Raw genomic sequence first — 72,089 nt, forward strand, 5'->3', positions numbered from 1 at the left:
AACCTTTCTCTGTCGCATCACTTAGATTTCGTTAGAATTAAACAACATAACATGAAATATGTTTGTTTACTTACTTGGTCTCCGTAGATCTTGCGTTAATGATGTCGTTATCACAAATAAATAATGTCTAAGTAAATCATCGTTATTGATGTCGTGTTCAAAACTTTGTCAATCCCACTGATTTATTAGAAAGGATGGTCACTGACCGCTTCGAATTTATTGATTTCTTAAAGCATGAAAAAACCTCGAAAAGAACACACAGTAATTCCTCGTCGTTGACATTCAACTACCTTGCGACGTCATGCTCATCACTTGTTGAAAACATAAGAAAAATAAAATATCACATACTACTTAGCTAAAAATGATATTTTTGAGGTGGACAACATTCAAACTGCGTGGGATCATAGTTACGTCGTGTTGCATCAACTGATATGCACCATTGCCAATGATCTTATTGATTTGATAGGGACCTTCCATTTTGGTCCATGCGTTTGGTTCTTGTGTGTTTTGGAAGACCTTCCTCAGCACATAGTCGCCTTCAATGAATGATTTAGCTTGCACATTTTTATTGAAACTTCTTGCGACAACTTGTTATTGTGTTGCCATTCTGATAAGTCATTTTTATATATAGTTTTTAGGTGCATTTAGGTTACATTTTAGAGCATTTAGTTTCATATTTAGGTTCATTATTGCATTATATTCTTAAGTTATGATTTTCTACTCGTATTATGCATGTTTTCTTATTTTTGATCAAGCATTGATGACGTATTTGGAGTATGATTAGCTAAACTTGAGGAAACGGTGCACTTGGAAAGGAGTTACAATGCATAAGGATTGTATGGATATGTCATAGTACGAGTTTGAGCAAAAACGAAGCGGAAAAATCATTAGAAGAAATGTGAAAATGGAGTCACATCTACTCTTATGACCATAACTTTTGTTCTGCTTATTTAAATCGAGTAATTCCATCAGATTTGGAAACTAGACTTGAAAATCTTTCCAACGATAGGTGGAACACCTCGAGGAGACTTCTAGTCAAGGAGTTATACCTTCCGGAAGATTGCGATGTTTCTGCTGGAATCTGCCACGCATACGGCCGGATCATTAATCCGCCCATTAATGATTTATTTAAGACTTTCCTTATCTTGCAAAGTTACTTTTCTAGTCATATTAGGTTATGGAATATTGATTAGATTAGTTTTCATTCTCTCTCTCTTTCTCTCCTCCTCCCCTCTCACATTATTTTGGGAATTCTAGGTTTTAGTTTTCTCTCATCTCTTTCTCTCTAGTTTTTAGTTGCAAACCCTAGTTTTTATTCTTCTTCCTTAATTCATGAGTTTCATTAATTTCTTTCCTTGATTATGCTTTTCTTTTTAGATTTAGATTTCATTATTTATTTCATGATAGACTAGTTTTTATTTCTACGGTTTCGGAATCCATGTTTTTTTTAGTTGCAAACCCTAGCATTAGTGCCCGACCGTAGGATTAACCTGTGCTCTAGATATCTGATTAATTGAACTATTGATGATATTTTGATATATTATAGTTATAAACATGGTGAACCATTACCCTAGATCCTGTTTAGTTTCATTTTCGTAGTTTGATTAGTTTAGATATTTAATTCAAATATTTGTGATCTTGTTTAGTTTCTCTGTACCTTAGAAACTAGGTTAAAACGACCATCTCTCTGTGGATTCGACCCTACTTACCTTACTACATTATTAGGAGGTTTGCTAGGAATTATTTTTGACAGGTGTGCGACAACCTATCAAATGTTGGCGCCTTTGCTGGGGAACCAACCCGAGTCACCCGCGTGACAGGCGGGAATACTTACCACTATACTACAAAATCTGCGCAAAATTCTATCCTGAAACCTTTTATTTTTGATGATAAAGAGGGGTGGATATTTAATGAGAGCTATTTGGATGGTGATAAGATTGAGAGAAGCGCTAATGTGATGGATGTTTTGCCAGAGGAAGAAATCATGGTTGAAATTTCCTCTTCGGAGGAAAGTCAAGGTTAGAGTGAGGTGATTTATGAGCCTTTATCGGCACTACATACTGTTTTTGAGTCTCATGGTCCCTTTTCACAACCACTTGACCTTATTCCTTCTTTTCCTATATTATATCCTCCATCGTTCCTTCTTTCTCCCCCTTTGAATGACTCACATAATGTAAATAATGTACATTTAGTTTATGTTCCTTCTTTTGAGTGATGTAAAAAGGCAGATGATTTTTCTTTTTCTCCTTCTTGTACATATAATTTTTCCATTGATTTTTCTTTTTGTAGTTTTCATAGATTTTTCGAACTAAACTTTTTTATTTTTCCTTTTCATCTTATATAATTTGCTCTGAGATGTTTGCAGGAACATATGATAAGTTTTTTAAAGCATTGAATTATTATGAGTGATCTACTAATCTTGATTTTTTTTAGTTAATTGAATTCACTTGCCTTAAAATTTTTTTAGGTTAGTTATTTTCTTTTTATTTCTTATTTCTATGAATTCACTTGATTTCTCATTTTCTTATTTTAGTTAGCTGATTTTTGCAATTTATTCTTTGTTTTTGGATTCATTTGAATTCGTTTTTTTAAATTTGTTCCCCTAACGAGCTAACTAAATTTGTGAGTTGTTTAGTCAAGGTTTGAAAGCATATACAGGTTGAAGTTGCGCGTTTGGACTAATTAGGCGTAATAGCACACTTGTCGAGAGCCTGCTGCCCATCCATTGCCCAATGGGTCTCGCGTGCTGCACACTGCAGCTCTCTGCCTGGCCCGCTGGACGCCCAACGCTCGTTGGCGAACCACCAGCGTTCCTTCATCAGGCATCCCCTTCCCTCCTGTTTCTCTCCTTGTCCTCTTCTATCTTCACCCACCCTTGCATCTTCTCCACCATCCCATACCACCACCGCCCGACCGTCGGCCTTTCTCCCATCTGCGCACAACCATCACCCGTCGCGGTGTCATTCCGCGCGCACCTCCCTCCTTTCTCCGCCTCTTCTCCTCCTGCCCTCCGCCCTACTGCCAACCACCATCAACCTACGCACCACCCCGACCTTCTACCAGCACCACACCGTCTCTCCTCTACCTCGCTGACGAGCTAGTCCTTGCGCACCCTCATCTCCCACCAGCGAACTTCCTCTGTTCGCATCATAACCACTGTTACCTTTCCCGTTCACCGGCGTCGCCTACTGTTACCATCGACACCGGACTCCTTCGCTGGCGTCTGTACGCGCGACCCTTTCTCCAACTTCTCTGTCCTCACACTTCACATCCCCACCCTTGTCTCCTTCTCCCCTCCGACACCCACTGCACCACCACCATAACCGACACCTTCGAATTCCAGACTGAACTACCCCTGCTTCTTTCTCGTTTCTTGTTTTTTTTTTTTTTTTTTTGTTTTATTTCTTTCTGTTATGAGAAATAGAGAGAGAAGTTATGCAAATATATCAGAGAGTATTGTATTGCATTGATGTGTAAAATTGATTTCTTACACTGGTATATATAGGCAAAGTTTCTACTGTGCACAATTGCAAAATTTTCAACACGGAGAAAATTACCTGACATGCATTAAATGCACGCAGGAAAAATGGACTTCGCACATATGTGAACAGTGGACTTCACACATGTAAACAGTGGAATTGTTCATTCCACTGTTTCTCAACACTCCCCCTTGAATGTCCACTTATAAGTCATAATAGACGTTGTCTCATTAAGAATCTTTGTTAGGAAAATCCCGTGGGAAAAATCCATATCTAGGGAAAGAGTACAACTATTATGTATCCTTATATGCTTAAAATCAACTGCCTCATTAAAAACCTTGTCAGGAAAAACCCGTGGGATAAAAACCTGATCGAAGGGAAAAAGAGTGCAGCGCATATAATACTCCCCCTGAATCTAGCATATATCATGAAGATGACGCATTCCAATTTTTCGGACTAATTCTTCAAATTTCTTCGCCGGAAGGGATTTGGTGAATAAATCTGCAAGATTCTCACATGATTGGATTTGTCGAATGTTGATCGTCCCTTCCTTTTGGAGGTCATGAGTGAAGAAGAGCTTTGGTGATAAATGTTTAGTTCTGTCTCCTTTGATGTACCCTTCGCTTACTTGGGTGATGCATGCAGTATTGTCTTCGTAGATGATAGTTGGATTTGTTGTTATTGTTTCCATCCCGCATTCTTCTTGGATATTCTTGATCATTGACCTTAGCCATACACATTCCCTTCCAGCTTCATAAAGAGCAATTAATTCCGCATGATTTGATGATGTGGCCGTCAAAGTCTGCTTTGTAGATTTCCAAGATATTGCAGTACCTCCATAAGTGAATACATATCCGGATTGAGACTTAGCCTTTTGTGGGTCTGAGAGGTAGCCAGCATCTGCATATCCAATGAGTGACGCATTGGGTCTTGACTGATAGAATAATCCGAGATCTTGTGTTCCTCGAAGATAACGTAATAAGTGTCTGACTCCATTCCAATGTCTCTTGGTTGGTGCATTGCTGTATCTAGCTAACAAGTTTACTGAAAAAGCTATGTCAGGTCGAGTATTGTTAGCCAAGTACATTAAAGCCCAATTGCACTTAGATATGGTACTTCAGGACCAAGAATCTCCTCGTTTCTTCTCGTGGTCTGAATGGATCATCTTTCTCATTCAGGGAACGCACTACCATTGGAGAACTTATTGGGTGGGCTTTGTCCATGAAAAAACGTTTCAGGATTTTTTCTGTATAGTTTGATTGATGGACAAAAATCCCATTTCTTAGATGTTCCATTTGCAGGCCAAGGCAAAATTTTGTCTTCCCGAGATCTTTCATCTCAAATTCTTTCATCAAGTATTTTCAGTGCTTCAAGTTCTCTAGGAGTTCCGATAATGTTCAAATCATCGACATATACAGCAATGATCGCGAATCCTGATTTAGATCGCTTAATGAAAACACAGGGACTGATTTGATTATTTTTGAATCCTTCTTTCAATAGGTATTCACTAAGACGATTATACCACATTCTTCCAGATTGTTTTAACCCATAGAGTGATTTTCTCAATTTTATTGAGAACATCTCTTTGGGCATGTGATTTTCTGGTAGTTTTAGCCATCAGGAACTTTCATATAAATATCTGTGTCAAGTGAGCCATACAAATATGCGGTCACTACATCCATCAATCTCATTTGCAATCCTTTCGAAACTGATAAACTTACCAGAAATCTTAGTGTAGTTGCATCGACTACTGGAGAATATGTCTCATCATAATCAATCCCTGGCATTTGCGAGAAGCCTTGGGCTACTAATCTTGCCTTATATCTAGTAACCTCATTTTTCTCATTTCGTTTTCTCACGAATACCCATTTGTACCCAACTGGTTTTACACCTTTTGGTATTTGGGTTATTTGACCGAATACTTCACGTTTTTCAAGTGATCTCAATTCTGCTTGAATTGCCTCTTTCCATTTTGGCCAATCTTTTCTACGGCGACATTCATCAACTGTATTTGGCTCTACATCATTTTCATCGTATGTCATTTCAACCGCTATCGAGTAAGCAAAAATTTCATTCAAGACAACATCTTTTCGATTCCATTGTCTCTTTGTAGAAACATAATTAATTGAAGTTTCATTGTTGTCTACGCTTTCATGTTCCTTTTCTTCTGGAACACGTTTCTCTTCATTTTTGTTTTCATTATGCTCTGTTGGGAGATTTATATTAATTTCGTTCGTTGTCTCCCCTTGCCTTTTCATTTTTCTCGGTTTTAAATCTTTAGAACCGGGTGGTCTGCCACGTTTTCGACGTGCTATTGACTCATTTTCAATTGCCTTATTGTCATTAGGAATTTCAATCCGTTCCGGAGCATTCGCAGCAGGTACATGTGACTTTGTCACTTTCTTAGAATCTGTGAATGCATCTGGCAATTGGTTTGCAATACTTTGCAGATGAACAATTTTCTTGACTTCTTGTTCACATGAATTTGTTCTCGGGTCCAGAAACGACATTTGCGATGCGTTCCATGTAATTTCCGATTTTATATTTTGTGGGTCCACTTTCTCTCCCCCTAAGGATGGGAATACCGACTCATTAAAATGACAGTCGGCAAATCGAGCCGTAAATAGATCACCAGTTGTTGGCTCTAAATATTTGATAATTGATGGAGATTCAAATCCAACATATATTCCCATCCTTCTTTGTGGACCCATTTTAGTACGTTGGGGCGGAGCAATAGGTACATGTACAGCGCACCCAAAAATTCTCAAATGTGAGATATTCGGTTCTCGACCAGATACTAATTGTAATGGTGAGAATTTGTGATAGGCTGTCGGCCTTAATCTTATCAATGTTGCCGCATGTAATATAGCATGACCCCAAGTAGTAGATGGCAATTTTGACCTCATTATTAATGGTCTTGCAATTAATTGTAGTCTTTTGATTAATGATTCAGCAAGACCATTTTGTGTATGTACATGAGGTACAGGGTGCTCAACAATAATCCCAATAGACATGCAATAGTCATTAAATGTTTGGGATGTAAATTCCCCAGCATTGTCTAATCTTATTTTCTTTATTGTATGATCTGGGAATTGAGTTCTTAATCGAATTATTTGAGCCAAAAGTTTTGCAAATGCAACATTTCTGCTTGACAGAAGGCTCACATGTGACCATCGAGTAGAGGCATCAATTAATACCATGAAATAACGAAATGGTCCACATGCAGGATGAATAGGCCCACAAATATCTCCTTGAATTCTTTCTAAAAACATTGGAGATTCAGTGGCAATCTTATTTATAGATGGTCTGATTATCAATTTGCCAAGTGAGCATGCAGAGCATGTTAATTCATTTGACCGAGGAATTTTGACATTCTTTATAGAGTGTCCATTTGAGTTTTCAATGATTCTATGCATCATTCCTGTGCCAGGATGGCCTAATCGGTCATGCCATAGAGTAAATGATTTTCTATTATCTAACTTCTGGTTAGATATCATATTAATTTCAATCGGACGTATATCTATGCGATATAGTCCCGAGGAAATTGCTGGCAATTTTTATAGATGTATTTCTTGCCGTTTTTCTCTGCCGTTAGGCATATGAATTCCTCTTTGTTCACTGTCATTGTTTCCAAATGGTAACCATTCTGACGTACATCTTTGAAACTTATGAGGTTCCTTCGAGATTTACTCGAATATAATGCGTCATTAATTATCAATTTTGTCCCATTTGGAAATATAATGCAAGCTTTTCCAGAGCCTTCAATTAGCTTGGCTGTCCCAGAAATTGTACTAACATTTGCTTGGAATATTGTAAGTTTTGAAAAATACTCTTTATTTTTCAATATGGTGTGTGTTGTCCCACTGTCCAGGAGACATTGTTCTTTAATTCCAACTTCTGATGAATTCATATCTTCATAAATAATAAATACGATGATTAGTATAAGAAAAATACGTATTTTTATTAATAATAAAGGAACAAATACATGAAAGTGGATATTGAAGCAGTTGAAATAAACTAAGCACATTAATCGATTGTGATCTAAACAAACTTATTTTCAACTTCAGCATCATCCATAAAAAAATCTGAAACATCAAGGCTGGGCATGGATGTAGTGGCTTCATTAACAAAGTTTGCTTCAGCATTTTTTCCTTTGTTTTTTATTGAAGCTTGATATAGATCTACCAAATGTTTGGCAGTACGACATGTGCGGCCCCAGTGCCCGGTCATGCCACATCTATGGCAAGTATCATTTCCTTTATAGGACGTCTGCCTTGATTTCCAGATGATTGTCCCCAATTTTTATCAGAATGTTTAAAATTATTATTTCTTGGGGAAAATCGGCCTCTTCCACGTCCACGCCCTCGGCCACGGTAATTACCACGTCCTCTCCCACGACCGTTGTAATTACCGCGTCCACCACTATGTATAGCATTTGCTTCTGGTGGATTAGAGCTTTCTATAGCATTTATCTCATGAGTGGCTGAAGACCCCGTAGGTCTAAGATTATGATTTTTCAGCAAAAGATCATTATTTTGTTCAGCCACAAGTAGTACTGAGATTAGCTCAGAGTACTTTTTGAAAGCTCTGAACCTGTATTGTTCTGCCAATATGATATTAGAGGCGTGGAAAGTGGAGAGCGTTTTGTTTATCATTTGCTCTTCTGTGATGGGATGATCACAATATCTTAACAATGATACAATTCTAAACAATGTTGAATTGTAATCACTGACCGTTTTAAAATCCTGGAACCTCAGATTGGTCCAGTCATAATGTGCCTTTGGGAGAAGCACATTTTTGTGATGCCCATATCTTTCATTTAGGCTATCCCATAGTTCTTTTGGATCATCCACAAGTAGATATTCACTTTTTAAACTTTCATGTAAATGATGTCTTAGGAGGACTAAGGCTTTTGCCTTTTCTTGTACAGTCGCAATTTTAACTGATGCGGCTGTTGTAGTTGCATCCCCTTGTTGGGTTGTCACATCTTTAATTGTATGTTCCAGTCCTTGGGCCTTTAAATTCATTTGGGCGTCCACCGTCCATTCTAAAAACTTTTGCCCAGATAGATCTAGTATGTTAAATTGTCTTTTCACTAGATCTCCCATTCTTTTGACTACAAATAGGTAAATATTTGAAATTAGTAATGATGATAAATCACATATATATATATTATCTCCCCCTGATTTATATCATTATTATTATAGATAAATAATACAAACAAAAAAAACTAAAAATAGCGTACAACAATAATGAAGCTAAGCAAAAAAAAAACAAGAAATACCAAAAAAAAAAAATACAACAAGTGAATAAAAAAAAAAACTTCCTAAAATGCACTTAAAGACAAAAAAAATTGATATTCATGTGCATTTTTCGCCATTCTTCCGGGGGAAATTTTTTTTTTGTTGTCTCCTATTTATGTATTAGGAGGTATATCATTAATGCCATGAGGAGGAAAAAGAAACCGGCTATAAGAAATAAGTAGAGTTTTATTTTCCTAAAATCCTCTTCAAAAGAGGAAGATGAGGGTGGAGGACGGTTGTCGTCGGCGTTAAACATGGTGGCCGGAAGGTTGAGGAAGAAGAAAAAAATTTGTGGGTTTAGAGAGAAAAAAATCGGAAGAAGATAAGGGATATGTGGTGAAAATGGGGATGGTAATCCGCTTTTATAGAGGGTTATCCCAACTGTGCAGTTCATATACAGTTAAAAAATATACAACGCAATAAAATTCTAATATTGACAAATATATATTAGAGCATGCTAGTAAATTGGTAATATAATATATGTAACTATAAATGCAAAAAAAGTAGAAGATTAGAGACAATAATATATAATAATGTTCTGAATGCTTGTTCCCTGCATACATACGACATTATTGCACATATAAGACATAATAATGCTATCACTTCACTAGGCCGTCCATATAGGTGGCAATAAAAAAATTAACCTGTCCATATAGGCGGTTTAAGAGCAGATAAAATAAAATAACGTAAATAAAATGTCCTTGCCCTCCATGAAGGTGGCGTTAAAATTATTTGTTTTCTGCGTTAGTAGTATGGTGACGTTTACTACTAGTTTCTTCCTGTTCATCTCTATCTCTTTTATTACTGGGCGGAGGTTGATTTTCAGCTGGTTGTATAGGAGGGTTATTATTGGTGTTGGGAACAGGGGTTTGTGGGTTTTCTCTGGTATGAGTATTTGTACCGTTGTTACGGTTACTGGGTCGGGGCTGTATTACAGTTCCCCTCGCTGGGTTGGTAGTGAATGGCACATTGTTTCGCTCTATCCAAAAATAAATACCCGAGACAGAGACATTGTGTAAAACAATGTTAATCCCGTTACTTTGTTGGTCCATGTTCGGGTAGTAAAAGGGTTGGGCTTGGAGAAAAAAAATTTAAACTTAAAAACAAAATGGATGTAAAAATTTTAAAGATACCTTAAAAAAAATTTCCGGTAGAACACTCGTGCTGATAACGTGTTTGAGAAATAGAGAGAGAAGTTATGCAAATATATCAGAGAGTATTGTATTGCATTGATGTGTAAAACTGATTTCTTACACTGTATATATATAGGCAAAGTTTCTACTGTGCACAATTGCAAAATTTTCAACACGGGAGAAAATTACCTGACATGCATTAAATGCACGCAGGAAAAATGGACTTCGCACATATGTGAACAGTGGACTTCACACATGTAAACAGTGGAATTGTTCATTCCACTGTTTCTCAACACTTTCTGAATTCTAATTCTTCCTTTCTTTCTCTTTATTTTTCATCTTTTGTTTTTTATTTTCTTTTTTTATTACTTTCTCATTCTCTTACCTCTTCTTTACAATTTAATTGATGATGGTTACATGATTTTGTCAAGTAGGCATCAAATAGGTTCAAGTTCACCTTTGTGAAGCATTATGACATGACTTTTGAGCATATTTGACTTTTCTTTCTCCCTAATTAATTGGGTAGTAAGCATTTATTCTCACTTGTACCTGTTGTTTATGTTCATTCCAAATGTTTGCTTAGATTTTTGTTTTGATGCCCTCTTCAGAGAATCTTTTGAACACATTGATTAAATTTTTAGATTATTGGAGTTTGTGTATGGTTTTCGTGGTGTGTTATGGCTGTTGGTGGGAGACTTTGGTGTTGAATGATTATTGGGGTTCGATATTGTTCCTTCTCTAAACTGGTTTTCGTAGTGAGGACACTGCAAATTCTAGCTTGAGGGAGGAATATTCTATCTTTTATTGCTTTTTAGTGTAGATTTCATTGCTTTCGTACGATATTGCACGGTTTGTACTGCTTATTAGAAGTGGGAGTTTACGTGTAACCAAAAAAATTATACTGCTTTCTTAGTTGCATTAGCATATTTCATCTCATATTAGCTTTCATCTCATTTTAGTTGCATCTATGGGACTACTGCTAAGACTTTTTGAGAACTTTGCTGATATTTTACTACATTTGTTAAGTGTCACTCATCTTGTTTATGATACTTCATAGCACGATTATTTCGTAACTGATTATTTGTGGTAAGATTGATTGATCTCTCTCTGGCTCGATTTAACGTTACTATGCAGACACCTTAAACTAAGTGAGCTTCTGTGCCTTTAAACTGACGTATCTGTGTCAGTTCTGTTCTTTCATGTGTGATTAGTTCCTCGTTGTTGCATTGATCTTGACTTTGACTTGGTACTCCTTTATTTTTTTATAGTGCATACATTTTGATATGATTGAGGCGTTTCATTTGATGATCTTAGCTCCAAAGTTATTCTTATTTTCATATTATTCTTCCTCTAGCCCCGCTGAGCCTTTCTAACTATGTTTGTTCGTTACCTATACAAGCCATGGCCTCATTTGATTCTAGTCCTAAGCCTAGCTTTGGGGAGCGAGTATTAGTTTTGGTTTGTATTGAATTGAAGTGCTCTATTTATGGTTTAGAATGATGGAAAAGTATGTTTAGTGAGCTTTGAAATTGAATTGAAAGTGTGAAAAAGAAAGAAAAAAAAAGTGAAAAATGAAATGAAAAAGAAGTGAAAAAGAGTTTTGAATAAAGTGAAATAAATAAGGGTTATGATTTAATTTATTGAATGAAAAATGTTGATTATATTTGGAGATTGTTGGTTATTGCGTGGCGTTGTTGTGACCTTCCTTGGTCATCTTTTCAGTTATATGATGCTCCCCCATCTTGGTTTTTCCACCACAATTCCCAAATTATTTTTCATACCTTTAACCTCAGGCCATTACAACCCTTAAAAGTCCTCTTGATCATTATGTATTGTATTGTTGAGTATTAGGTGAGTCAAAAAGTCAAAGTTAAAGAGTATTTTGCTTCATTAGAGGCGACTGATTTAGGTTGAGAGTCATTATTTATCCCTTAAACACATGAGAAATGTGAGTGCACATAACTATAGTGAGGTATGTCATGTTTGCTTAAATCCCGTTTGGGAGAGATGGTATGCGATATGATTGGAGAGACAGTTGCGATACATGACATGCTATGAGGGTTTGTTCAAGCTTGTTTTGATGCTTGGTTTGTGTAATATTATATCACTTGTGTTTTCGATTGAGTGTTTAGCCCTGTTGTAGTCCTATTTTGTAGGTTGTCTAACTTTTCCTATGTCTATGTCTAATTGCTTGAGGACAAGCAATGGTTTAGCTTGGGGGAGTTTGATAAGTCATTTTTATATATAGTTTTTAGGTGCATTTAGGTTGCATTTTAGAGTATTTAGTTTCACATTTAGGTTCACTATTGCATTATATTCTTAAGTTATGCTTTTCTACTCCTATTATGTATGTTTTCTTATTTTTGATGAATTTCATGCATTGATGACGTATTTGGAGTATGATTAGCTAAACTTGAGGAAACGGTGCACTTGGAAAGGAGTTACAATGCATAAGGATTGTATAGATATGTCATCGTACTAGTTTGAGCAAAAACGAAGTGGAAAAATCATTAGAAGAAATGTGAAAATAGAGTCACGTCTACTCTTCTGACCATAACTTTTGTTGTGCTTATTTGAATCGAGTAATTCCATCAGATTTGGAAACTAGACATGAAAAGCTTTCCAACGACAGGTGGAACACCTCGAGGATACTTCTAGTCAAGGAGTTATACCTTTCGGAAGATTGCGCTGTTTCTGCTGGAATCTGCCACGCGTACGCGCGGATCATTAATCCGCCCATTAATGATTTATTTAAGACTTTCCTTATCTTGTAAAGTTACTTTCCTAGTCATATTAGGTTATGGAATATTATTTAGATTATATTTTATTCTCTCTCTCTCCTCCTCCCCCCTCACGTTATTTTGGGGATTCTAGGTTTTAGTTTTCTCTCATCTCTTTCTCTCTAGTTTTTAGTTATAAAGCCTAGTTTTTATTCTTCTTCTTTAATTCATGAGTTTCATTAATTTCTTTCCTTGATTATGCTTTTCTTTAGATTTAGATTTCATTATTTATTTCATGATAGAGTAGTTTTTATTTCTACAGTTTGGGAATCCATGTTTATATGATATATAAGATTATTGATTGATATTCATTCATGGTTTGATTAGTTATTGATTTCTATAATTGATTAGTGTTTTTATTGTTAATCTTGCAATCTGATCAATTGTATGATTAAATATTGTTAATATTGAGTCATAGATCGAGAGATAGTACTCTTTAGAGGCTTACCTATAATTAGCAAATCTGATTATGTTGAGCGATCATACTAGCATATGTTGATTTGAGAGCGTTAATTCCCGACCGCAGGATTAACCTGTGCTCTAGATATCTGATTAATTGAACTATTGATGATATTTTGATAGATTATAGTTATAAACATGGTGAACCATTACCCTAGATCCTTTTTAGTTTGATTTTCGTAGTTTGATTAATTTAGATATTTAATTCAAATATTTGTGATCTTGTTTAGTTTCTCTGTACCTTAGAAACTAGATTAAAACGACCATCTCTCTGTGGATTCGACCGTACTTACCCTACTACATTGTTAGAAGGTTTGCTAGGAATTATTTTTTACAGGTGTACGACAACCTATCACATTCGCACTAGTGTTGCGTCTCGTAGCTCTTCTATGTTGTCTAGGTCGCTGATGAGTTCGTCACTTTTTGCTGCCCCATCAAATCGTACCTGGCAGTTGGGATGTTTACCTTAGATGGTAGGACCTCTTCACAACCATACACCAGTGAGAAGGGTGTTTGCCCCGTCATAGTGCGTGGTGTCGTGCGATTTTCCCATAGGATGACAAGTAGTGCTTCTACTCACTTGCCTTTCTTAGTTATGAGACGTTTATTCAACGTGTCTATGATGGTTTTGTTATTGGACTCAGCTTGTCCGTTGGCCTGGGGATATCTGGGCATTGATGTTAACAATGTGATGTTCCATTCGTCGCAGAAATTTGATTTTGTCACTTTTGAATTACGACCCATCGTCGCATATAATTGTAAAACTGAAAACAATGTTAGTGTGTATAAAAGAGATTACCTCCTTATCTCGTACCTTCTGGAACGATTCTGCCTCTATCCATTTAGAAAAGTAATCCATAAAAGGTGGTTTCTGACAAATTTTCCTAAAAATTAAGCATTGTTTAAAGTAGAATACACCAACAAAGCAAGCAATAAAAGCATTGGTGCTAGCTAATGTACCATAAAAGAGGATGTTAGACTTTTTATCAGGCATTGAAGCCCTGAGTAAGAGCTTTCTCGAAGTATTGGGTCAGTGTTTTTTCTCAAGTCTCTTATGGTCGTATGGCCAAAAACAATTGTGTACATCAATTAGGACTCATCGTGCTTTCATACTTTTATTTTACCCTCAATGGTTAATAACTACTCCCACTTTAAAATTTTGCAGGAAGAAAACATTCATCTTCTTATTTGTTTCCTTTTTAATCTGTGCATGATTATAGAATATAATTACTTTTCAAGTTTTATGAATACTTATTTTCTAATTACCTTTATTGTAGTACTACATGGCATTGCTCCACATATTGTGAGGATAAGAATGATGAACTGAGGGAGTTGTGGATTACATATACGGATTTATATGAAGCACAAATGATGAATGATCAGTTCTAACGTCCCGTCTAACTTTTTTACCTTAATCTATTTTTTGATGCACATTATATTTTTGGATTTTGAGTTTGATATTGTGGATGTGGTTGGGCAAAGTTTGATCTGATTTAGATCGATATTGATATGTATAGTAGTTTTTGGATGTATTAGAATTGTGAATATTAGTTGAATTATTTTGTGATATGAAAAATTTTGTGGTTTGGTATGTCATATTCAATTGGTTGGTTTTAAGATATGGGTTGCGTATTATACAAGTATATGAATTTTTTGAATTGTACATACTACTGCAAGCAGTAGATAGGATTGATAAATAAGAATTTGATTTTTTTTTTTAAAAAAAAACAAATATCATAGATAACGGTTATGGGTAGAATATATTATATCTGTTATATGAAAACATAACGCTTGAGCGGAGGAGAGTTGTGTTTGCTTTTAACAAAGATAACAGTTATTCAAGGTAAGTGTTAAATTTTCCTTCTTTCATATTATCATATAAATAGCAAACATAACACTTATTTACGAAATGTGTTATCTAGTGGTATAACGTGTATTATGAATGACTATTATGTTTTCTCTCCCAAACATAACACTTTCATTAGGTGTTATGTTTACTTTACATGACACTCACTTGGAAAATGCCTAAAAAGTGTTATGTAAGGCCTTATTTAACAGTTATCTTTGCCATGAAACGATTAAGCGCATCGACTCGTCCTGTTACTTTTTGCACTTCCTTACGTTTCTTGGTGATTGAATGTTGACCAATGCTTTTATCTACTCGGGGCTTCCTTCGATTCCTCTTTGCGTCACGACCTAGCCCAAAAATTTACTGGCAGCAACCCCGAATGTGCATTTAGTGGGGTTAAGTTTCATATGGTGTTTCCGGAGGACGTCGAATGCTTCCGATAGATGTTGAATGTGGTTGTTTATGCTTTTCGAATTCACCAGCATGTCATCGATGTAGACTTCCATCGTGCAACCAAGTTGGTCTTTGAATATTTGGTTGACCAATTGTTGATACATCGCACCTATATTTTTTAGTCCAAAGGGCATAACTTTGTAACAGTAAATACCTTTGTCAGTGACGAACGTCGTTTTTTCTTTGTCATCAGGATGCATGAGGATCTGATTGTAACCGGAATACACCATGAACGTCAAGAGTTTGTGCCCCCTGTCGCGTCAACCATGGAATCTATGAGGAGCAGCAACTGATCCTTAGGACATGCTTTGTTGAGATCCGTGAAGTCGGTGCAAAGTCTCTATTTGCCATTTTTCTCACTGACAACAACAACGTTAGCTAAAGGAGACCTGTGAAGTCGGTGCAAAGTCTCTATTTGCCATTTTTCGTGCTGACAACAACAAGGTTAGCTAAACAATTAGGGTATTTAACTTCACGCGCGTAACCTGTGTCGATCATTTTCTGAACCTCGTCGTTTATGATTTGGTTTCATTCAGGAGTGAACTTGCGTCGTTTCTGCTTGACTGGTTCGTGCTACTGATCGACATTCAATTTATGGGTGATGGCGTTTGGACTTATACCTGTCATGTCTTCGTAGAACCATGCAAAACAATATTGGTTAGTTCTAAAGAAATCAATAACCTGGTTTCAAAGTTCAGGCGACAGGATCACTCCTATCCGAACGACACAATTTGGGAAAGCTGGATCAAGCACCACTTCATCTATTTGTTGTTCGTCAGGCTCATCTGGCACTAATACGCCTGTTAATTGCTAGATTATTGATGCTTTGGGAGGGTTGAGCGACGAGGTATAACAATCTCGAGCGGCCTTTTGCTTTCCTTTGATATCTTCGATGCCCAACTTTGTTGGGAATTTGAGCGTCGGGTGGTATGTTAATGAGACTGCTTTCATCTTATGAATCCAAGGTGTACCAAGGATGAAATTGTACGCGGATAGACAGTCGACGATGTTGAATCTTGTTTGCAAATTGACTCCTTTGGCGAAGATTGGTAAGATGATCTCACCAACAGTTTGTTGCGCTTCTCCGCTGAATCCGACTAAAAATGTTGATTTTTCAGTAATGCCCCTATCATCAAGACCCATACCTTCTAAGGCACTTTTGAACAAGATGTTGGCTTAGCTCTAGTCGTCGATCAGCGCGCATCGCAACAAGCAATTGCTGACGGTCAAGGAAATGACCATTCCGTCATAGTGCTCCTCGTCGTGTACGTCATCATCATCGAAGGTGATGGACATCGCTTCTAAGTTCCTTTCGTCATCTAACCTGCAATCTTTAGGAACTTTGGACGCGACATAACCCTCTCTTTAGCTTGCTAGCCTTTTAGTTGCTGAATATTTTAGCCCGCAAACGTCAAATCCACTAGAAATAGCATTAATTACCCTAACATGCATAGGGAACGCAGGTGAATTTGGCTTGGAGGGATTTTTGTTGAAAGATGCTTTCCTTTTATCGCTAAGGACATCTTGCAAGTTTCCTTTGTTCAACATGCAAGCAACTTCTATCCTGAGCGCTATGTAATCTTTTGGTCTTATGGTCATGGTCATGATGAAATTGACACCACTTGGTTTGATCTTTTTTAGAGTATGGTCGGTCGTTCTTCCTTGGCCATCGGACGGGCGCGTCGATCTTAGTAAGAGCGTTGACGACGCCTCCAAGATTCGACATCAACGTAAGCATTGGGATCGGCTTTTGTTCCAGTACCTGCACATTCCGACACATCGTTAACATTATGTACCTGGTCTGGTTTGCCGTAAGGATGAGGCCTCCAGTTATGCTTCTTCTGTGTGAACGTTTAACAATCACTAGAGCCCTCTGACACATGACGCGTCGAAATGGTGTTAAGGATCGCATCGTCTTCTTCTAGCTGCATTTGAGCCAAAGCTCTGGATTTGACTTCCTCGAACGTCGCACAAGGATATTTGGTGAGACGGTTATACAGCTTCGACTAGAAGATGAGTCCTTCCTGAAACATTCAATAGCAGTCTTAGTATCTAAATATTTAAGATAATTTATTTATTAAAACGGTTATAATGATTGCGAATAGGTTCTCCTAACTTCTGAACGATGTCATAGAGGCAGGTCACTAGTCTGCTTTTCAAGACTTCGACTGCCTTCAAATTTGCTATAGAACTTGTTCACCAAGGTTGAGAAGTTATCGTTACTTCCTAGCTTGAGGGATCCGATCCATTTGAGGGCAGGTCCGGTTAGCATCTCTCTGAAAGATTTGCACATGCATGCTTCAACTAGGTGCCGTGGAATGGACGTTTGTCACATCCACTGCTTGTACTAGGTGACAAGCTCTGTCGTGTCGGTAGATTTGTCATATGTTGATGTTAGGATGGGAAGGTTGAGCTTCTTCGGCAATGCTGCCTTGGCGATCTCTTCTACAAACAGGGACGCTGCATACCCTTCGCGATGCTCGACGATGCAGGGAGTTGGACCTCCGAGAAGTTGAGAGAAGAGCCACATCATCTGGCGGTTTCGCTTCTCGATCATGACCATTCTTTTAGCCATAATGTCGCCTTCTTTAGGTGGATCATCTTCTGGAGTGCCACCATCTTTCAATTCAGCATCATCTTCGAGATCTTCGGATTCCGAGCTTTCCTCATCGGCGAGGGAATCTGTTGAAGAGACATCTCCAATGTTCTTGAGACGTCGATGCTTGGATTCCTTGGTCGATGCTAGCTCTTCTTGCAGCTTTTGGACTTGCTCTTTTGAAGAAGTGAATTCAAAGGACATGTGGTCGTTGTCCTTTTTCATCTGCTCCATTTCAGATTTCATTTTTTCATAAGCGGCTTGCATTTAGGAGGGATACATCGGTATGAAGGATGGCGATGTTTGGTCGTTAACGAGAGTTGATGAAAGATATGGCTGATGGCCCCGTGGTGGGAACCAAATTGTTCATGCAGATTTTTGCCTTAGCAACACAAATCAATATTGGGATGTCAAAAACCAGATTGGAACGACTTGATGAATGAAAATGCAAGGGGAATCAAAAGGGGGATGACACAAGAAAATCGTGATGCGGAAAAACCCAATGAAGATAGGTGAAAAACTGTAGGTGGAAATGAGTCCACCAATCCACTATATGCAGCTGACGCTCAGGATAAACGATAGTCAATATATCCTAGGATGATGAATCTAAATACAAGAATAGTAAAATGTAATTATAAATAACAATAGTCTAGAATTGAAATGTGAGTTGTTGTGAACACTGGTTAAGTATGAATACTTTATGCGTAGGAATGTTGTAGAAAGCTTGTAACCCTTTTTCCTTTGACCTACAAATAAACTAAACTATATCATAAAAAAATCAACTATATCATAAACAACTATATAAATTATATCATACTTTGATATCATAACAAAATAAAACATTCTAAATATATCACACTATATCAACGTAAACCATATTATATCAACAACAAACTAGTTTACCAACATAAACCTACATAGATCAAACTAGAGATGGCAATGGATCTTGGACCCGTCCCAGATCCGTGGATCCAGATCCATTTTGAAGGATCTGAAACTTAGCATTTTGGACCCTGCGGATCTGGGTCGAATCCGGATCCCACACAAAAAATACGGATCTGGATCTTATGGAGAGGATCCAGATCCGACCCGTAGATCCGTTTTTTATAGTTTGAATATTTTAATTTTTAATTAGTAACTTAAGGCTACTGTTTATCTCATTCTCATACAAGATTGAATATTTTAAATGTTGGGATGTTGCTATACTATAGTTTGGTGAATGTTATAATAATTATATCATTTAACGATAAAATATTGACAATTGTTTGTACAATTTTTTGGGGAAACAGTTAGATCCAGATCCGTAGAATTGTGGATCTAGTAGATCCGGATCTGGGTATTGCCTTTTGAGATCTGTAGGATCCGGTCCGGATCTGGATCTAGGCTTAAAAAACAGATCCGAATTTGGTACCACCAAGAACCGGTCCAGATCTGGCCAGTTGCCATCCCTAGATCAAACTAATACTGCAGCTAGTAAGTCATATTAGTAATGTTGTTGGTAACATCAATTCTACTTTCCAAATTTGATTGCTAATTTTTTCTTTGTTGTCTTTTTTTTTTTCCAACTCTAGCATTTTTGTCCTCTCCACCTCCAACATCTTTGTCATCTTCTTCTTTCGACATCCTTTTTCTCAATTCATCTTCAATCCTCTTACTCTCTCCTCATCGCTCGACTCCAACCAAGAATCTCGGAGGTAGTTAACACGATCTCCCTGATTTCCTTATTCTCATGCCATCACGCTTGACCCAAGACTCGAACGGTAACCTGGCGGCCAAATAGTAACCATGTCTTCCTTAATCCCCAGTGAGCCGTTAGCTGCTTGACTTAGTCTTAACGGCATCTACCTGCTACTTGTGTCAACATCGTCTATCCGTAGCGTCAATGTCAATCTGTAAAAATCAGCCATAACAAGCATTTTTCGAGCAATCACACAAGGCCTCATGTTCCTTTCCTTTGTCAAGGACAGGGGAATCATTAAGCAATTAATCATAGGTGTAGGGAGTTGAACGATGACTCTCGCTTCCATCGTCTTTGATTTGATTCACAAATAATTCTGACGTAGGCCTTAATTTTCCTTGCAATTTCACAGTGTTTAGAATTCTTTTCATAGCCAATTCCAGGCATATCACATTAAAAAGCCTGCTGAAGACTGGAGAACTTGGTCTCTTCAAGAAAAAAGGTTCTACCTATATGCAAGACTGAAAGCCATAAAAAACAAAACACAAAATTAGATAATTGGGGCTACTAAAAGATCATGGCATGATTATCATTGTGACTACTGACATGGTCACTATTTCGAAGTAGGTTTCTTGACTAGTAATCTTGAGTGGTCTGGACTAATGAGTACTAGAAAAAGAGTGTTTTCTCAACACTTTTCCTCAATATTCGAGATGGAAAAATGCGTTGAGAAATTGATTCTCAACGCTTTCTAAAAGCGTCGAGATTTCACGCGTGGAGAATTCTCGACGCTTTCCTACGTTGAGATTCTCAACGCAGAGACGTGTCCAGTATGACTTGTGACGCTTTGTTGTGTTGAGTTTCTCAACGCTTTTCTGCGTCTTGAAATATGTGTGACGCTATTTTGTGTTGGGTTTCTCAACGCTTTTCTGCGTCACGCAATATGCTCTAGACACATTCTAGCGTCAAGATTATTTTACCTCCACAAATAAAATTTTAGAGCCAAAAGAACTCTTAACACGAAAAAGTGTCGAGATTTTAGCCTAGAAAAAACATCTAATAATAATAACCATTATTTAATTGGATATGGATCAAATATAATATATCATAAGCAATTTTCCAATAAAAAATACTGAAGTAGAAATGACCAATAATATATATAATAATATTAATATCTGTCTTAATTAACTAATGATTAAATACACACTAAAATATTCTGTTCGATTACAAATAAGTCAATTAGATAATGTCTACTATCAACTTCTTAAAACCTTACAAAAAAAAAAATAACAAAATAAATATATCTTTTACAAGGCCTTTTAAAATCATTAATAGCTTTACGAGTTGTACTAATTTAATGAATCCTTGACTTCTTTTCCTTCACCATCATCTTGATCCTTGAAAAAAAAACAAAGAATGACATAAGTAATCTTATATAATGTGATATATTATAGTGATGGTCAATTATAAAAGATGTAAAAAAATTAGTTAATGACAAAAGAAAAGAATAGGTAACTAGTAAGCAACTTGATTTTGATAATTCAAGTGAAACAATGTATGATAATATTATAACAATACCTCTGTAGTAATCATGGCAAGAGAACGTGAAGTAGTTGGTGCAGCGGAATCTGAAGCAACATCATAAGATGCTGAAGCAGCAGCAACTCGTGTCCTTTTGCTACGATATGTCATAATAACACTGTCACAATTTTCTACAAACAAAACATGTAAATACTTTTCGATCACATGTAAGCTAAAGAAATAGAGAAAGGTTGTGTAACAAAGTACAACTTAAGGAATAGAGAGAACAGAAGCTAATAAGCAAGCACTTCTCAAAGTTCTATTACATTGTCTTCCTCAAATCACAGAACCACTAAACTTGGAGAAACTTGAGACTCACAAGCAAACTCTGGTATTCTAGATGATGCTGAATATTACTTAAACAATATGTCACCAGCTCCATTTTCTTATCAGTTACAAGCAAACTCCAGTATTCTAGATGACAGAAGCACATTCTTTTTCTGATGGCTTGCAGAGAGAGATAATCAAACCACGTCAGAGAAAATTAAGGAGGGGTTATTAGAGTTGAAGTTAGTGTTACAGCAAACCTGTGATGAACAGAACTCAATGAATATGGGGAGCATCCTTTACAATGACTAAAGAAAATGCAGAAGTCACTATGAAACTTAAATAGTCAGAACTCAAAAGTAATATATCTACGACCATGCAAATACACTGTTTATGGAACTTTATAGCAAAAGAAAGGTGGCAGATCCCAGTAGACGTGAAGAATTATAAGTAAAGGGAGAGGCTGTGACTTTCTTTAGCAAGTGGAAATTCCTAAAGCACGTGTCAAGTGACTTCCATTCCCCTAAAAAGTGCAAATTCCCTAATGTAAACTTAACATGTGAAGCCATTGCCTAGGAAGTGTATGCAGCAATAAGTTTCTTAAAAGTACAACTTTCCACAGGAGCTAGGGACTAAGTTCCTAAATGAACCAAACAAGTGCTTTTGCCTTGCAATAAAGTCCTAAACATTAGATTCAATTCCATTACTTCACTAAGTTCCTTCCCATGGCAACGACAAGAATAAATCACACTACTTCCTATCAAAGAAATGTTCAAGAAAATCGCTCATGCTCACAACATAGTTACAAACTTACAATCAACTTTAAGTTATTAGAATAAGTAAGGAACCCTTAACCCAGATGTAAAATCAGCAATAACTATATATTACACAGCCTGCTACAAGAGCCCCACAGGAAAATTCGGAGTAATCTTTATGCTGTTCCTCCTGATAGTTGATACAGATAAATGCTGGAAGTAAGTCCACATGGATAATTGACAAAGACATATACATGGATTGCCAACTACACACTTTTTTTTTTTACAAGCTTCATTTGTCAGATCCAAACCTACTAGTTGTTAGTTATTCTACTTCAGTCTTTTAATGAGCTTTACTTGGCAGATTTTTATTTTTTGTTAGTTATAATGAATATTTTAAGAAGCTTAGTGTGCGTTATATTTTTCTAGTTCTACAACTTCCCTTACGTTGGTTCCTTTTACCAATTCTTTACTCCTCTCCTCATGCTTTGGGTGCCTTTTTTTGCAGTTGAAAAAAAGAAGCAATGTTTCTGAACCAGGCTCTCCTGTGAGCTCATTAGAAGGGCCAGTGGCTTGTAGGCATGTTCCAAATGAAGAACATTTGTCAGTTTCAGTCTCCTTGGAGAATGATGCTCATGGTTAGTTTCTCTTATATTATAAAGGATTCTTATTTTCTGAATTCCCATCTACAGTTGAAATTCTATCTCTGAACTCTAGAATCTCTTGCGTTTATAGGATTGAGCTGGTGGAAACAAAACCCGAAACCGCTTAACATTAAAGACCACGCTGTGGCCTGTTCTCCCCTGTGGCTACCAATATTTAGAGCACACGTAATTTCTGCATAGAGGCCAGCTGCATTATTAGCAGATAAAACTACTTCTAAAAAGATTGAGTTCAGTTTGACATTTCATCTCTTTTATGTTATTACCCTGCATCCTTGTGACAGCGGCATAAAGGTTCAGTTTGACAAAAAATTTACTCGGCAAACAACCTTGACAAACTATCAATACCTTCCTGAGTATCTAAGGTATCAGGGGCAGAACCTTGACAAAACTATCAATACCTTCTATCAAATTATTTTTGACAAATTATTCTTGACAATAGAAAAACTTGAATTCAGAGCAGAACCTTGACAGCAAAGGAAACAACCTCAAATGTTTCTATCAAACAAAATAGCAAAGGAAACTCAAAATTTTTTCTATCGATAGTTTTGTTTCCTTTGCTGCTCTGAATAATATGGTTAGTAAGATGCTGCTTCTTACTCAAAGGTTCTGCTCTGAATTTAGTCATTTAAGTGGATCAAAGACTGCAATAACACTTCAAATAATTATTGTTGCTGTAACAACTAACCTGTCGATTTAGGTCTCTAGCCTTATCAGCGTAGATCCGCGATTCAGATGTTAAGCGACTGGACACTTGGCTGACCTCGTTCTATGATAAAGCATTATAGATGTTTGCTTAAAGTTCTTGTCTAGAGAATTGCTTTCACACATATCAAAAGTTTCTGTAGGCCAGACAGGCCAAATGTTCTTAGTAACTTTGGCTTGGACTTTGAGGGTGGGAGTGCTTCAGAACCTTCATAGTCCCTGTGTCAGCAGGAGTAATATGAATATTGTTGTTGTCTTTTATTTCGTCAATCTCAAAGTGCTACATATTGCTATTTTTTCGCAGGGAATCGTCACAGCTCCTTTGTTATTTGCTATAGAAGAATTTCCTCAATTAAGTGAAGTTGTGCAGCGAGGCTTCGACAATCCTGCAGATATAGATATTTATGATGCATGATCTAATTTGACTTTGATTAGAATTGAACTAGGATACATCAGTTCACAAAGAAAGGCACAAATAGACACTAATTTTAATTCATGTATAACTTGTACACATCTATGATTTTATATAGTGCAGTATTCTTCCTATCTGGCTACTTACATAAGAACATCTGTTTTATTTTTTTAGAAGTACATAGTAATCAATATTTTTCAGTCAAATTTTGTTAAAAGAAGACAAATGTGCCCTAGTTTTTAAAACTGCAAGAATAACTAAAAAAAAATTACCACTCACTGTAGCCTAGGGCTCAGTTACAAAGCATGACAATAATAGAACAGAACCATCAGCTCTGACATAACAAATTCCTAATTATGTTTGCCGATATGTGCCTCTGGAGAAGATCTCAGGTATGGTTTATATTCCAATTATCAGAATTTATACAGAGATAGTTCATCTAATGTCATAAATTTTGAGCAAAATACAGCATTTATCTGCACCTAAAGTAATTCTTGTATTTGGACTTCATACATATTAACAATCACAAACAATTATCCTCTGCCACCCTTCCCCTCTTCAGTAAGATACCCAAGAAACTGACTTAAGTACCCACAAACCTATGGAATTTGAAAAGACTCAATGTTGATCTGTACAAATATTCTGAAAGAGCCACAAAGCAAGATTGTGATACAAGCCTTTAAATGTACTAATTGAGATTATAGACGGCAGCATGCTGCATTGTTCCATTACCTCTTATTCACCACATCCCAAATACTAGAAAATCTTGCAGATTTTCAGAATGTTTACGTCCACAGAACAGTTCAGCATGCACTTCTCTAAACAGCTTAACATGTATGGATAGAGCTTCTAGGCTCAACATAAATTTTAGCCTTGAGAAATTTATTCAGCTGAAAATATGGTTCATCTATAAATATTTCTACATGGCATATTCTATTAGCCTCCCTAGTTTCAAGCCCAGGTAAATGAGCCAGGATAAATAATTCACAACGCCGCTCAGAGATCCAATCCTGGCAGAATAATCCTAAATATCACTAGAGAAACTTGGAAAACTTCTGGTGTTAAAGCCTTTCTAACACTATATAATTTATCTAGAAAGCAAGTTCCAACATCTGTTATATGGAACAATTACAGAAACAGAAGCGCTATAAATTGAGGCAATATGTAACTTACGGTCCAACTTTTCGCCAACATCGAGGACTTCTAATATCTTTTTTCTGAGTCATTATTTGGTGCACTTCATACAGCTCTTCATTAAAACACAGATGATAGATGACAAAGGTCCTGTAATGTCATTCCTATACTCTTAACAAAAAAAAAAAAAGAGTCCATGTACAATGCTCCAGTTACAGCTAATGACAGATTTTGAAGTATAAAGATAAGCTACACGCTCTTAAATAAACTCCATATATCCCTAACTAACATTCAAGTTGCACATAATTAATTAATTGGAGATCAATTTAAAAAGTATTGATTCAATATACAGCTACCATCTTTGCTAGTTATAACTTTAGGCTAGTAAATGAAGCATGCTTGGACATTGCAAAATTCAGAGGGTTTAATGCATTGAGAACAATAAAAATGACAAGATGGGATAGAATGATGATAGAATTCGAAGAGATTTGCCTTATCCACTCTACCATTTTAAGAGAATGGTCTTAGTAGCATTATATCCCCATAGACAATCCCAAAACCTTAATTTCAAGAACTTCAGGAATCCCAAATTTATAAATATATTTATATGAAATTGGAGGATTTTGACATTCTTTGTAGCAAATTCGATGATATAACACAAGCCCAAATACAAATGTAGTGCAAATACAACCTAGAAAACAAAAAATAACATAAATTCACAGAAAGCCCATTGAATTTCAACAAAATTCCCAAGAATTTCACTTAGGTGTTGCGTGGACAAAAGAAGATATGGAAATTACCGAATTTACGACTTCGTCGGAACTAATTGAATGAGAGTTGGGATTAATTTGGAACTTTTTTCGTTTCATAAACAACAAAATATGAAGAATTTGCTCAAAAGCACTGACCTTGAATAATTTGCAGAAGAATCAACCGAGTATGGAGTTTGCATCACCCATATTTAGCAGCTTGTATTTCAGAATTTGTGTCACCTATAATTTGCATTAATTTGCTCAAAAAGCATTAATTGATATGAATTTGAAGAATTATCTCAAAAAACATTAACCTTGAATCTGAAGAATTTGCTCAAAAAACATTACCCTTGAATTATCTCACCCGTATTTAGCAAATTGGAGCACGATGAAAACTCTCGTCAGATTACGGTTGAGAAATTGATGCTGCAATACACTCCGTCCCTCACACTCGAGTATCCCACTACTTAGGTGGTTACCGCCTAATACCGGTTAATTAAGAAACATAATCTTTCATAAAAAAATTGAAAGTAGCGCGGTTTGTTGACATGTGTTTGGCACATGAAATTCTTGACGCTTTTTTGTGTTGAGAACTACTGCAACACAGAAATGCGTTGAGAAAATACGTGAGATGTTAATTGTATTTAACGCTTAACTAAAGTGTTGAGACAATTGTGTTGAAAAAGTACTCTATTTCTAGAAGCAGGTCCCAATCAAATTTTCATACAAACAGAATACATCGGGATACTCTTACTCCTCTAAACAGAAGTCGTTTTCTAATGGTCACCAAATTCCTTAGTTGTGCACCAAAGAAGATACTAAGAAATTAAGCAACGTAGGCACCATGGCATACTCTAATACTTTAAAATTGCAGAAAGAGGTTCTTACCATGTATTTTTAAATAGGTAAATACTGAAATTCAGCCTCAATGATTTATATATCTCATAAAGTGATTACATCAAGATCGCCTAACCAACATGATGCTCAGGTGCCAAGCAGTACCTTGTTTAATAACTTGTATATCCTCTAGAAGTACTGGTGATCAAGACAAAAAGTAATTAATACTTCAACATTGTCTTCTCTTTTCACACATTTGTGCGAGACACTCCATCCCAGTGGATCCTATTAGGTGTTATCAATGCCATTAAATTCAGGTGCCAGATGTACTTTTTACGAAATTGAGCAGAAAGAAGGAATGGAAGATCTATTGTGAGTTTCTTTTTTTTTACTTCCACTCTCTCTCTCCTTTTGTACTTCTTCACTTGGGAAGTTGGGCACGTTTCACTAGTGGCCTTCTAGAAACTCGGAATTCAACTCTAGAGAGTAGACTACAAATTGCAGCTGGTATTGAAGACAATTGTGGGAGTACCTTATTAATGAACCTATGACTGACAAGTGACAAGGGCAGCCTTAAGAAGACTAACCTATCCTTTCAACACATAGTTTCCTATTTTTCATACAGTCCATGGAACACAGCTTCACTGGTGAGTGGACACGTGCAGCTGAAAGAACAGATATGTCAAAACTGTAAATGAACTCCAGATCTTTAGCTGTATCTTACATTTCTCTATTACACAAATCATCCATGCAACTCCACTTTTCAGCTCATGCTCCTCACAAATGCTCCATTCCACAAACCAGAATACTGATATCAGGTAATTAAATCACTTTCTTCATCTTGAATTTTGACTTAACCTCGTCACTCCACCTCTCAGAGTTTTACACTCGCAGCAACTACATAAAGCCTCATTAGTCATTACTCATTACACATGGAAAAGTCACCAATCTCACCATGATAAGCATTCATACTTCTTTCAGGAGCATTACTAGCAAGCTTCTACTACATCCCAAATGTATCACATATCCTCTTTTCACCTTCACAAAACAATGAAGTAGTTTCTAAAAATGAGCCAAAAGCAGCCAACTAGCTTTGAAAAGCAATCAAAAGGTTCACAACATTCAAGAATAAAACTGCATTTTTGAACGAAATGCAGCTACCTGCTCGTCGCAAAAGAGATAGAGTATGATGCTAAGCCAGGAATGGGGTGTACGAAAAAGACTTTCTTCTCCGATTGAAGAGAATAAAGTAAAGTCAGGTATGTACCAAAGTACCGAGGGCTAGGTTCAAGGGCTGGTCGAGCCAGCAAAAAGCTTCCTCTACCTATCAAATGGAGAGCATAAAAGAAAATAACTTGAACTGAACTTTCAGAGACAAATTACACAATTTCCCAAAACTTTCAAGATTCACAGCTTCATGTTTTACAGAGAGGAGAGGGAAGAGAAATATGGTGGAAGTGACCGAAGGCAGGATATTTATCTCACCTGCTGATATTGCTTACCCAATAAACTCAAATAACTGCGCCTTGCACCTTGTCTTTCATCCTCAACTTATCGCACCAACAGACCTAATATTAGAATTACTGAGTTAGAACCTCAAGAAAAGCCGAACCAAGTATATAACATTGAATTTCAATGTGCACCAAAAATAAAAAGAAGATAATGGGGCAGAGAAAAGGAGAGAGCTTACAGATAGTGTAGAGAAAGAAGAGCCAATTCTTGCGGAGGAACTCTTTGCTTTCTGCTTAGAATACCAAAGGTATTGCGGTAACGACATCCCTCGCTGCAGAACTCCTCGCCCTTTTGCCTTCCATTTCACCGTGTTTTGAGGGCAGGTTACGGAAGCTAACAAGGCCAAGGATGATCTGACGGAGTTTTACTTTGTTGTCTACGTTACATCCTTTCTTTCCTTATCCCTTTTTTCCACGTCCTATTTACAAAATTTCCACTCCGATTAACTTGTTTGTATCTCCCTGCTATAAATCTAGAGTTACTTTTTTGAACCAGACCTGTAAACTCCATGAAGCAGGCAAAGTAGTAGAAATTATAAACCGATAACAGAAAAAAGGCATATATTTAACATTCAACATACCTATATTAATCATACAGCCCTTCTCACTTAGCACAGAATAACTGCAATATCAAGCAGAAGAAATTATGACAAAGTTGATATCATGCCACACAGATTGTGTACAAAACAAACCACAACGCCAAACAGAGCACCGCCTTACAAATCGTCTTCCTGACATCAAAGCATACAATACATGTTGTATTGCATGCTTAGATAGGCAATACTTAGATAGTAACTAAGAGAAGAAAATATGACTACACATTACAAAATATCATCAAGACAGAGCAACAAAAGAACCAGTGTAAATTCAGATGCAGCCTTGAGTTAAAAGATATGCATGTTCTATATTCAGTGCAAACCAATTACAACAGAAGTCCTCAACTAGTCGAGTTTACCAAAGCTGTCTAACCACAGCCCTGAAACTTCATGTTGACACCATGGAAGAAAGATCAGGTGAGAAACAATAATATCATTATCGGGAAGGAGTGACAAGCATTCTAAGGTAATGTCAAGTCAGACAGTTACTAAGACTAATTGAGCCAAGAAGAGTGGTCAAGAAAGTAAAGAAATTTATCTCACCTTGATGCAAAACTGGTCAAAGAAACAAAGCCCCACAAGCTTCCATTACACACAGAGAAGTCCTTGCTCATTCAGCATGTTATTCAACAAGGTGATACAAGGCCACGCTCAACAAACTGAATAATTAGACTATCTGCCTCTTTAATATTTCCATCTAATGTTAATTTTTTGCTCACCTTCTTACATAACTTCAGGTCTGGAGTTAAATTCCGCCTAAACATTCTACAAGCAACTTTGTATGCCAAAAGAGGACTTCCTATATTTAGATAACTTTGCATGAGCACATGGCACGTATGTGCATCGATCCTTGAGGCTGACCTCAAAACTTTGCCCAAAAGGTTGTAAGCATCACTTACGTATCCGAAGTTACAAAGCTTTTCTATAACTTGATTGTACGCAGTCTGATAGGGCTGCTTGGGCAGCAACTTCTCCAATAGCTTCATCAAATCTTCCACCCTCCCATTCTCACAATATCGATGGATAATCGCCCTGTACATAACAGGGTTCGGAAGAATCCCCCTCCCCAGCATTCTCTTTACAAGATCAGTCGCCTCTTCAATTTGTCCCCTTCTGCCCAATGCATCAACAATTATTGTATATGTCACAACATCAGGGCTCTTGTTGACCAAATACATGTCATCAAGTAAAGAGAGAGCACCCTCCAAGTCATCCTTCTGAAAATGTCCATGAATAACAGTAGTAAAGTTTACAACATTAATGTCACAGCCCTTGCTGAGACACTCTTGCATGAACCTTTTAGCCTCACAGGTTCTTCCTTCCCTGCAGAGAGATACAAGCAACACATTGATTTCAGCAGGGGATGGAAGAAAACCCATCATAATCATCTCCCTTACCACATCACATGCCTCAAACAACTTTCCTTCTCTATGGAAACCATGCATCACAACACTATATGTTATGGCATTTGGGGTCCACCATTCCTCCTCACTCTTATTCATCATGTCTCGAGCTTCAGAAGAGCAACCAATCTGACAAAGACCATTTAGCAGGACTGTGTATGATACAGTATTTGGTCTACAACCGTTCTTGTACATTTGCTGAAGCATGTCCTTAGCTTCAATCACCCTTCCCACCCTACAAAACCCATCTAAAATAGCCGTATAAGTCACTACATCTGGGATGCAATCCTTCTCAAACATCTCGTTCACAATTTCTTTTGCTCTGTCTATTCTTCCTTCCCGGCATAAAGAGTGAACCAATGCAGTGTAACTGACTTTATCCATTCGAAATCCTTGCTCCTGTGCTTTTCTTAAAAAAAGATAGGCCTCGTCACTATGTCCACACTTGCAAAGCATATGAATGAGATTATTATAGGTGACCATATCTAGTAACAAGTTATAGCCCATCATTTTCTCAAGTAACAACTGAATCTCAGCCATGTTTTTCTCCTTACAGAGGTAATTAATCACAGTATAAAAGCTAACTTTGTCAGGGGCACATCCCCTAAGAGGCATATCCTCAATCAGCTTCATGGCATCTTTCACCTGATTAATATCACAATAACCCTTGATCAAACAGTTATAAGTAACAACATCAGGGGTGATTCCAACAATTTGCATCCTCTTTAAGAATCTCAATGCTTTGTCCAACCTGTTACCCATCACTAAAACATGAAGGGCTGTGTTACATATAGACAGATTAGGTTGAATCCCGGCCTTCTGCATCATTCTAAGAACCCCAATAGCATCTCTTACTTTTCCCGCCCTGCTATAAGAAATCATCAAATTACGAAAAGCCTCCGTAGTACGATGAATACCCCGCCTATACATAAGATGGAGCACTCTCCTAGCACCCTGACACAACTTAGTCTTGCCAAGAATTTTAAGCATAGCGTAATAGACAACAGGGTCATGGCGATACCGCCATTGCCTGTCAGCCCAGTAAAACAACTCCAAAGCTACCCTTTCATCATTCTGTGAGTGAAGAACTGCACATACTTGACGGGGTTTCAGGCTCCTCAATAATTGCTTCAATTGACCTTCGAGTTCAGGGTTCCATTTCGATTTCATCCCAACCAGCCTACAAGTTTCTCTCACCAATGGATGCCTAAATTCACTCTCATCCATTTCATATATTTTATCATTCTCTCCACTCTGCTGACGGTCCTTGTTATATGAATTCGACAACCCAAATTCTTCATCATCAGAAACATCATTCTGCCTATTCTTTGTAGCATCTGTATGTGTATCTGTATCTTCTATCACACTCATAATATCACCCTTGAGCTGAATCCCATCAAACCCACTTCCAAATTTATCACAATCATCATTCTGAACCAACGAAATTCCCAAATGAGGCCTTAAATTCCTATTCTGCTTGGAACCCACTTTCTCATTCCCCACATTATAATGTTTTGTTCCTCTAAATTCATGTATTTTATTATTTAAGCTATAATTTAGCAGGGTATTGGAATGAGAAACAGTCGAATAGAATGGTGAAAACAAAGTAACAATACGATTACACTTCACATGTGAGTAAAAATGCCCTCTAAGCCTATAATTGAGCTGTTTCATAGAACATTCAGCTTTGAATTTCATCATTAGAAAACTTACAATAAACAAAATCCTCTGTTGATCAAGATGTAAATACGCAAAAACTGAAATTCCAGTTGAGTACCTTTTTGTTCATGAGTTTGAAGACGGATTGAAGAGTTGTGTCAGGAAAAACTATCCCAAAAACTTAGGGAGTGTTTGGGTGTGTGGCTAATTAGTTGTCTCTGGCCGACTGTTTAACCTCACTAGTTGCCGGAAAAAATGCAGAAAAGAAGAACGAAATAACATTTTGTAATGCGGTTTGCTTTGCTAGGGGTTTGATGAATTTGGACCCGGCTTAGTGGCTTACGCAAGTGTGGCTTGAGAGAGGGGCTGGTGGCTAGCCATGCTTAATAAGGATGGGGTGTTAGGACTGTTGGCTAAGAATGATAAAATCTAATTGTTTATTTTATTATTATTATTAGAAAAGATAATTGGTCCGAACACGAACCTTTAATAGGATACTAGCATGTAGGGCACACCAATTCAGAGGTTAGGTGCAAGGCTAAACAATCCAGAATTAAATGTCCAACATATTGTTTGGGATAAGGATTCGAAACCTGGGCAATGTCCTAAAATTCGGGACGGTACTTCACTCAGCTACCACCTCTCCCTCATAAACATCTAATAGTTAAATGCACCCGTCGTACAATAGAGAAATAAAAGGATGAATTCCTTCTTTTAACAGCATATTTGGTTCATTTTTTACTAAAAGAAATAAAAAAGATGACAAAACAAGCTCTTTTGCCATCTGTTTTCATTTTTCATTTTTTTAAAAATCAAAAACAAAATTATGTTAACTAGAAAAAGTAGTTTTCAATTTTTAATTGTCGTTTTTAAAGTTGACGTGTTTAGTATAAGTATGACTAATTTAAAATATATAATACCCCTTTCATATGACTTTTATAATCATAAAACTAAAACTGAAAACTTACATCTCGATAATTCTCTCTATTCCAAATACCTTTTCAATACAAAACTTAGAGATTATGAAAGTGTTATCGCCCGTGTGATAATGTATCGGCTTCTTCAGAATTTTTGCAGCGGAAAACATAATAAATAAACTTTATAAACAAAAATTAGTCAACTTCAAAGTCAACTCCAAAAGTCAAACCAACAAAGTCAAAGTCAAGCTTAGAACCAAACCAACAATAAAAGTATAAACTCAATGTATAATAAACAGACTACACAAGCTCTCCAATCCCGAACCTAATGATGCATCATCTGCAAACCTGTAGATGGATAATGCACTATTGATCCTTAGAGACTGCTCACGAAAATGGGTCATCACAAGATCAATAAGTGATAAGCGCATATATGTCTATATTTTTGTCCCCTAAAATTAGTCTTATGGTTGTCTTCTATGTGTTATTTTATAATATTTGTTGACTTTTATTAATAAGTGATTTATTTATGTCCATATTATATTTTATTGAATAATTAGCTTAAATAGTGTGTTATTTTATTATAGGTATTTTACAAGTTCACTTTGCTAAAGGAAGACAACAAGACTAGAAGAAAGAAGAGAACAAAAGAAAAGAAAAAAAATAAAATAATAAAGTGAGCAAACTCACGTGAGGTTGGAAGTAAAAGAAAGAAAACAAAGGGATTGTAACCCTCCTTATCTGTATAATCAACAAAACTAAAGAAACAAGAAGTTGTTTCTACATTCCTCATTCCACGCAAGAGATAACAAAAGAAGATATGTATCTTCTCAAATTTTCACGCAACAATTTGTTTAGCGGATTTTCAGTTATGAGATTTTATCTTTTGGATTCTATCTTCTACACAACTAGATATAAATTCATCATCTTTTGGGAAGGAAAAACACGCACACATACAAGGGAGTTCGTGAGAGTGAAGAAAATAATCGGGTTCGTCCAAGATCGACAAGTTGATAGGAATTGAAGAATTATTGCGTTCGGAGGCGAATTGAGGGTAGCGGCTACATCAATTCGGGTCTACAGTCATGAGTTTTCTCTCTTCTATATTCAATTAGTTGTTCTTGTGATTGAACTGGATTTTATTTGAATTTATTCATGTTTTCAGTTTCTTATATTTCTATTATTTGAGTCTAATTGGTTAACGCTGAGTTGATTGAATTTAATTATTTAATTTAGTATTTATACAATTCATACTATTGTTGGTTGGTTATGAAATTTGATATCTTTACTTGTAATTGGACGCAATTAGTTGTTTAGATACTCAAATTGTGCTATATGACTATTAGGCGATGCGTTTAATAGTTGGATAGGGAGGACGACTTGAGATTAATAAGAGTGAGCGACTCATCTTAATATTCTTAAGTGTGTGAATTGTGCTAATAAAACAAGTTTATTAGGGTTGGATTTGTCTTAGCAAGATTCTAGATTTTTAGTGAGTAAGACAAGAATTGATCACGACGATAATTCACCAATCTAAGTGCTAAGTTAACTATTAAAGTGGTCTCAATATTAAAGGTTAAGAAGCTAAATTATGTCTAAACATTCTATGATCGAATCGGAAATTAATAGAGTTTGTGTGTCGTCACTTGTAATTATTAGTTTAGTAGTAGTTTTAATTTTACTTGGTCTTAGTAGTTGGTTACAACCGAAACCCTTCTAATCGTATATATGTGGATAGTGTAAATAGTGTAAATTCGTATATAAAATACATTTTTGTCACTTAGTTGAATATTTGAGTTTAGGAATTATAATAATCTTCTTGTGGGATCGATCCTTTCTTACCCTTTTACTAGTTATAAATATTTTTGAAGGTTTAAGTTAGGTTTTTAATTTTATACGGTAAACGACACATATCAAATTTTGGCGCCGTTGCCGGGGAGATATGTTTTAGCTTCCTATTTATCAAAGTTTGACTTACTCCATGAATATTGTTATATATTTTGCAGCATGACAATAAAATTTCAGTTGTTAATTTTAGTCTCTAAAGTTTCTACTGTTTCACCATGTCTGTAGTATTTCTTTGACTATGAACTGTTAGTTAGGGAAATTACACTAGTATGTTTTTGTTGTGTCTTGCTATGCTTATTAATTTAGTGAACTATGACATATTTCATGCGCTTGAATATCATATTTTCTTAGTTTCATCTTGTCTCTAATAAGTGTGTTAACTTTGCTCAGTTAATAAGGAATCTGCATGATTATCTATTTGTGTTCTATATTGTCCCACAAATGCCTAAGTTTATTTAAGTCTAAAAGTAGTGAGACATGAGCAGGTTCACACATATCCTTAATCTAAAGTTTCTGATTGCTTAGGAGTTTAGATAGTCTGATTTTGTATGTAGTGCTCATTTAATTTCTGTTTTTTTTTTATTAGAAGTGCTAATTGGTTCATCTTGTTGTGCGGGGCTTAGCTAATCAGTTTTGCATCTATACTTTCCGGTGACTATATAGTTTGAGGAGTGAATCTTTGTAAAAAAAAATAGAGGTCATTTAGTTGGACTAGCAACAATGTTATCAGTCTGGTATTCTGCTCACCTATTAGTCTGAAATTTTTATTTATCTTTGCCTATGACTCAAATCATAAGTAGATTTGTAGTCTGCTAATTTAAGTTGGCATCTTATCTTATAGTAAGTGTAGCATGTTCATATCATGTTTTCATACAACTTTTTTGCATGATATTGGCTTGTTCCACATCCTGCATCATATTTGTTGGGAGTGTCTCTGGTATTCTTCTAGAATTATACTCTTTACTGCTTGATTTTATTTTCAGTACGATAAACAATGATTTGTTGGTGCTCTGCCTGCTAGTATTTTTGCTAAGTGATTTTTAGATTCGTGCCTATAACTATAAGAATAAACCATGGAGTAATATGTCAAGGATTTTTGTATAATCCACCCTTTAGAATCCTGTAGAATCTTTTGGTTTTCTTCCTATCAGATAGACAATGAGTGTACTCCTTTAATGGCTACTACTAAAGCAGACTAAAAAAATTGAACAACTTAGAATTCCATGCTAATGAGTAAATTCTCACAAATTTATGCATAACTACATTGCACACACCTTCCTAAAAAGTTATGTTAATGTCTAGTTGTCTCCAAGAGTAAATATTGGCTCCATCTAGGCTGACATCTTGTAAGAAAAAAAAAAAGAAAGCAGGGGCTCCTCTGTTTCTTATTGTGAGAATGTAAGTAATAATGCTTAGTATAATCTATATAAAGTATAAAACAAAAATGTGTTCTCAGTTGGTATAATTCCCTTTCTTCTAATTTATTTTAAAAGCTTTTGAATATGGTACTAAAGTGGATCAGTTGTAGTTAGACCACATGTGAATGCTTTAGCTTGTGCATATTAAGAGTACTCTTAATGAGTTGTACGCTTAGTGATATGTTGGTAATAAGTCTTTCATTTTATACAACGTTCTCTTTGATCTGCTTAAATTAAAAACAGTGGAATATGTTTAGTTATTTGTTATGATTAATAAGGGTATAGACCAGGATCTAAGGGTATTCTACCTGAAGCATGCGCATGCTGTGATCTAGAGTAACTTGGTTAACTAGATTAATAAAGGCACTGCCATACTTATACATAAAAGTTATATCTCCAGTTCTGATTATAGGATTAGCATCATTCATGGACTAGTGCTTAGATATAATATTGTGTCTTTTATGCTATCTTTTATTATTTGATCTAAATAGGTGAGTTGTATATGTGGGTGAGCTCTGTCCAACTTTTTCATTTAGGGTGTAGATTATATACTAGCTAGTATTCTAGTCACAAGAACTCTAGTCTTTCATGAGTTTTCTTTATCTATATATAGTTGATTCCATCATGTATATAAAGTTTATGTGAATTAGGTAGTATTTCTTCTTGTTCAAAAAAAAAATTTGAGCTTAAACTTTAACACTATATGCTGTCAGGTTCACAATCATTAAGTATGCGTGGCATGTAGGCCTAATTTTTGTTAATAAGAAGCTAGAAAGATTAATGGCATATAACAATAGATATGTGTTGCAGCTCCTGAGAGTGATTGTGGCTTCATCAAATCTGAAATCATTTTGTTCACAGCTTCACTACCTAATTTCTGATAACTTATTCATTTATTTCTAACGTCATAATTAAGTTAAACTAATCCTTAGTTTGTAATATGTAGTGTTTAATGTATATACTTCCTTGTTAGAATAGCTACCTAATGTTTTGTAGCTTTGTGACTCATATGATTAGTGGAATGTGTAGTCTGCTACTTCAGTAACATCCTATAGTGCCGTATAATATATCAGCATCATATGTGTATATTATTATCTTGCATGATATCAGCTTGTTCAGCTTCTTGTATTGTATTTGTTGGTAGTATATTTGTCACCTTAGCTCTCTGCACCATAAGACTTCTAATGCAATAAAAACTGGATGTCAATACATCTTACTAGTTTGTGAAACCATATTCCACCTGCACAAAAAAAAAATAATAATAAATAAATGAGTTTAGGTGCATGTTTATTTCTTTATTTGGTATACTAATTTAGTATACTATTTTAGGTGCATGAGTTTGGATACTACCACCAAACTTCAGCGTATAAACCTGTTCATTGAAACTCTAAACGAAGCTAGCCCAGAGAAATTACTTTACATCTTTCAAGACAAACCACGTGAAGACTCAGAGATGGGTGATGAAAGAACCTTGAAGGAATTAGAAGCTCCTAAGCTAGATGATGAGCCTCTCTGCATTGTTTTTCCAACCTTGGAAAGACCTTTGAAGCTGAACTCAGGTTTTCTTAATCTCCTTCCCAAATTCTATGGGAACGCAGGTGAGGATCCTCATAGACATTTAAAAGAATTTATAGTTGTTTGTTCAACCATGAAACCTGAAGGAATTGAACAAAATCAAGTAAGATTGCATGCTTTCCCATTTTCCCTACATGATTTAGCTAAAGATTGGTTGTATACTATGTCTTCTGGTTCCATTACGACTTGGGACGCCTTACAAAAAGCTTTTCTGGAAAAATTCTTTCCCGCAAGTCGTATTGGATCCAAAAAGAAATATGTGGAATTAGACAACATAATTCAGAATCACTTTATGAATATTGGGAACGTTTTAAAAGATTATGTACCTCATGTCCACAACATCAAATAACTGATCAACTATTGATTCAATATTTTTATGATGTATTGTTGCCTAACGATAGGGGTATGATTGATGCTGCTAGTGGTGGCGCATTAGTAGACAAGACACCAACTCAGGCTAGGAATTTAATTGCTAACATGGCCCAAAACACTCAACAACATAGCACTAAAATGATGTTAAAAGGGTAAATGAAATTGACTTAAGTGGTGTTAAATCTCAACTGCAAGAAAATGCTCAACAAATTGCTACTTTGACCACTTTAGTGTCTAAAATTGTTGGTGGTAATGAGTCTAAAGCTAGAGTATGTGGTATATGTTCTGAGTTTTCTCATGCAACTGATGCTTGTCCTACTTTAAAAACTGAAGATGTTAATGCTTTAGGAGGTTTTTCCAATCAAAGAAAATATGATCCTTATTCACAGACTTATAATGAAGGTTGGAAAGATCACCCAAATTTTAGGTATGGAACTAGACCACAGTTTTCACAAACTAATCAACCTAGGCAATTTGGTGTACAAAACCCTCCACCCCAATCTTCTGGCTCATCTTTAGAAGACATGATGAAGCAACTTGCAACTCAAATAGGCCAAGTACATAACCAAAATATCGAGTACCAAAAGAAAACTGATTCGCATCTTCACCACCTTGATACACAAATTGGCCAGATTTGTACTTCTTTAAGTAATATAGAAAGTCAGGTCTCAGGAAAACTACCATCTCAACCTTTGCCGAATCCAAATAAACAAGTAAATGCAGTGACAATCAATAGAAAAGCAACCAAGGGGCAACCTTTAATACCTATTAATGAACATGAATTTGTTACTAATCTAAAAGAAATGCAAGAAAATAGAATTCCATTATTAGATGCGATAAAGGCGGTTCCTAAATATAGCAAGTTATTCAATGAACACTTCACTAATTCAAAAATAAACGAGAGTCATCAAGTCTGTTTGACACCCATTATCCTACCACCCCCAAAGTGTGAGGATCCTGGATCATTCTCGATTCCATGTAGGATAGGTGGGCATATGTTTCTCCAATGTATGCTAGATTTAGGTTCTGCAGTTAATATTATGCCAGTTTCCTTTTATGATGAGTGTAAGATGGGACCATTAAAAACATCTAATGGGATACTTACTATGGCTGATGGTAGTAATGTTAACACAATTGGATTGCTTGACAATGTTCTTATTCAGATTAGACACATGTTCTTCCTAGTTGATTTTGTAGTTCTTGATACCAAGCATGAGTCTAAAATATTGCTAGGCAGACCATTCCTAAAAACTGCAAGGGCATTGATTGATGTCGCTAATGATTATGTTATTCTTGAGAGCAATGGGGAGCGAATGCAGTTGAACATATTTGAGGAACATACTTTTAATATAAAGGCAAATGCTACTGATTATGCTACTTATTGTCTTGCACAGGTTGGAGAAGCAAATTTGGAGATTTTATTAGATGAGATGGCCAGCACTTTAGGCCTCGGAGAATTGTTCCTAACTGCTCTAAATGAGAGTATTCTGCAGGAATGAAGAGCATCTTACGTCGAGCCAACGACATAAACTAAAGGCGCTACTTGGGAGGCAACCCAAGATTCATTCTCTTTCCGCAGCATTTATTCTACTAGTGTTTTTTTTTTTCTTTTTATTATATATATTTTTTTGGCAGATGGCTTGCCATGAGCATGGTAGCACTATACAACATCATGGCTGAGAATTTGATGCCTTCTTTGAAGAGATATTACACAACCAGCTAAGTTTTCTCCCATATTTTCAGTATCGCGTTTCATTGAGGACAATGAAAAATTTAAGTGTGGGGGAGGTTAAGTCTTTGTATTATTTGATATTAATATGCTAGAAAACAGGTTTTGACATAGTTATAAAAAGGGGGATATATCCTGTTTTAGGGGAAGTGCTGCTAAAGTTTCTGTAGATTTTTTTTATTTATTATTTTGTTCAGTTACAAAAAAAAAATTATATATATATATAAAAAAAAAAAAGATTGTGTATTATGCTTGCATTAGTTATAGGACTTTAGTTGCATTTAATTTAGGATTTCCACCTCTTAACTTCCTAAGAAATGGCGATTAGTAAGTTGATAAGAAACTCTAATCTAACTTGTGTTTGAAATAATTAAAAAAAAAATTATCGAAATAAAAGATTTTGGGAATGTTATATAATTGGAAACGGATAATCGAACTTGAGAGATTTATAATACAATTGAAAAAAAAATTATCTTGCTTCTCTTAAATAAGCTGGCTAGATAAATAGACCAAACCTTGTGAGCTTCTGAGCCTATTAGACTGACACATCTGCATCAGTCTCATTATTTTCTTTCTTGTGTGATAGTTCCTCAATGAATGGCTCTTGAACTTGACTTGGTACTCTTTGAACTTTTGTGACAATGCTATGAAGAAATGATTTAGGCGTCCTTTTCATTTTTATAGCCTCAGAGATTTTACTTCATATAATATTTCCTTTGTTTAGCCCTTCTGAGCCTTAAAATCCCGTGTTTATTTGCTAACCATACATTACAAACTTGCGGCCTCCTACAGATTATACCCATGCTTGGCTAAGGGGAGCTATTATCTATTGAGTTTGTATTGTAAGATTGTGTTATGGTAGAGATATATTGTTGAAAAAAAAAGAGAGAAAACAAGGGTTTGAAAAAATTATTATTATTGAAAAATATCAAAGAAAATAAATGTTTGAAAGTCATAGAACGATGAAAATGCTATGAAATATCCATATAAGTATTATAATGGCATTACATGTGAAGGATATGGTGAATAATATGAAAAGAAAAAAAAGTGGAGTTTGTTGTGAGTGGAACATCATAAGTCATGTATTTTTGCTCCCTTTAGCTCGGCTTATAATTAACTCCACATTCCTAAATATTATTCCTACCCTTTAGCCTTGGCCACGTTACAACCTTATGAAAGACCTTTTGATCTTTATGCATTATGTCACTTCAAAGTGGAGAATTGAGACGATAGTCAAGTTTAAAGAAATATACTTCATTTTGAGTCGACTCGGTTATAGGTTTGAGTGAATATTATTTAACCCCAGACACATGAGAGTTGAGTGTTTTATTTATACCTGTGAGGGTCTATTTATTGAACTTGATACGCATACATTTGTGGATTCATGCTGGAAATTTTTGAGTTGGAAAGATAACAATTAGTTCATGAAGTATTATGAGATTTGATAGTTCGATTGTTTAAACACTAAGAGTATGACATCTCCATTAACATTTTCTAAACATTATTCTGACTAACTTTAAAATGTTTTAGTTTCTTGTAGTGTGCTTATCTAATTTCGTTATTTCCGACAAAGAAAATTGAGGTGGTATATTAGGTCTTGCATTTAGTTTCTGTCATTAGAATATCCATGTTTGCTAGTTGGTTTGGGAAACTATGTTAATAAGGCTTTGTGGGTATGCCATCTGAAAATCCTCACGAGACCTTACTCGTCCACTAGGGTAGCCTAGGGGTTTAAAGGGCTTGTTGCACATGAAGTGCAATCGTGATTCCTACGAAGTGAGTTAGGTTTATTGCTTTCCTAGTATAGTTTTACTTTTATTTTAGTAGTATTTTGATCGAGGGCGATCAAAAGCTAAGTATGGGGGAATTTGATAAGCGCATATATGTCTATATTTTTGTCCCCTAAAATTAGTCTTATGGTTGTTTCTATGTGTTATTTTATAATATTTATTGACTTTTATTAATAATGACTTATTTATGTCCATATTATATTTTATTGAATAATTAGCTTAAATATGTGTTATTTTATTATAGGTATTTTACAAGTTCACTTTGCTAAAGGAAGAAAACAAGACTAGAAGAAAGAAGAGAACAAAAGAAAAGAAAAAAAATAAAATAATAAAGTGAGCAAACTCACGTGAGGTTGGAAGTAAAAGAAAGAAAACAAAGGGATTGTAACCCTCCTTATCTGTATACTCAGCAAAACTAAAGAAACATACATTCCTCATTCCACGCAAGAGATAACAAAAGAAGATATGTATCTTCTCAAATTTTCACGCTACAATTTGTTTAGCGGATTTTCAGTTATGAGATTTTATCTTTTGGATTCTATCTTCTACACAACTAGATATAAATTCACCATCTTTGGAAGGAAAAAACACGCACACATACAAGGAGTTCGTGAGAGTGAAGAAAATAATCGGGTTCGTCAAATCGACAAGTTGATAGGAATTGAAGAATTATTGCTTCGGAGGCGAATTGAGGGTAGCGCTACATCAATTCGGGTCTACAGTCATGAGTTTTCTCTCTTCTATTTCAATTAGTTGTTCTTGTGATTGAACTGATTTTATCTGAATTTATTCATTTTTCAGTTTCTTATATTTCTATTATTTGAGTCTAATTGGTTAACACTGAGTTGTTGAATTTAATTATTTAATTTAGTATTTATACAATTCATACTATTGTTGGTTGGTTATGAAATTTGATATCTTTACTTGTAATTGGACGCAATTAGTTGTTTAGATACTCAAATTGTGCTATATGACTATTAGGCGCTGCGTTTAATAGTTGGACGGGGAGGACGACTTGAGATTAATAAGAGTGAGCGGCTCATCTTAATATTCTTAAGTGTGTGAATTGTCTAATAAAACAAGTTTATTAGGTTGGATTTGTCTTAGCAAGATTCTAGATTTTTAGTGAGTAAGACAAGAATTGATCGCGGCGATAATTCACCAATCTAAGTGCTAAGTTAACTATTAAAGTGGTCTCAATTATAAAGGTTAAGAAGCTAAATTATGTCTAAACATTCTATGATCGAATCGGATATTAATAGAGTTTGTGTGTCGTCACTTGTAATTATTAGTTTAGTAGTAGTTTTAATTTTACTTGGTCTAAGTAGTTGGTTACAACTGAAACCCCCCTAATCGTATATATGTGGATAGTGTAAATAGTGTAAATTCGTATATAAAATACATTTTTGTCACTTAGTTGAATATTTGAGTTTAGGAATTATAATAATCTTCTCGTGGGATCGATCCTTTCTTACCCTTTTACTAGTTATAAATATTTTTGAAGGTTTAAGTTAGGTTTTTAATTTTATACGGTAAACGACACGTATCAATAAGACATAGTCATGATTAACATACACAAACAAAAGCACGTAATCAGCAAAGTTGAATGCTACATAATAATAATCCTAACATGGTACTACTACATAATAAACAAGAACATATAAAAATACAATAGCCTTGGAGACAACTTTCACTGAACTAAACTTCACAACCAATAATTTAATTACTTTAAATGGAATAGTCAATGGACCGAGTTGTCTGACTAAAAACCAGCCTTCCCTTTGGAAGACGAAAATACGGCGCGACTCCGTATTCCCATGACCTACGATATCGAGGAACCTTTTAAATAAAAATAGGACATGGTGATCAATCCGGTCATAGGAAAAGTCATCGGCTACCACCATGTACTCCAACTCTCTACTTGTCCAACACTTCAGACGTGCACAAGTCTAAAACTATTGTTATCCATGTTTCACTTTACATGATTAACCATTTATTACTTGTTATGACTCACGAACAATACAGATAATACAATCATCAAACAACCATAAACTTTTATTTTTATCTTAGGATTAGATAAGTGATCAAACAACTTAACAACCCAAGATTAATTCCAACTTTAATCCAATCTTTCTTATTTGTTGAACCTAGCCAACAACCAACCAATCTTTCAAAGGTATAAAATATCAACTTACCAAATAAGGCCATCGGTCCTTATAAAGCAGTCAAATACTCAAAACGGAACAACATGATCAATCATGATCCAACCATATACATATATTAATTCCCCTATGTGAATTAATAAAATAAAGTTCACAACCATATGCTTGCATCATACAAACATAATATAAATTCCATAATCAATATGTTTTACACAACGGCATAAAACATGCAAATCCAACACAATAGATTATCATATATGAACTCAAAATAGTTCCTATACATGATACTATATAATTCTCATCCTTATAATCATGATACTAATTCCCCTCAAAAAAAGCATGATACTAATCCAATCAACACATAGGTATTTATGTACCTTGTGTAGACAAAACGAGTGGCCACTTTTGCAACCTTAAAAGTCGCCTAAAGATAATCAATCCTTTATGAATTTATAGCTGTAACACCCCGATAATTGTCTCTTTTTCAAAAATACTTTTCAAATATAAAACTTATAGAATCATCAAAGCATTATCGTCCGTGTGATACGGTATCGGTTTATTCAGAATTTTACAGCGGAAAACATATAACTAACTTTAGAATGAAAATTTAATAAATAACAAAGTCAACTTTAAAACCAACCAACAATGTTAACATTAACTTCAAACCGAACTTACATATAAATGTATCAACTAAAGTATAATAATAAATCAACAAGCTACACAAGCTCTCCATTCCCGAACCCCCATGATGCATGATCTTTAATGACATTCTTATTACTTTAAATGAAATAGTCACTAGACCGAATTGTCTAACTAAAATAAGCCTTCCCTTTGGAAGACGAAATACGAGCGCGACTTTGTATTCCCATGACCTACGATATCGATGAACCTTTGAAACAAAAATAGGAACGGTGATCAATCCGAACCCAGAAAAAGCCATGACACGCTCACCATGTACCCCAACTCATGATTGTCCAACTTCAGACGTGCACCAGTCTAAAGTTTATTACTATCCAAGTTCCACTTTATATGATTTACTATTTATTACTTGTTATGACACACAAGCAACACAGATAAAACATAACCAAACAATCACAACTTTTATGTTTATCTTAGGATTAAATAAGTGACCACACAACTTACAACCCGAGATTAATTCCTTCTTTAATCCAACCTTCCTTATTTGTTGAACCTAACCTACAACCAACTTACCTTTCAAAGGTATAAAATATCAACTTACCAAATAAGGTACTCTGTCCTCATAGAGTAGTGAAATAATAATAAAAGGGAACAATATGATTCAATCATGATCCATACCAATAAAAAAAATAATTCACCCCATGTGAATTAATAAAATAAAGTTCCCAACCAACATGCTTGTATTAATCTTCCATACAAACATGAAATAAATCTCATAACTAACACATTTGCACAAAAGGCATAAAACATGCAAAATCCAACATAATAGCAATCATATATGAACTTACATAGTTCCTATACATAATACTACATAACTTTCCTTCTTAAAATCATGATACTATATCAATCAACACATAGGTGTGTACGTACCTTGTGTAGACAAATTGATAGGCCACTTTAACAACCTTAAAAGTCGCCTAGAGAGAATCATCCGTCTAAAACAACCAAAAAAAAAATTATAACCAATACTTAATTAATTTTCCAGCAACTTTAAAATACTTTAAACCTCCTTTAAAAATATTTAAAAGTTGTTTCCATCATTAAAACTTCGATTACTAATACTTCCTAGCATAGTACTACTATACTAATCATTAAAATCCTTAAAACTCCATCAATAATATCCTTTTTAAAATTCCAGCAACATATAATTTATTAGAACTCCCTTTAAACATACTTAAACTTATAGGTATAATTAGAGCTGGCCACGGGCCGTGCTGGGCCTAGACGCGGGCCAGGCCTGCGGGCTGGAGTGGAATACGGTCCGGGCCAGGCCCGCGGCCCATCAAACTCGTGTCATGCCGTGTCGGGCTGAAAATGTGGGAAGCTTGTCCATGGCACGGCACGTGCTCACCGCGGGCCGGTGTCGTGCTCACCGCGGGCCTGGTCCAAAAATCACAGCTTTTCAAAAAAAAAAAAAAAACTCGTGCTTGCGGGCCTTGTGCGTCATTATCTATGGCCAATTTAAAGTGTCATATTGCTACTACCTACTGCTATGTTGTCTACTTCACTACTTGTCTAGCATTGTTAGATTTGTTGTTGCATGTTGATTTAAAGTTGATGAATATTTTTAGCTTTTTATGAAGTGACTAAGTTTTAGGCTCGTCGATTTAATGGAAAAGTAAATATCCAAATTATGGTTGATAATAGAGCTCTCTACTAGTACCACTTTGGCACTTTATTTCTCTCTCTCTTTCTTTTTTTAGACCTACACTTTATACTTTTTCATTTTTTCTCATGTTACTCGTTACCTATTTCATATTTTCTAACATTGTATATTTCATATTTGTATTTATAAGTTTATTTTTTATTTTATATATTTGTATTTATAAGTTAATTATAGTGAAAAACAAAAAGTAAAAAGTAAAGATAATTTATTTACGGTAACATTGTAACTTGAAAAATACCTCAAATTTATTATTGAACTCTTGATAATATTGAAAAGGAACAAAATAACTAGATGTCTAGATTCTTAACAACTAAAGACATTACAAACAATAAGAAAGTTACATTGCATTGATTGAGAACTATTATCATCACTCATCATCATCATCATCATCTATTTCTTGTTCAAGATCGCCGGCTAATTGAATTGATTGAGAACTATTAGATCCAGAAGCCGACGTGCCTTCATCATTATCGTTTTGTACATACGACTTATCTTGAGATCGATCTTCGTCATCTAACCAATCTTTGAAAGAGACACACAATTCAAGAGTTTCGGGTTTTAAACTTGATCTTCTATCATCTAGCACTCTTCCTGATGCGCTAAAAGCTCGTTCGGATGCAACTGATGAGACTTGGATAGCAAAAATATCACGCGCCATCGCCGCCAAAATTGGATGCTTTGTGCTTTGTCCTTTCCACCACTCCAGTAGGTCAAGTCCAAACTTTTCTTCATCATCCATACCTTTCATAAAATCATAGCTTAGATACATTTGTTATTCAGAAACATCACTTTGAGTTCTCCGGGATGATTCACTGCCAGAAAATTTAGACATCATATTAGCAGCTTGTGCAAATAAACCTTTTAATTTGATTGTTTACTTACGCTCTTGGATGATTCAGAAGGAGCAAATCGAGTAATTGTTTCATATTTGTTTTCATAAATTCTAAATAGTTCGAAAAACCGAGTGGTCACATTAGTTTTAAAAGCTCCAACATCACTTTCAAGTAGCATGCATTGAAAATAAATATCAAGTAACAAGAAAGTACCATCATATTTTTGCCTTGGATCTAAGATAGAAGCAAAAACATAAATAATAGGAAGCTCCGTATAATATTTGCGCCATTTCACCTCCATTGCTGGAAGATAGTCATCATAAGTTTCTTCGCCACGATGCTCATAAAAAAGTTGAGCAAGTAAACATGCATTACTAAGAAAAGATTGAGAACATGGATTATAAACAGAAGAAAAGCAATGGGTCATGCTATATAACAATTGTAAGAAGTTCATATACTTTTCACAATTGTTCCAATCACTTTCTAATAAAGCCATTTGTGGAAATTTTTGATTGAAAAAAATCGTTATTGGAATTCTATACTCGATTGCCCTACTCAACATGTCATAAGTGGAGTTCCACCTAGTCGGACAATCGGCTTTGAGTTTTACCACCTTTATCTTTTGCTGACGCAGAAATGCTTTCCACTCCTGAAGTCTCATAGAAGAACTGTTAATAGAAAGAATTGCAATTCTAATTTTCTCATAAAAAGGACCAATAGTAGTAGTTTCATCTCTCACACATAAATTTAAAACATGACAAATGCATCTAATGTGAAGTGCTTCTCCATCTAAAATTAAATCAGGTAATTGTTGTTTGACCATGTTTGCACTATATGTCATAGATGTTGCATTATCAAAAGTCATGGACATAGTTCTAGTTCTAAGACCATACTCATCAATAGCTTGCATTATATGATGAGCAATGTTAAGACCAGTGTGGGGGTATTCTAACATTCTAAAATGAATAATACGTTTTTGCAACAACCATTCATCATCTATCCAATGACAAGTCACACACAAGTAATGTAGTCCATAACCACCATCCCATGCATCCGCAGTTAAAGAAACTCTACAAGGAAGATTACTTAATAGTTGAATTAACCTTTCTTTATGCTCTAAATAGTTTCTCATCGCGGATGAACGAGCAATTTTTCTAGAAATTGGCTTGTGTTGAGGTTGTGGTGCTTTGTTGATGTAATTATTAAAAGGTTCATTCTCAGCAAAAAGAAAAGGTTGTTCAGCATGCACAAGCATTTGTGCGAGTTCGTCCCTATCCCTCTCATAATTGTAAGTGAAACCGTGTGGACGATACTGAGAGATTTTGGGTTGTGCTGGATCGTTAGAGGGTTCACCACATTTTTTGGAGTGTCTAGCTAAGTGACCCGTCCCTTGTTTAGATATAGCATATAAAATAATGTTACATGTTTTGCACTTAGCTTTGCTTTCATTCTTATTTAATAAAAAGTAGTTCCAAACCTTACTCTTTCGATGTTTCTTAGTTGCCATTTCCCCTTCCGTACACCACTCATCTAATGGGTTTGGGATTTCGGCGAAGGGCCTATCCACTGATTGTCCACTGGATCTGGATCCCATGCTACGCATTGTTGATGAAAATTGAGGTATAGTTTCGGTGGAATGGTAAGAACTAGGATCTTGTGGTGTGCCAAATCCGTAATAGGGTTGGTGTGCGTTTGGTTGAAATCCCGGAGGGGGATTCATACCGATTGCAGAAAACGGTTGGTTCATTTGGCTATACTGATTGAATCCCATGTTTTGAGGTGGCGGCATAGACATGTCTGGATTTTGTTGGTCACTAGAAGTAGCTATGTGTTTGGCTTTTTTGGAGGAGGTATTTGGTTTTGATGCCATTGCATAAACAAATTCACAAAAACAAAATATACTCAATTAAAATTAACAAAAATAACACTAATTAATATAAAAGGAATCAATTAACAATAATAGCTAATAACGTACTAATAATATAATTGTAAATAGAAAATGATTAGTAATAATAAACTAAAAATGATTGAAACAAAGTTGAGTTAGATCTTACAACCAATATAGTAGAAATAGAATTAGGAAATGTGAGAATCGCAACTTCAAAGGTTGAATGATCTCCAAAAAATCTTCACCCAAAGAACAAGTAATTTTGTAGTAGTACTATTAATTATTTTAAGAGCAAAATGTTAATGTATAATTAAGAGATTTTGTTATTTAGGAAATAGGAATTGAGAACTTTGATAATTCTAAATTGAGGAGATTGAAATAATACAGAAGAATGAATGATGAGATGAGAGTGATGAGTTGTTTGGAAAAAATAATGAAGTTTTGGTGTATTTATAGGGAATGGAAAAAAATTAGCCATTGTAAAATTAGCTGTTGTGAAATGAACGTTGCAAAATCTGCAAAAACTTAACTCTTGTGAAAATTAGCCGTTGCAAAATGCAGTATTGTGCATTTGTGCATTTGTGTAGTTATTATGTGTTGCATAGTGTACCTAGTCTTGTCATTGTCACAATGTCAAGTCACATCACAATTTGCATCAAATGAAAAGCAAAAGGAGGCAACATGTTTCAACGGCACTCTTAGCAACTTCAGCGAAATTGGTTTTTAGTGGGCCTAGCCCACGGGCAAGGTCACGGGCCCATCCACGGGCCAGCCCACGGGCCTGAACGGGCCAATTTCACGGGCTCGTGCCGGGCCTGGACTGAATTCGCAATTCCTCAAACGTGCAAGGCCCACGGCCCATGTTATGGACAGCGGGCCGGGCCGGGCCTAGAACGGGCCGGGCTCGGGGAGCCTGCGGGCCAGCCCGGCCCGTGGCCACCTCTAAGTATAATCAATTCCATAGTTTATAACATACTATTATGATTTTTCAATCTTTAACACCCTAAAATCCAATTTAAACATAATAATTAAATCTGAATTTTTATTTCTTCAATATATAAATTATTTAATCTTAGATTCATAATCAAATCATAAAATTAAAGCTTCTAAGCATAATTAAGCTAAAAAACATCTTAAAACATAATCTTTAAATGAAACTTGAGGAGGAAGAAAGGTAATCAAACCCAAACAAAGGAAAGAATAGGCAAAGGACGTCGGCTAGGTTATTTTAAATGTTTTTCAAACCCATTAAGTATTTCAAATGTTTTTCAAAGCATGCCTAAATAAAATATTTCAACTTCCTTAAATCCTCAAAATAATTCCTTTGACTTTCAAATAGTCAATCTTTTAAAGAAATAAATTTTTTAGAACTAAATTATATTTAAATATAAATATAAATATATATATATATTATATATATATATATATATATATATATATATAATATATATAATTAATATATATATTATATATATATATATATATATATATATATATATAAAATATATTGATAAAATCCATAAATTTACGGGGGATTACAGCAATAATGAAATACTTTAAACTTTCTTAAAAGTGTTTAAAAATCTTTTTCATCATTAGAACTTAAGTATTAAGCCTCCTAGTATAGTATGACTATATTAGTTGCCAACAACCCTCAAAACCTATGTTTTAAAATCATAAATCTCCATTAACAATACTCTTTTCAAATTTCTACAGCAACATATTATATATTAAATCCCTTTTTAAACATGCTTAAACATATTTAAAATCATAAGAATAATCAATTTTATAAACTATAATATTTTACTATGATTTTTAACCTTTAAACCCTAAAAATCCATGCTTTGATAATTAAAAATTCAATTCAAACATAATAAATAAAGGGTAATGTTATATGTAGCTCTTAGGGCTACATATAAGCATTAAATACATTTCTTTAAAATGGAAACAGTTTAAAAATTCAAGACACATTTTGACATCAATTGAGGTAATAAATGCTTGATTTAATATTTTATTTCCATTTTAAGCACCTTATACATGGCTAAGGGCTATGTATATCATTTTCCATAAATAAATCTGAATTTTATTTCTTCAATACATAAATTATGTAACTTAAATTCATAAGTAAATCATCAAACTATAACTTTTTTTAAACATAAACAAAATAAAACAAATATTGAAAATATAAAATTTGAATAAAATTTGAGGAGGAAGAAAAGTAATCAAAGCAAAGGAAAGAAGAGGAACGAAGATAAGAATGCCGACGAGGAGGAGCACGGCGGCGCGGCACAACACGGTTGGGTGGTCGGCGGTGGCGGCCGTCGACAGGAGGAAAACCGAAGGAAGACGAAGAGAGAAGAAAAGAAAAGGGAGAGAAAAAGAAATATATATATATGGGAGGAAGGAGGAGAGAGAAAATAATTGTATGGAGAAAATTTGGGGTTTATGGGTGGTTTATGTAGGTTTCCCCTTGTGGGCTTAGTAAATGGTGATTGGGCTCAAATAAAATTTAATGATTAATGAAATTAGTGTGGGTTTTCCGTATCTAATTAGGAGTCCTTTTCCTAATCCAAATAGTGTTTGGGTTTCTCATACCCACTTATAAATCCTCTTCCAAATCCAAAAAGTGTTTTAAGCTTTTCAAATATTTTTCAAAGCATGCCTAATAACTTCTTTAAATCATTAAAATAATTTCTTTGACTTTCAAATAGTCAACCTTTGAAGAAATAAATCATTCAAATATAAATATAACTATATACTAAAATATATTTATAAAATTCATAAATTTACGGATTTATAGGCCCAACTTCTGATGTTTGGTTTAAAATTTCCCTTTTATCCTAAATTCCCCAATTTTGGGAGGAAAAGAAACTTTTTATTAAACAACCTTTTCCTTCCAATTCCCTTCATTTTTTTTCACTTGATAAATTTCTTTGGACTTTCTTTTGTTTCCTTCTAAGTCCTTTTTGCCAAATAAGTTGTAAAACGAAAAATGAAACTCTGGAGAAGAAGGCAGGAGGAGGAAGAGGAAAAAGGAGGAAGGAGAGGAGAAGGGAGGAGAAAGGAGGAGGTGGTGGTGAGAAGAGAGAAAGATGCAGCGAGAAAAGTAGGTGGTGCGAGGGAGGAGAGTGAAGAGTGGTGGTGGTGGAGCTCGGTGGTGCAGAGGAGCAGGGATCTCAACTACGGCTAGGAGGAAGAGAAAGAAGAAGAGATGAGGAAAGAGCAAGGAGAAAGAAGAAAAAAATGCAGTATAAATACGGACAGTGCAGGTAATTGCGGTCGTACTATCATCACCCGAAAAAGTGTGAACATAAATATCAAGATTCGATACTTTTTCTATATCAGTCCCAAGTTCCTTTTTTCTGGAAAAATTTCAAATTTGGATCTGGTGTTCCAAGAATGGCCCTACAAGACTTATAACTTACTAAATTGGTTAACCAAATAAATCTTCCTACTCGTCATGTTACTAATTTTTTTTGGGTAAATTAACTATAAAGGTCTGAATTTTGGGCGTTAATTTTTAAAAGGTCTAAAACTATTGATTAACCTGTGTAGGTTCCTACTTTACGAGGCATTAACCTTTAGTGTACCTCAATTACTTGAAATAAAATTGTAATAACCGACTAGACAATTTTATTTCAATATGTCGTTACTTTTTCTCTCCTTGTCCAAATCGAGTTTAATACCAGAAGAGCTTTTGTCATCAACTTAAATCAACTGAAAATGATAAGTAATTTGTTTAGGGCCTGTTCGGTACTATTGTGATTTTCTATTTTTGATTTTTTGATTTTCAAAGTCATATGATATATATCTTATAATGAATAAAAAATTAGTCAATTTATTAGGAACACGATGATTTTGATAACTGACAACTAAAAAGTGAAAACCACTTTTTCTGGTTTCTTGTTTTTGGTTTTTAATTTTTAAAAAAACTGAAAATTGAAAAAAAAAAACAAAAAACGATAATGAATGGGCCCTTAGCTAGTTATTATTATGATTATTGTTTAAAACTCATGCAATATTCTTCGAGAAGATTATCTTAGAATTAGCTTCATATCATGATATATTTGTTTATTAGCTTCTTGCATGTATTCTTATAGGACTCATAAAAGATTAGCATTTTAAAAGTTCGACCTTAAAATATAAATAGGCATGACCCTAGCTAAAAGTCAAGTGGGCATAAGCTCTTAACGAAGTTCAAATCTATTGAGCAACTCTATGAAGACACTTCGATGTATAGTACCAATGTATACTTCTCTAGTTCCCTTTAGTTTTGGTTTATGGTGGTTTCAATTTCGACCAGTTGAAGTTCATCTTCTCTTCGACAAGAAATTGTGATGTTGTTAAAAGTTGAAGGGATAGAGTTCGAGATGAAAAGATCGCCTTAGTAGCTCACATTCATCTAAAAGAATAAGGTAGGTTTAAAAAATATGGGTAAATGACAAAAGAAATCATCTAGATAAAATTACTGAGCACATGTCCAACCCTACTAGTTTTGAACTGTCCCATTTGACAATTAGCAGATTGCTTATAATTCCATTAGCTTGTTTGACAACAGTTTTAAATAAATAGTTGATAGCTAGTTTAAAATAACCGATAAAAATATGACTATTATTGTAACTTTTTTAGTTTATAAATGAACTTTCAAAGAACTTTAGGACATGAATATAACTTAGCCGACTAATGTTAGAAAATTGTCCACCCCAACTTTGTCAAAAAGAGTGTTTCAAACCCAATAAGCTATTTCAAACTTTGCTTACCAAAATCTCAAATTAAATAATTGATTAGTCAAACCCTCTAATATGATTACATACCTCTAGTTTTTTTCCCCAACCCTCTCCTTAGCAAACAATAATTTGGCTATTGCCCATCCATATTGACTGGCCTCGTCAGCTGAGCTGCTCTAAAATTTTAATGTCAACAATTGTTATGTATGTAATCGGCAAAAAATTGCAAGAATATTTACGTTTATCTACTAGAAATAAATGTTACAATATCTACTATATCCAAGACCGACTTGTGTTTTTCGAGCCCGTCTAATTGCCGGAACAATATAATATAATCAGCACAAGCTGTCCTCAAAAAACCAAGCATAAGAATTTCTGTATTGCTTCCATAGTCCATGTTTGAAGACAAGAGTGAAGGTCTAAGTGCCCAAAAGCAATCACATCCGCCACGCACCCAGTAAAAACACAGCTCCAACGGACAAACACGAGAGAAAGAATGAGTTGCAAGTCACCATTAAATTATGTATTCTGCTTGATGCAATAATAAAACTTTTTGATTTTTTTGGGTGGGATTCAGGGCGAGGGGGGAGGGAGGGGAGGAGAGAAGAAGCCCCTTTTCTATAAATTACTAAACCCCATGAGACATTTACAGGCTACAAGCCCCAACAAAAACAGGAGGCTAGTGTATTTGAACACTGAAAAGAGAACTTCCCTCTCTTACTGATCAAAGGTCACAACCTTTAGATCTTTCAATAATTCACATCTAAATACCACCATTAGTCAATTTACCAGACTCGATGGATTTGCTTCATCATCAAAATGTATGTGCTAGTGTCTGCCTAACTCTGTCCCACTGAAGGAAATTAGCAATGATATGTACCATCCAGCTACATGGGAAACTGGAATAAGCTGTTCCAGCTCACCAATACCAGCATTGAAGAGGCGCTGATCTTTCTGAAGATCCAACTCTCATCTTCGTCCTACTCAGCATCCTGTTCTTAATGCTCATCCAAAATGGTCAGTACAAGCGAATCTCAAGTCCCTCTGTACAGGATAGCTTCACGACCGGCAATATTATATAATTGGCCAAGCCACCTTGTGTCTGGAACATTATGGTCATCAAAATTGAGACACGCTTACTCAGAATCAGAATCAATAGAAAGGTACAATCGTCTCACAGAACGTTTATTTCGAGGATATGACAGAGGGGTGTCTGGTCGTTCTCTAATTTTCTCCTGTTTGTTGCCATTTGATCCCAAAAGAAAAGAAGCTGCAAATACAGAGTTACAAAAAAAAGGTTAATCCTAAGATGTTACAAACTGAACCAACTAGTTCAATGTACGTGTATCACAACCCTTGAACTGGAAACAGTCAAAGCCCAGGAAGAATGGCCCACCCTGAAAAACTGGTCATGTAAGCGCTCAAACATCATGCCATGTGCGCAAGTGACTGCTTGAACTCTAAAAACTATGCAAGTGGAAACTATATTCTGCTAGTGTACTTCCTCTCCATATGACAATATCTATAAAACCTACCTACAGGCCACTCACTCCCAAAGCACATGAGTTCTGTTACCAATAAAACAACAATTTATCTGCAGCTAAACCGAAAAAAAAAAAGAACACCTGTCACAGTGGATGCGATCTGTTCCTAACAGAGGTGTGGGGGTGGAGCATCCTAAATTCCATCTGGCCAGAATTTACCAGAACTTATTATGAGATTTCAAACTGACAAGCAAAGTATAGATGTGAGTTTAAATAATAACAAACCTGTTTCAGCTAATGAATCCATAGCTCCTTCTCTAGAATGAGGTTGTTGTCCATGTAAGCCATTCAGAGCACCTGAGTCCTCATGATTCCTCCCACCACCATCCCCTAGCCTAAGAGAGATCCAATCTTCCCCACGTAAACCGTTTCCCATATCTTGATGATTTCTTGCATCAGTAGGCCCACAAGCATCAGAAGGCCTTGTAGGAAGAAAGATTTGAAGAGCTGGGTCCTCTCCACCAAATGCCAAGGGGTTATCAACTAAACCATCATTTAGGTCATTACAGTTATGACCAACTGTAGAATCTGGCACCAAAGTCGCAGGGTTCATAGCAGTCTCTGTAGCCAACATATAGCCATTCATGGATGTTGGGCAGCTTACACCAGTAAGATGAGAATTAGCTAAAGTATCTGAGCCATCACCATCAGAACCAAATAATTGAAAACTTAAAGCTCCTTGAGTAGTGGAAGGCAATGGCCACGACGGCAGCCCAAATTCATCATCTGCTGGATTGAAAAGATCAAGGCACGAACTTCCACCAACTGCGAGACCAGGGTCTTCTTGATACGATCCTGTAATTCCATGTGGGTCAACAGCATAACTTATTCCATTATCCATCAGCCCATTACAGTGAATCATGCCATGTGGCATCATACCATTTTCTTCATCTGAATCACTAAGCACAATAACTTCTGCATCCTTTGCGGCTGCTACAGCATCCTGAGTAGTCAGCCCGTACGAAGGATCAAGATTCAAAGATATAGAATCAAGTTCCACTCCTTTGTTAACAAACAAATCAAAATGACCATTGGCGTCTTGATTAACACTCGGATCTTCACCATCTCTACCACTAACAGTGGCACTACTGCTCATTGGGATAGCCTTTGGACCACCGTTCTCTAAGTTGACTGGCACTCTATCACTTGAAGAAAGAGTATTTGCATCACCATGTTTACTAACTTCCCATATTCCATTGCTGTTCTTTCTGATTCCAAGTTTCAAACCTGTGCCCTCTTGCTTGATTGGCTTAGAAGCTTCAGCCTTATGTTTACTTTCTACTTCATCAGGAAGACAAAGGCTTCCATCTGCCAGATGCCATTGCCTAAGATCCTTGTGTTCAATGTCACTCTTAACACGCCAAGAACCGTCAGGTTTCACTTCAACCTCAGTTGTGTCCTCACCACAAGACTGCATCTGCAGAACATTATAATATCCATATAAGTATGCAACCAGCATATGATGAAATACCACCATCGATATTCTAAGAGATCATTAGTGGAATCTACCATGTTTGCGATGCGGTTAAAGTAAGGGTCGATAATTACACTCTCCAGGGAACAGTTCTTCAAACATATCGGACATTGCCACTGTAGAAGGTAAAGGAAAGAGACCATCATAATATGTTTTCAGATAGCTAAAAAATTCAAGACGTTTTTGACAACTGACTACTTGCCTTCCTCGAACGCTGCTGCATCTCCACAAAAGTTTCGAGGTCAAAACATCCCATATGCACACAGGGTCTGAATCGTCCAGCAGTCTTCATCCTAGAACCACTCATCTGATTTTCAAAGGTCAAAAACAATTATATTCTGAAGGTAAGAAAACATAATAATTGTACCCTCATTCCAAATCATCTCCATCCACTAAGCTAAAGTTTCTTTCAGATAAATCGACCAGTTCCTCTATTTGTCTGCATTGCATAGCTATTCTAGAGTGGATAGTGTAACATCAGAAAATTGAATATCTCCAAGGTGAAAAACCAATTTCCAAGAAAGATCCACAGCTTAACGAGAGTGGCATGTTATCTAGGCAGGCGTTAAAATCCTAATATGATACATAACTAAGAGAAATATTCCTTCACTCAGATTACAAGACAATACTTACTGGACAGCGCAAGTTAACAGTGATGGAATCTGCAACAACTTCCAAATCACTGTCACTATCGGCATTCTCAGCTGCACCACCTCCAATGCAACGACGCACACGAGCAAGGGCATCTTCAAAGAGCTCACCATCTGATTCTTTGGGAATCATGCTTAAAATCTACAAAAAAAAAAAAGCAGCTAAAATTCAGTGATTCTAAAGGAACAAACAGCATCAGCAACTGATTTTCAACCTTAAGCTGTCAAACAGACGACAGGAAGTAGACAAAGAGCCAAAAGAATAAATAATTAGAAGTCTAAAACAAGCAAAGAAGAAATGCATTAAAAGTTAGGAGGAATGTGGCCTGCAATGTCATATAACACAAATAAAACATAATCCAAGCAGACACCTGGACACCAGTCATTCCACGGCATTCGACATATGCAAGCTACATCTGCAATTAATAGAGAAAGTGTAATCATACCTGTTGAAGAGTTCGTCGCTTTACCAATCTCACGCCGAGACAGAAAATGCGGGAATCACATCCTGATAAAAAGATCTTATTAATTCCATCTCTGGTGCATTGTGATATCTGACAAAAGAGGGACAGGAAAACAAGTTGATAGGAAAGCTTAATTACATGGTGAAAACTAAAGGTCATGTTTCCAGTAAAGTTCTTGAAAACAAGAGAGGAGGAGAAAGAATGAAAAACTCACATTTGGACCATCATCACGACCATTAGCCCCAAGCAATTGTGAGCCAGGTCTACTGATAGCTCTTACAGGCACACCTAAGACAATTGATATTTCATATAAAACATTAGTGTGAAAGAAATTTCAATATTTTGATACTTCTACGGAGAATAGTTGATTCTAACTAAGAAAACATGCCTCAAAATTTATGGTTGTAGAGCTCATTATGATACGCAACAAGCAGCACCACTTTTTAGATTGTGCATAGGCATAAGAAGATAAGCTAAAGGAAGCCAAGAAGCAGTATGTTCAAGTGCAAGTTCTACAATAGAAACAACACGTGCATATTGATAGGACACAAGGAACAGAATCACTATTTTATCTATCTTTATTTACGTTCCATCTTTTCCCGTTCATAGTTTCTCTGTTCCTAGATAGCACGATGAGTACAAACAAAATCACATGCCAAGGTTGAAGCCTTAACCCCAGGCCGCCAGATAATAACTTTTGATCAATGACACATATATTCAGTTGTATTGAACCTTGATTTTATTTTATGTTTAATCAACTGGCATAATCATTTTTCATCAAGGGACTTCAGCTACAAGAAGACACCGTGCACTAAAGCAAACACTAGTTATATCAAGAACGCATACAAGCAAATTAGAAAAGAAGTTACAAGAGGAAGAGACTGCTGCCAGATTAAAAGGATCAAGTAAAACATATTGCTTACCGTTGACCTGCAAATCTGCATATTGTGGCCACTGCATCCTAAAAGAAACCTTATCATTGAGAAGCATGCACCAAGCCTGCATGAGATGCGCATGATTAGGAGGTCAATTTTCTTTTCTACCAATTCCAAGTAGCATACACAAAACTAACGCCAGTTTTGTGAAAAGCAGTGAAAGGTGTCAGATACAAAATGCGTTTCTTGTCTTCTCTATTCTTATAGCCGGTATTCACATTTTAAATCAAACAAAAGTAAAGAAAAATTGAAATTTTAAAAAATGGATATAGGGACACATAGGAAATTCTTATTGTTAATTGAGTATTGACCAACCTGAATCGCATACTCAGGCTTTGATAATAATTCTCTGTCACACCTTGTAAGATGAAAGGTTTTCTCCACACACTGCACGGGGTTTGTACTGGGAAGGGGTAAGAAGCAACACATCAGCAAATTGGTACAAATTTATAAAAATTACTTAAGACTAGCAGAAAACAAGGTTTAAAACAGTTCACTATCAGTGCCGCCAAACATATAGATCTTAATTGCAAAATAGAGTAGCATGAATAAGCTGTTAAAGACTAGTAGCAACATAAATTTTCAAGAAATACTAATACTAATAAAGCACACATAAAATTTAGCAGGAAAAACTCCCAAGCAAAGCGATAATGTGAAAAGAGTAAACTATCAAGAGTTTAAGACAAAGGATTAAGGGACGAGGGCAGTTAAAACTTGAGATGCATTTGTTATCCGAGCAGAAAATATGATAAAAAGCACAAATCAAACATAAAGGTCCTCCTCCTACAGATTTTACCCACTTTGATTGTCCTCAAAACCACAAAAAAAGGGGAAAAGTTGGTGACTGAAAAAAAAAAAGAAAATCCGGTATCAAGGAGAGAGAGACAACTATAAAGCAAGGAACTTTGAATAGTAAAGTAAAACAGTGTGGTGGGCCTCATGTCTAAAAGTAGAAAAAAAAGTGAGTATATATTTGTGAAAACGTCCCAAAAAGAAAAGTGAGTAAATTTTTGTGAAATGGAGGGAGTATACAATATCTACCCCATGGTATTACATAAACCAATACATCAAATACCATACAGTGACCCCAAAACCCAGCATGTATTTCATATCACACTAAGCTGTCTTTAAGCATCCCAAACTGAGTTCTCCAAAACATGGCAAAATATGAGTACCCCAAGTGCAAATTTCCAGCCCATAACATCCAAATTCCAAAAGGAGGAAGATGTATTCAGTTTACTACTCTCAGATCCAAGACTTAAATTATGGGTGCTGTATCTCCATTTCCTTTCATTTGGAAGTTGCCATCTACTCGTTTCCGGGCTACATAGTACCTACCATCTAGCCACATCACAGCTGCTGACAGATGGCTACCTTTCTGAATAGCAAGGCTGCACTAAACACACAGGCCAAAAAATATTCATTGAAGCTTATTCAATGAGCATTGCTTACATATAACTACAAAAGAATTCGAAACATTAGAGTGATTAGACCCTCCTCACTATGCAACAGACCTCCACGATGCCTGCAATAAACACAAGAACGCCTACACACTTCCACAATGCATTATAACTAAGAGAATAGAAGGCACAGGGAAACACTTCGCCAAGCAATTTAAATCCTGAAGTCATTGTTTTTGTCTTATGAATACAAATAAGCAAAATAAAATCTGGATATCAACAAGGACCCCAAATGTAAGCTTCAGATACAAAATCCACATCCACACATACTTGCCCACACAAAATCTGCCTTGTAAACCTTGTGTGCATTTGCAGACATAATAGTTCTTGTCTGTATCACCGATAGTAGCCCCTTGTACATAATCATCATACTACCCTCTTTCAAAGAACAGTGCACCAAAGATTACAGCCATATATATTCCAGACAAAAGAAGAATGGATTTCTTACCCATCAGTCGGCACATTACTAGCCATCAGTTTCACAGGATACAATGGATGTCCATGAGTTGACCAAAAGCTGCATAACATAGATATTGATGAGAAGAATGCACAACCTTAAAGAGAAGACTAAAGAATCATACAATGATCAAGCAATAAAAGAAACCAAGACAGCCATAAGAAAAAGATGTCTATAGCTCAACAAATAACTTGTAAGTACTCTCTTGTCTATCCTTGAATTTAGGAAAATGATATCCGTCCAGACAAGATGATAACAGTGTCTATGAAAAGAAAACGTGATATAAAAAAAATTAGAACTGAAAGAGCAACCAACAGAATCCACCATAAGAACGAAAGGCTCATCATCCATTTGAAGGCCAAGCTAATAACCTATGGTCTCGCAGCAGGGTCCTACAGATGTTTTCTCCATAAGAAAGTTCTGCAATAAGATTTAAGAAGCTAATAACTTTTAATTGTTTACAAGTTAAGTAAAGGTCCAAGGCTCCTCTAAAAGCATGTTTTTGCATGAGGAGCTATAAAAGACGAGCTCATCATCCCTTTGAAGGCCAAGCTAATAGTCTATGGTCTGGCAGCAGGGTGCTAGAGATGTTTTCTGCATAAGAAAGTTCTGCAATAAGATTTAAGAAGCTAATAACTTTTAATTGTCCTTACAAGTTAAGTAAAGTCCAAGGCTCCCCCAAAAGCATGTTTTTGCACGAGGAGCTGCAAAAGACAAGCTCAAATCTTCGCCCTTGCAAGTAGAAGTAGTCTCTCCAAAGCTTAAACCAGAAGAAGACCCAGCAGTTTTTCCCTTATGGTAGGTTTGGGTATATAAGCATTTCTTTTCCAATCTTGGATTTGGTTGAAATCCACTGTCTGGACAGTTAACAAGTTGAAGTAACAGAATTTACCCAAAATCTAGAGGTGTAGCAAAAAGCTATAAGTGAGTAAATGGAAATGACTTGTTAAAAGTTATCATTTAAAATTTGGTTGTTTTCATCAGGGAGACAGGGACACTGAGTTTTCAAAAATTTCAACAGGTACCCTCGTGCTTTGAAAAAGTATCTGGTTCCCTTGTGGTTTAAAAAAGTCAATAAATACCCTTAATGACTGACGATGTTAACTCAACGTTAGTGGTTAATTGCTCTTTGTCCTTTTGTAAGTATTGACACTAGAAACCTCTAAAAAAGTGACAGTTCACAAAAAACCTCGTCAACATCCACTCTTGACTTCTTCGGTTCTTCCCTACAATCATCTCGAATCTCAGACCCTAAAACATTGTGCGAATCATTCCAAAAAAAGCAGGGGAGATTGCCATCACATTGTTAGGGGAATCCCGACTTTCTCACGCATTGTTGGTAACAAAATTGTTAGGGTTTGATTAGGGTTAAACAAAGGGTGCAAGTAAGAACGATTTATCTTGGGTTAATATTGCTTTTTCATCAGGTATTGTCTTCCAACTTGTTTTTTTTATGTTCTTCTATCAATTTTTTGTCATTTATGTGAATTAGACAAGATTTAGTCCCTAAGACATAAACCGTATAAGGTAATTAGCTCCCACAAAAAAAAAAGTTGAATCAAGCAGATACATAAAAGGGAATAAGGGAGGATAAGGATTCCTGCAAAGAGAATCAATCAAAGCAATATAGTGTACCAAATTACCAATCACTTTATGGCGGGGTGAAATTGTCTACACCAAGAGCTGAGGCTTGGACAATAACAGCCTAAATCAAAATGTGTGCCCTTTTATCATATTGTGATGATGGCAGCTGTCTTTAGGATCAAAACCGCTATGGGAAACAGACACTCTGTTATGGCTTCATCGATATCGCAACGATAACATTAGATACATCTGAACCCCACACTTGCAATTAGCAAGAGCCTCTTTTAAGATAGTGAAGCAACGGTGTTTCATATTGAGGCACCAAAAATGTTGCAGGTTTGCTACTCTATCCCATTAAGTTTCTCAACCCATCACCTTGGGTAGACTTTATTATAGATAATGGTAAAAATTTATAAATTGATTAAATTGATTGTTAAAAAAAATTAGAAGAGGTCCGACATCACTTGAGTTGTGGCAGAGAAAGGGTTAGTGCGGCTCCCATTATAAAATCATATAAAGAGACTAATCCAACAAGATCCAACACGACTGTTCTTTCTTAGCTCTTATATATAAGGAAAAAGGGGAAGACATGGGATCCACCCTAAATTACATATATACCTTTAAGTCAGAGGGGGAAGACTTTAACTTACAATATACTCTCAAATAAAAAACAAGGCCAAATTACACGGCGGTTCGATCAATTTCAAGATAGCTTCTCAACTACATTAATGTCCTTTATTAGATAAAAACAAGGATTTGGATACACAGTTTAACTTTATATTTGATTTCACATGCATCGCATGCATACAACACTAGTGTATAAAAAATTGAACAAAAGTAGAATTTGTGAATAGTGTGAAAAGTCAATACGATGCAACGGAAAAAAGAAATACAGGAAGTATACTTTAGCATTGGGCTCTTAGGCTGGGTCCCCCCCCCCCTCTTACTTAACAACTAGTTCCATAGATAAGTGGCCAACTCACATTGTAGAAACAAACAAGCTTTGCCTTGTCAACTCCAAAGGCAAAAAGCACACCTTAGGCCACAAATTTATTGGGGGTTTGAGCCGATGGAAACAAGCTAATCGAACAAAGAGCTTAATCTTCTTTGGACATTTAGACCTATGAAGCACGAATACTCCTCCCGGACACCGAATCCTGTACCACGACGGGTATGGGGAGGGTTTGCCTCGGATTCTTCCCCAAAACGAATCGGGATGGGTGGGTACATGGGTTAGGCTTGGGTACTGATAGGCTGAAATCGGGGAACATGGTGGGGACGAATTTAAAGGCATAGAAATGTACCTGGCTACTTTTAACGAAATACGAAGGGGAAAAAAATCTGATCTACGGTTTACACAAAATTTTCGAACTCTCTCACTTGAACTGAGAAGCTAAGTCACCCACCGTTATCGGCTGCCATCTTCCGGCAGCTCCTCCTTCGTCACAGCTACTCCTTCGCATCTTGTCCTTCATCGCAGGTGCTGGAGATGTCTCCCACGAAAGGAAGTCCTTTCTTGCTGTAGAAAATGATGTTTTCTGTGGTGTGATACCTCCCTTTTCCTTTTATTATAAATTATTTAGGTGTTCCAGTACAACTTAAGACAGCTGTACTCCTTTTGTTCTCCTTTTTTCTCACAATTTTTTTTAGGTTAAAGTCACGTGCTCATGCTCCATAAGTACTCTTGTTAGCTTTTCTTAACTCTTTTTTTTATCTCATCTTCGCCTTTTCAACCCTTCCAAGAATAAGATTTTTTTTTTGAATAAAGATTAAGACTTATCAATTAAGTACACTGCAGCACTTTGTAAATACGAAATATTATTATTTAATATTTTACTTTTAATTATAACCAAAACTTTTTGAAGAGGCAACTGCAACTTGTTAAAAAAATATATTTTTTTATATATTTGCCGAATCCAAGCCGTACCTGTTCCCGAAAAATTTTGATTTTGCCGTTTTCCGTCCCCATACCCGTCCCCCGCCAAAGAGATATTCTTCAAAACCAATTCCCAAGAAACCACCACACTACTCTACACGTCAACAGACTAAGAAGTGACAGTCTGCCTAAATTATCAACAAAATACACTTAGGTTATTCTATTTCCCTTCCATAAAAAATGAAAAAATAAAAATAAAACTGGTTACAGTGGCATGACAAGTCATATTTCATAAAGAGGCCCATCTATAACCATACTAATTCATTAGTATGGAGACATTGATGTACTGATTTCCTCCAACTAAGATGCCAAATGCTTCAGCTCACTTTGAGAGTGAGACCTTCTCACTAAAAAAAGAAAGAGAAAGACTGCATTGGCTCTCCTTTGTACATGTTCAAAGAAAAAATTACAGGAAATATACCACTAGAATCAAGCAATCCCAAGACTCTGAAAAAACTTCAATGCTCAGTAAATAAGCTAGCTCATTTAACTCTCCTACAATGTAAGTTCTAACAGATAGAAGTATATTCCCATCAAGAAAGCAGAAATATATTCAGGAAGGTTATAAGACAAATAATAGAAACTTGAAAAGACCATTTACAGCCTGCAACTCAAGCACTCAACCTAAGGTGTCTCCAAACTCAAGACCACCCTCATTCTTTACCAACTTATATCTGACGAGAGGAGAGCAGAGAGAATAAGAACTATGTGGAACGCATATTACTTGAAATTCCCTAAGAGGTAACACACTCAGAGATCAGAAACTGTGAAAGCCCTGACATTCACACAAAATAATACAGATAAAAATAAAAGTCCAACCTACACAAAGTGCGTAAACACCCATGTAAAATAACATGTACGAGTATTTTTTTTTCCCTTGGAGGGGGGGGGGGGGGGGGGAAGACAAGTTCTTAGACTACACTGCAGTCTGATAAATGTCCAAGCATTTATCAGGGGGGTGAGACAGATGTTAAATTGTATTAGCCTGCAAAAGAGAAGATTGTTACATGCTCCACTTGTCAGACAAACATGCAGCTCATTTAACGTAGAATTTTATATGGAAGTAGAGCATACAGATGATAAGCACCAGACTAGAAAAAAGGGAAAAGAAAGCTCAATATTTATCCTAAAAGGCTTGAATGGCACATACGGATCAGCTCGATTAAGACGACAAACTTCACAGTAGAATTGCGACGGAACTGCTGGAACCCCATCCATTGGCTTTTCAGGAATAATAACGCAGCTAATATGCTGCCATACCTGACACCTCGGATCCTCGCACTGCCCACAAGAAATTTCAGCAATTTCAGAAACTAGCGGCAATTGGAAAAACAAGAAAAAAGTAGACTTCAGCCGTAAAAAATAGAATGTGCTAATGTTTTAGGATGCTCAAAAAACTCAACACATCAGATACAACCAAAAAGATCAATCTCTTTTACCACAGGTTCAAGGTCCACACTAACATGCAATCCGTGCAGTCAAAAGCCACCCCCCACCACCCCACCACCCCGGAAAAGGAAAGATGTTCAACCAAATAGGACATTTGTTCATTTAGAGGTATAGCTCCCTTACAAACAACTCAACTACAAAATGTACCCAAGGCTGAGGGAATACGATACTCGCAAAGTAATATCAAATAATCACATACTATGTGGCATATCTCAGCTTGCCTCAAGCTTGCCTCAAATATGGAGTCTTGCAACGTGACATAGAATGATGTCCAACACTGTAATCTACTCTTATTTGCTCCTCAAGAGATTTTGTTCTGACTAAAAGTAACTCAAATCTGAAAACAAGAATGGACCAAAGCCCAAATTCCTAATCATTCCATCACCCAGCCTGGATACATGGACACCTTATTACAACACATGGTCACATAGAGTGGTGTACACAACATCTGAACATGAAGATTAGGTTCAACACAGCCACCCCAAAAAAAACAAAAAGAAACAAAAAAAACAAACCACCCCCATACTCGCGTAAATGAAGCAAAGAAGCCCACCTTTCATACCACATAAATAACTTATTGCGCATGAAAAGCGACTTGTTTATTTTGTTCTAAACCAACATACAACAATCCAAGACCAACAACGTCATAGCATATAAAGGTGATATCTTAGAGTGTGGCAATGTACAGACAACAACATAAGTAAAGAAATCTATCAATCATCTCAATCAGACATTCCATGATCCAAAAACAGGGTCAATTGCATAAATACAACAAAAATTCACACATTAATCACACCTCCAACAAGGTCATGGATGCAGAAAATGAATGAAATAAGACAAAATTCATTTTCCTAGCTCTGGAAAGAGAAAATTCATGGCAATTCATGTTTCACAAAACTTCAAGCTGACTCTAAATATCATTTATACAAAAACGATGATATAGAGTTGACACAACTTGACAAGACAATGGCCATAGAGCTATCTTTAGAGAGGGCAATCAAATCAGGGAAACAGCAGAAAAAATATAAGGAATGAAAAAACCCATAAATACAGACATGCCCAGATTTTATCAATAGTGGATCTCCATTAAGAGTGGTTGCACTTTCTTTACAGAAATTTGGAAACTTTTCAGTTCTTCCATATAGCAAAAGGAAAATGTATTTTTTTAGAATACTGTCCATCCTCTATTACTAGAAATTATCCCAACAATCGACCAAACTTAACTTTCAAGTGTCAACCATACTAGTTAATACAGAAAGATGATACCAATAACAAACCTTGGAAATAAGCTTCGAACAACTACTACTACCTTCCTTAATAATCTACACTTCACTTTTCACTTGGACCATGTGAAAGTAAAATGGAGGAAAGTGGAAGAGCCAAAGTAAAAGAGAGAACATAAAGTACCTCTCTAAAATTGATGGAAGGGACTATTTTAGGCATTGATGGGAAAAAAGGGATGAGGCCCATATCCTAGAAAGCTAAAAAAAAGCATGTAGAGTAAAAAGGAACAGCCTAAAAAGGGAAGTGTGCAAATAATTATAAAGCAAAATACAATCATTCCACTTCCACGTCACTCATTCTCTATCCCCCATATTTTTGTAGATTATTAAACAATCAATTATGGATAGAAATGGACCGGAGTGATATAAAATATGATACATGTTGAAACCGAAACATGTACTTCATGTCTTCCTTCATTTTTATAGGTGCAACTTTTTTACTTTCACACTTGGCAATGCACAACTTCGACCACTAATATCTTTACTAATCTATTAGCGAAAAATCTTTAAAAGTGATGTTCTAAAGATGTACATTGAGTTAAATTTAGCGACATCAGACAAACTATGTATTCGATTAGTCAAAAGTTACCCGTCAAGATTAGTATTTGAACAGCAAAAAGCCAAATATTGCAACTAAGAAATAAATAGAGATAGTATTCAATCCTTTTTCTGTTCTCTAAACACTCATCATGTCAATCCCTTGCCGAAGTGTTTTAGACAGCTGCACCTTTGGGTTGAAATGTCACAAGGACAAACGGAGGCTGAATACAGGGGTCCTAGCTCATCAATAAGAATCTAGATCCATATTAGAAATAACAGTAAAAGGAGTTAATAATGAAGCAAGAAGCACAAACCTTAATCATTGACTCTGTCATGAGTGAACTACCACAAGGACACCTAACTTTCATGTCAACATGCACAGAGTCATCAACTTCCTCTTTTGGTTTCAAAGTAATGGTAGCAGTCGTAGCACTATCTGATATGCATTGTGCTTTTGACGCCAAATCAGTAGCACCACACCCTTGCATTTTCCTGGCGACAATAAATAACGCTGATTGCTATGAATAAAAACGAATATACTAACTTTAATGCTTAAAACCAAGCAACCAATCACAGTGCCCGATTACGAGGACAATTAGAGTTTGTGCATCCAAACTTTGTTTCTCTTAAGCAAAAATAAAGGCCACCTTGACAAAACAAGACAGGCTCTAGAGAGGAAGAGTATGTATATGTCAATCTCCAAAAAGTTCTGTTCGTGTAGCTTTTTCCATAAGTTTAAAGCAAAAGATACTTCTGAAGTAAATTAGATCTAAAAATCTATTTGAGAAACGCAATTCACATAGGGCGATTTTCCATGGATGACCACGATTTTCGTCATTGAATAAATAAATAAAAGTGTCATTGTAAAACCTGTAAATGTCATCCACAAATCTTGCTAGTTCTTCCTTTGAAAGTGCAGGTCTTTTTGCCCACATCTTAGAAGCTGCAGAACAATGATACATCACCAGTCAGCAAGAAAAAGAAAAATTACGACATTGCAGAAGCAATTCAGCAAAGGGCAAAAACGTGTAATGTGCATGAAGAAAATCAATCATATAATAAAAAAACATACTCAGGCCCTTTCAGAAGTTCAGGACTGTAGACAAAAAAATGAAATAGAGGCAAAAGACAGAAAAAAAAAAGGCTTAGAAACAATCCGCAAAGGCTCATTTTGTAGTAAAGTACAGGTCCGTAAGAAGAACAAAGGTCAAGTCAAAAACTAATGTGTATATAAAGCCATATTAGGCACCTTGTTGCAAATGGGTAAACATAATATAAGAGCTTAAGGAAATCTCTGCTCCAATAACACAGCTCATCAAGACTCACACGAAATATTACAGTCAGCACAGTTACATATAGATATCATTCATTCATTAAGCCCAAAGTCCTAAATTATGAAATTTCAAAATTGTTATCATGAAAGTATGGTTCAGCAGACAAGTAAATCTATAAAGTAGACTGAATCTGCTCTATCCTTGCATAACTGATCCACAAAAGTCATCAACCCTCAAACACCAGGGGCCAGGGCTATGGAAATAAGGATGTCCATAATTTGGCTAATACAATTACGTGAAGGTGAGGCTTCAAGCAGTAGTGCTACAAAGGAAGTATCCAGCTACAAGCAGACAAATTCATTATCACAGATTTTCTACTGATTACATTCGAGTTGAGTTGTATTATGACTCCCAAATTCAAAGAACAAAGATCAGTGAATGGAAAAAGTAACAGGCTTCAAGCAGAAGCCAAACACCACGAATGGAAAAAACTGGATTTTATCAAGGAAAATTTTCCATAGACTTTGACTGTTAACGGATGAACTTGAATCAAAGCAAATCACTAGAAATGATGCAACACATGGTCACTAGACACAAGGACCTTGAAATACATGTTAATACTACAACGCCTTCTTAAGGAAATTTCTTCCTGCAAGCAGCAACAAGGCCCACGAGTTCACAGGATGACACCAAAGAGCATCAAGAGCACATTAACGCTTCACAAAATCCAAAACCTCATCAACTAGGATACAAGCATCATCCATAACCAATTAAGGAAAAAGACTTCCAACCACGAAAAAGTCCCATATATAACCCAGATCATCTCAAATTTAAAACCAAAACAAAGCAAACAAAATAGAATAAAAAATCAAGGGTTCGTAACTAAAATACCTACCTTGATCATCGACAAGAAAAGTCGAAATCCGATCAACAAGATCCTGCGAACAAAATTTAGATAAGAAATATTACATATGTAATCCATGAACAGAAATGATCAGAACTCATATAGATGTCCTTTCCGAGGTCAACAATTACCTAAGAGACGACCTAATAATAAAAAAAATAATGTAAAATTTCTATCCACGCAATTATATGTGGCAATGTGTGCAAGGACATGGCAGTCCCCAATGATAAGAAACATATAGGGAATGGAAAAATATATATCTAATGTATAAAGGATAATTTTCTACGAATGCAGGCTCTAAAAATTGGAGTGTCGTATCCAGAACTGAAAAAAATCATATATCATGGAAGTGAAACTCCAATGCAAATTAACATCCACTTACACAATACTACCATAACAAGACAACATCATAGACTTAATCCGATTGCAACAAGTTTGAATCAGATCAATTCTTTTCAATCAAGCCTTTGCTCAAGCAAATAACTCAGTATTACCTAATTCTCTAAATGCCCCGCGAATTGCGAATTGAGAAAAGCGAATTGTGGTCGGTTTTGGTTCATTTTTGGCCCATTTTGGGAGAATTGGCGAATTCAATAGGCGAATTCAATAGCGAATTAGGTAACATTTAATAACTGCATCTTTCAACGCATGTTATCAACAATAATATTGTTTAGACTTTTGAAACATTTTACCATTTTAGCATATACCATCTAAACATTTTTATTGCCCAATTTGAATAAAAAATTTCATAAATTAATTTTATTTTTCTGATGAACCATATTTTCGTATTTCCATGTCCTTCCAACCAACAACTTTATCCTCTCTATGTATCCCTACTTCTAGTAGTCAGCCTATAGGCAACAAAATAAAATTCACTTTATCGATACATGGAAATGGACAAGTAAAAATGGCTACTGTCAGCAACATTTAATCAGGGACTCATGACATTTGGAAAAGGATATCCAAACATGCGTTGACACTTATCAACATAGAACACCTTCAACACATTAGAGTTCCATAGAGAGGTGTTGGCATGGCAGGCTCTAGCTTTATATGAAAAGGGTCGTTAAACTTTGTGCGCCTGGGCCTGGTACCTAGGCACACTTACTAAAATTAAGACCAAGACCGTTTTCCTTCGCTTCCAAAAGCACATAATATATCTCTATATGAGCTAATGGCAGTATGGCACCAAAAATCTGCTCCATCTTAGCAAGGTTTAAGCTGGAGTGTCCCACACAAAATCAGGTTGTGGTTTTTGTGTCCGAGTGCAACTCCAAGACAAATGAATACTTTTTCTTTCAAATTAAACCATTCAAACAAGTACAAAAGCAGCTTAGCCAACTCCAGCCAGAACAATAAGTAAACGACAGAAAAAGCAACCAATATATGCAACCTAACAGTCATCCTATACACCCCTAAACTGATGTGGGATGACTTTTTGAGGTCAGGATAATAAGCATTTCTAATTTGATGCTATCCTCTACAATACATGAGCCCTTTAGAAGAACTAAAGAAAAAGGATGCGATAGGCAGCACCAATCAACCATTAAATTGAAAACAAAGGGCACCAAAAAGATAGAGAAATGTTGATATTATTAAAAAGGAACAACACACAAGACACTCACTACACCAACAATAAAAGTCCCCACATCAAGCAATCAAGCAACAATTAATCACCAAACCTGTTTCTTTCCTTGCTTAGAGAAACCTAAGTGAGTCAACACATCCTTGAGCTCCTTGATTCTAAAATATTGCAATTTATCCTACAAAAGATTATCGTAGACGTGTTAAACATAAAAATACAAACAAAAACATAACATACTCACAGAACGGAGAAGACAATTGAGGTTGTTAAGCAAACAGCATTGAAGTCTCAACTCAGGGTGTGATACCACAACATAATGTCATCTTATATGAAAAACAAAAAAAAAATTGGTTCAATACGAGCAAAAGGATACACTCCGCATTACCAAGACTAGCTAATTCAGTCAAGACATAGGTATGTGTTCAAGTGTCTAACTTGGCACTTTGACAAAGAATACTGATCTTTTTGGTGGAATATGCAAAACCTCAAGTGTCCATACAAATGCTGAGGTGTGAGGTACTGTCACACTAGAGTTCGAACTTCAAGCGAAGAAATGACATAAGCTATAATATGAAAGATTAGTCATACCTTCACGTACATTTAATAAGTATCAGATAAATGATAGATTCAAATAATCCACTTATATGCCGCTCACAGCAAAACAATCTTTTTGCTTCATTCCATCAGACTCACTAAACAGAATACAAAGGCTGTTTTCAAAAGAAACATTCTAAACACTGAACATTTTTTCACCCTTTCTGTTGGCCCAAGACAAAAGCCTGCACCTACAAGCATGTTGCAGCATGGCTACAGGATGAGGATAAGTGAAGACTTCACATCAGAATGGCTTACAGTAATGTTATCAAAAATAAAGACTCCAGTGTGAGAAGTGACAAAGGGTAAAAGATAATTACTACACAGA

The 72,089-nt window shown here is 35.8% G+C and overlaps 3 protein-coding genes across 27 annotated transcripts in view; 1 reads left to right on the forward strand and 2 right to left on the reverse strand.

Moving 5' to 3' along the window:
- Positions 1-20,863: 20,863 nt before the first annotated feature.
- LOC104903265 (pentatricopeptide repeat-containing protein At1g09900) lies at positions 20,864-32,363 on the reverse strand. 22 transcript variants are annotated; one of them, XM_048636784.2, is made up of 11 exons: positions 29,486-32,363; positions 28,928-28,968; positions 28,526-28,844; positions 28,321-28,403; positions 28,103-28,159; positions 27,808-27,873; positions 26,347-27,732; positions 26,155-26,238; positions 23,684-24,086; positions 21,309-21,408; positions 20,864-21,127 (listed from the first exon to the last, which is right to left on the reverse strand). In XM_048636784.2, exon 1 carries the CDS (start codon positions 32,044-32,046, stop codon positions 29,569-29,571), a length of 2,478 nt encoding a protein of 825 aa, XP_048492741.1. In that variant the 5' UTR covers positions 32,047-32,363; the 3' UTR covers positions 20,864-21,127; positions 21,309-21,408; positions 23,684-24,086; positions 26,155-26,238; positions 26,347-27,732; positions 27,808-27,873; positions 28,103-28,159; positions 28,321-28,403; positions 28,526-28,844; positions 28,928-28,968; positions 29,486-29,568. The 22 variants fall into 22 exon arrangements, 20 of the variants coding, with proteins under 20 accessions (XP_048492741.1, XP_048492738.1, XP_048492744.1 ...); XM_048636781.2 differs by having other exon boundaries at positions 27,997-28,159; XM_048636787.2 differs by lacking the exon at positions 27,808-27,873 and having other exon boundaries at positions 26,347-26,594.
- A 959-nt stretch (positions 32,364-33,322) lies between these two features.
- LOC104903267 (uncharacterized) lies at positions 33,323-42,192 on the forward strand. Of its 2 annotated transcripts, none has more exons than XM_057392319.1 (2): positions 33,323-34,003; positions 37,517-42,192. In XM_057392319.1, the coding sequence occupies exon 2, from the start codon at positions 38,659-38,661 to the stop codon at positions 39,631-39,633; it is 975 nt and encodes a 324-aa protein (XP_057248302.1). In that variant the 5' UTR covers positions 33,323-34,003; positions 37,517-38,658; the 3' UTR covers positions 39,634-42,192. The 2 variants fall into 2 exon arrangements, with proteins under 2 accessions (XP_057248302.1, XP_010689588.3); XM_010691286.4 differs by having other exon boundaries at positions 33,323-33,996.
- An 11,643-nt stretch (positions 42,193-53,835) lies between these two features.
- The window catches only part of LOC104903268 (E3 SUMO-protein ligase SIZ1), a 20,281-nt gene continuing 2,027 nt past the window's right edge, over positions 53,836-72,089 (reverse strand). Inside the window, exons 3-18 of one of the 3 annotated variants that reach the window (XR_007269563.2) lie at positions 71,265-71,345; positions 69,574-69,616; positions 68,275-68,347; positions 67,719-67,896; positions 65,283-65,413; positions 60,604-60,672; positions 59,011-59,098; positions 58,684-58,759; positions 57,975-58,048; positions 57,743-57,850; positions 57,280-57,438; positions 56,849-56,953; positions 56,682-56,762; positions 55,398-56,589; positions 55,254-55,316; positions 54,759-54,898 (exon numbers count right to left, since the gene is read on the reverse strand). Coding sequence is in view for 2 of the 3 variants with exons in the window: in XM_010691288.4 (XP_010689590.1) it covers positions 54,765-54,898; positions 55,398-56,589; positions 56,682-56,762; positions 56,849-56,953; positions 57,280-57,438; positions 57,743-57,850; positions 57,975-58,048; positions 58,684-58,759; positions 59,011-59,098; positions 60,604-60,672; positions 65,283-65,413; positions 67,719-67,896; positions 68,275-68,347; positions 69,574-69,616; positions 71,265-71,345 (2,592 nt within the window). In the remaining variant the exon portion in view is untranslated. Of the gene's footprint in view, positions 54,899-55,253; positions 55,317-55,397; positions 56,590-56,681; positions 56,763-56,848; positions 56,954-57,279; positions 57,439-57,742; positions 57,851-57,974; positions 58,049-58,683; positions 58,760-59,010; positions 59,099-60,603; positions 60,673-61,265; positions 63,544-65,282; positions 65,414-67,718; positions 67,897-68,274; positions 68,348-69,573; positions 69,617-71,264; positions 71,346-72,089 lie in introns of those variants that run through there. The other 2 variants (XM_010691288.4, XM_048636011.2) reach the window with 2 other exon arrangements.

Source organism: Beta vulgaris, chromosome 9 (genome assembly GCF_026745355.1).
Source record: "Beta vulgaris subsp. vulgaris cultivar EL10 chromosome 9, EL10.2, whole genome shotgun sequence".
NCBI classification, from domain to species: Eukaryota; Viridiplantae; Streptophyta; class Magnoliopsida; order Caryophyllales; family Amaranthaceae; genus Beta; species Beta vulgaris.

Excerpts from the sequence above, each read along its gene's own strand:
- LOC104903265 (XM_048636782.2), bottom strand. The coding sequence starts at position 32,046 with ATGATGAAATTCAAAGCTGAATGTTCTATGAAACAGCTCAATTATAGG.
- LOC104903267 (XM_057392319.1), top strand. The coding sequence starts at position 38,659 with ATGATGAAGCAACTTGCAACTCAAATAGGCCAAGTACATAACCAAAAT.